At 37.0% G+C, this 69144-nt stretch overlaps 2 protein-coding genes across 5 annotated transcripts; both read left to right on the top strand.

Annotated features, from left to right (window-relative positions):
• Positions 1–10153: 10153 nt before the first annotated feature.
• LOC148843753 (ribosomal RNA processing-like protein) lies at positions 10154–12443 on the top strand. Of its 2 annotated transcripts, XM_088958580.1 has the most exons (2): positions 10154–10715; positions 10869–12443. In XM_088958580.1, the coding sequence occupies exons 1-2, from the start codon at positions 10491–10493 to the stop codon at positions 12225–12227; spliced, it is 1584 nt and encodes a 527-aa protein (XP_088814706.1). In that variant the 5' UTR covers positions 10154–10490; the 3' UTR covers positions 12228–12443. The 2 variants fall into 2 exon arrangements, with proteins under 2 accessions (XP_088814706.1, XP_088814705.1); XM_088958579.1 differs by having other exon boundaries at positions 10160–12443.
• A 13357-nt stretch (positions 12444–25800) lies between these two features.
• On the top strand, positions 25801–46371 carry LOC148843752 (uncharacterized). Of its 3 annotated transcripts, none has more exons than XM_088956741.1 (4): positions 25801–26202; positions 26288–26521; positions 42204–43442; positions 45733–46371. In XM_088956741.1, the coding sequence occupies exons 1-4, from the start codon at positions 25943–25945 to the stop codon at positions 46304–46306; spliced, it is 2307 nt and encodes a 768-aa protein (XP_088812867.1). In that variant the 5' UTR covers positions 25801–25942; the 3' UTR covers positions 46307–46371. The 3 variants fall into 3 exon arrangements, with proteins under 3 accessions (XP_088812867.1, XP_088812866.1, XP_088812868.1); XM_088956740.1 differs by having other exon boundaries at positions 42150–43442; XM_088956742.1 differs by having other exon boundaries at positions 42150–43442; positions 45638–46371.
• The last annotated feature ends 22773 nt before the right edge of the window (positions 46372–69144 follow it).

Genomic DNA, 69144 nt, shown 5'->3' with positions numbered 1-69144 from the left:
TGGAGAAGGCCACGCACATGCACGACTCACTGGCTCGTGCCAGGTGCATCTGTGACTGAAAGGCATCTTCATGATCACTCGGGTCGAACGACTCGTCATACTTGTTAAGAGGGGGGAGCTTGAAATCCTTGGGCATTGGGACCGCCAGGAGTTCGGAAGACAGGGGGGACGGAACTGAGAGGAGGGGAGCTTTGGCTTTGGTCGATCCTACCCCTTCTTTGCCCATTAGCTCGGGCAAATCGCGGATGACAGATTGGCGAGCTTGGTGTCGGTGCCTCTGCTTCCTGACGGGCTCGGCATTCATGCTGCTCACCTCCGTGCTATCTAGAATGGTTTACGCCGGGGGTAGCCCGGTCTGCTGGTGATGGCTACAGACAGAAGAGGCTTGCTTGGAGTTTGTTGCCAGGATCTCGAACTGGTTCTCAAGAATCGGGGTTGCAAACTTTGACTATCGAGGCGACGCTAACCTGTCGAGCCGGGGTCCTCCTAACCTATTCGCCCGCGGCGAGATCGGGGTAGTCGGTCTCTCCCGTCTGCCGTGGGGGGAGGCTTGGTTTTTTGGGAGATTTTAGGGGGCCTCTCCCCGACTAGAGTGTTCACTCCGGTGGCGGGACTTGGCTTGCTGCGAGACCAAGTGCTGAGGCTGGAGCTGAGGCTGTTGAAGCTGAGGCTGGGGCAGCTGGGGAAACTGCTACTGATATTGGTACTGGGAGGACCTGGTGCAGCACGTGCTATTAATAGAGCTGAAGTTGTTGGAACTGTTGCATTTGGGCCTACATGGCTCTCATGCACTGCATCAGGTCCTCCAGCTGGTTCAAGCTAGCCAATGGGGGCACGACCGAAGGTTCGGTGAACGTCGTTCCGGTTGTAGTAGGGAGTGGGGCCATGACAGGTGCCATTGTGAGAGGCACGTTCAAGCTAGGGATTTCGTCCGCTGAGAGGGGGACGGTGAACTATCCGATACAGATAGTAGGAAGCTGGGGTTGTTCCCTAGAGTTATCCATTTCCGTGCTTCATCTGATGTTGCTAGGGGAAGCCATGAATGTTGGATTGTTTCAAGGAAGAAGAGGGAACTGAAAGAGTTTGGAGAGAAAGGCCTTCTGAAGCATTTCCCACAGACGGCGCCAAATGGTGTAGCGTGATCTGGGCACTCCTAGCTGACTGTTGATTGGCTCCTTGCTGGCAACGAACGACACCTGAGGAGATGAAAGGAAAGATTCCCGGGGATTTACCCGGTGGGAATACTCTGATGCTTAAGGTAGTATTGTGAATAGAAAGTAAAGGGAAAAACAAAGGCTATGAGTGGAGGTCGCGCTTTTTTCCTATACTCGAGAGATTGGAGGTCTCAAGAAGAAGTTTCTCCTCTGCCCTGAGGGCTTTTATAGGGGTGCTCTTTGTGAGATCAGGCATAACCGCCACTGGGCCCCTGCCACAGCCGTTACCTGCCAGGGCTGCGTAGGTGGCTGTTGCGACGTACTCCTTACCCGGGCAAGTGACACGTCCCCAAAGTGACAGGCACACCTCCGCCTACTGAGAGATGTGGGCACAGACTGACGAAAGGACAGGGACTGCACCGTCAGTAAGGGATATGGCACAGCCTGATTAGTAAGGCCTATCAGATAGAAGCTTCCTGTGAAATGCTCGTGCGGCTCACTCGCGAGCTACTTTGCAGCGAGCTCGGGATACTTCAGGAGTATCCTTAGTAGAATTAGTCCTCGGGATGACTTGTCTGCTCAGGAGCTCGGGCGAGCTGGTTTTCTTAGCTTGTGAGCTGAAGCTGCCTCGGAATATCCCTTTGGGGGTAGCTTGGGGAACCCGGAGCTTGCGTCGTGACGAGCTCCTCCTTCTGCGCGATATGATGTGGCAAGCTACTTTATGGGCCCGTTACTTAGCTGTACTGGGCCACAATGCTGAGCTGTTGCTTACGTCTAGTTAGTGTCCACGTGTCGCCATTTCATAGATTGGATCAAATCATCCTTCATCAAATCACTTTGTTAATTATTTTATAATTTATCAAATTTTATTCATTTTGTTATTTTTAATATAGTTTATTATTATTTAATGACTTTATTAATTAGTTTTTAGTTTATTCATTTTTTAACCATTTCTTTTTCCTAACCTTTTTTATTAATTGCTAGTAACAATTACTAAACGTTCTCCTCCCTTGGGGTAAAGTTGTCAACTATCATTCTCAGAATCTAGCATTTAGATTTCAAAGCAAAATTTTCTACATTCAAATGTCAAAAAAATTAAAAAATAAATGCAACTTTTCATACTACTTTTTTCAAATGTGATTTGCCTTTTAGAGATCACACGTCAATGCACCTAAACGACACCTAAGAATGGTAAGTCTAGATCCAAGGTCATGAATAGGTTTGTGTAGTCTCTAAAGGTATATACACGTATTCTCTAGATGAATATGTTTTAAATTCTAGGTGCTCTATGCATGTCTTCTCTAGAAAGAAATATTTTAATACATTCCAAGAAATAAAGATCGATGGTGTCTCCTTTGGTGATGGGTCTATTTGTGACATCACTGGTGTTGAGATTGTGAAAATCAAAATGTTTGTAGTGATTCACACTTTTGGTGATACTAGTAAATGTGTACGTGCTTTGCAGATGGGAATTTTTTATGATGATAATGATAGTAAATAATGTGTTTCCAATTTTTTTACAATTTTTATATTTCTATGTCATTAAAAATTATTCTTATTTGTCACATTTATTTTTGTTTAATATGATGAATATATGATATTAGAGAAGTGCCCAAACGTTTTCTACAATTTTGTTTTTATTTTTATATTTTTGTGTGTTTTCATCTTTTTTAATTTTTAATATTATTTAACTATAACATCAAGGAATGATACATTTTGACCAAAAAGGTTAAATTGATGACTTACTACCAAACAGATAAACAACTTCAATTTTGGGTTGGTTTAAATTTGTATTTTATTTCTATCATCAGTAAAAACAACTATTCTTTGTTACACTTATTTTTCTTTAATGTGGTTAATTAATATATGATTCAATGAAAGAAATGGAATTAATACCCTAAATATAAGACATAATGAGAGGGAATTGAATGAGAAGAAATGTAGCAGTTCAAATTACATTTTGTGACCTTATATTTAGATATGGACCAAATTAAAATATAGTGGTATTTGAGTCAAAAATAGGATTCAATAAATGTTAATTTGATTTATTACCTTAAATATAAGCCTTAATGAGTGGGATGTGGATGAAGAGAAATGTGATTTAAAATACATTTTTATCCTTACAATTAGAAAAAAACAAAATTCAAAAATTGGGATATTTTAGTAAAACAAAAAGCTCTACACTCTCATTTACACTTGTAATAGTAGTATAATATATGTCGCAAAGATGTGTATGAATCTAATATCATTTAGCTTGTTGGACTCCAAAGGTTGCAAAGTCTATATTGTAGGTGAAGTCAAGAAAACCAAATGCTATAGTATAATCTTGATAAAGGGAAAAAATTACAAAGGATTTATAGCATTTAGTTGAGAGCACAGAGGTTCTCAAAACCTCCATGAGTTGCTAAAAATGAGATGTACAAGATAGTGTGGCCACATAGAGAGTTTCTTTCATAGTTGGGGCAAAAATATCACATGTTTCTAAGGTACAACTCTACAAGTGATGATAAAAAGAATATTCCTATTGGGAGAGGGGAATGATTGAGGTCCCTCTCTAGATTTAACTAGGGTTGTTAACTTGAGTGCAGATACACAAGTGAATTATCTCTAGTGTTTGAATAAGGAACCGTTAAGACTAAGTGATTTTGGTTGTGTAGTTGGTAGTGTTTCTCAAGCCAATGAATATTTAGGATATTTGCAAACAAGTGAAAGCACAAATTGAGGATCACCAGGGTGGTTGAAAAATAAGCCAATGTAGAGATTGTTGGGATTGTCATTTATTTTTCAATAATTTAATTAAGTTGTAATCTAATAATTAGTGTGGTCATTCCTTTAGGTTAAGGGGAAAAAGTAGGTTAAGAGAATGAATACTCTTGGCATAAGAGTGTACACATTTCTCTATTTATGTTCTTTAGGTTGAGATATGAAAGGTATAATAGTAAATAATGGTTTGGGTTGGTTTGGAAACAATCCACAAGGTACTGTATAATATTTTTTATTTTCTTTCATAGTGAAGAATGGTTTTCATTTTTCCGTAGACATAAGCAATAAGGCCAAAGCACATAAATATTCTATGTTACTAGTGTTATTCATTTTGTTTATCTTTATTTGGATTTTTGTTACTATTGGGTGTTACTATTTTGTTCTAAGCACTTCATGGTTTTATCTTATGGGTGGTAGTTGTGAGTCTAATAGAAAGCATCTTTGTTAATATAACATGTGTATGTATCAATGTTTTTACATATTCAAATTGGATCTAATTAATCTTCACTTTATTACAAATAAAGCTCAAGGGACAAACTTACAATTAACTAGGAGTGATCATTTTCAACTTAGGTTGGGCTTGGGCGTGATACTTCATCCTAACCTAACCCACATATATTTATACAAATTTGTATATGTTATTGTATGTTATATTTTATATATTTATATAAATATTATAATATGACACCTATAATACTTTATATGTAATATATTATCTATACTATATAAAGTGAATGTTGCCTTCACTTTTGTGTTGTCATAAAACATATATCAAAGTATCAATATTATATAATTTTATCTTTTACCTTAACTTTGCACATGTTCATAGCATGTGCCCTTAAACTAGTATTATATAATGTATAAAATAAATTTTATACACATCATAAACATATAATATAAAATATTCTATATTTAATATATCATATATAAGAGTCATAAACCCAAAACTAGGCTTTGAATCCAAGCCAAGTCGGGCCTAGACCTAAGTTATAGTCCTTACCAAGTAATATAAGTAATATGTTGGACTTATAACCATTGGTTTTATAATCATCATTGACCCAACAACCAAAGCACTCAACACAAGAACCAATCACCTAGAAAATTTTTTATTAGTACCCTAAACTTTAGGGGTTGTCTCAAGTCAGTCCTCGAACTTCAAAACGTGTCTATGCAGTACTTGAACTTTTAGAATGTGTCTAATAGGTCCCTACAATTAACAATCCCTCAGTTATTTGTATCATGTGATAACATATGCCACTTAAAACTTTGAAAATGTCAAAACTACCCTTCGATATAAGATTGTTCGTTGTCTTTTACCTTGAAGGAAGACACTATTCATTACAAGAATAGATAAAATGCATAAAAAAAACAACTAATATTCTGTTTGCATAGTTAAACGAATTCATATCATTGAAAAGCAATGATAAATCACTGGAAATATGAATGGAAACAAGGGGATATATGTTCCTGTCAAACCACAAAAAAGAATTCATCATTTCCAATCTTCAAGATCAAATCCTTGAACTTACGCCAGATGCTCCCTCTCGACGGATGGCGACCAGTTCATTCCTGTTGTGAGAACCTGCAATTGAACCGACACTGGCCTCCATTGTTCAGAACAAGCATTGATTGGGAGGACGCTGGTTCATTTCTGTGGTGTCATACCCAACATTGATTGGGAGGATGCCAGTTTAAACATTGTCTAGTATCAATTCAATCCTCATTGATGGGCGCTGAATGAGTCTATCCACCTTGAAATCTTTTCTCATTTTCTCAATCTTCTTAAGCACAAGGACTTTTGTGTGGTCCGATTCTTTGTGATTTAAGGACTGAATGAAGGCCAAGGCGCTAAGCCCACGACGCATTGGCCTTTTTTCATATGCAGGATCAGTTCTGACTCGCTCGAATCAGGAGGAGTTTTGATTCAATTGGTTTACGTGAAAGTTGTAGATAAAGAATAGTATAGGATACATGATGGGTAGTTTTGGCATTTCCAAAATTAGCTGATAGACTTTTAACAACGGGGACCTATTAGACACATTCCAAAAGTTTGGGTACTACATAGACACGTTTCAAGTTCGGGGACTGACTTGAGACAACCCCTAAAGTTCAGGGTACTAATCAAGAATTTTCCCTTTCATTTTTCACATAGCCTAGATTTTTCCTAAAAACCATTGAATCTACCAATGAACTTGATAGCCTAGGTGACCTAACCCAAGAGGGGGCTGAATTGGGTTCTCCTCACTTCTACAGATCTCCTTTTAAAACCTTTAAGTGCTATTTTGATGTTGTGGAGAACAATAATACAAAGAACCATGTAACACATACAACAGTCTGTGAAATAAATTTAAATAACAACAAGAAGAACACAATGCACAAGATTTTTATAAATGCATGGCCAAACCCAGCCTACATACTCTCCTGGCACACCACCTTAGAATGTCCACTAACTAGCTGGACCTCTTGGGCACCAACAAAACCTTTACAGCCAATTGGATTTCACGAGTGCTAACAAGACCTTTATCGGATAGACTTAGGTGTGTTATCACAACCCTACATTGTGCCTTTAGATTCACACCTTGAAGACTTGATGTCCTCGGATAGTCTTATAGGTTATATATCCAAACCTTTTACAATCTCAAAGATATGACAATAAAAAGCTCAAAAAAATACAATGCCTTTTAATAAGTTAATATGACAATACAAGCAAAAACAATGTTTAGAGAACCAAACCGGGCATAAAACCAAAAAAGGGAGAGGTTTGCAAGTAAGATGTTCAATTAGGGTCAAATCAAGACTGGACAATGATGACATGGAATATATGTATATATATTGCGGGTTATATAAACAATATATATTATATATTATACAACTTTTGTCATCTTAAATATGGTTGATAGATGGAAAGTTCCTGATTGGGGTTCGAACCTCTTAGTTCACAATCTTTTACAATAAATTAAGTAAGACAAAAAAAGTAGATTAATGGTAATTAAGCAATACTTGAAAATAAGAGGTCATGGATTTTAAGTCTTATCATACATGTTTTGAAATTTTAATTATCTAATGACCTAAGTGATTTCATGAAATTGGGATTGGTTTGTCGGTTTTCTTGTTAAACTGGTTAGTTAGTTGTTAGTTTTCACCGTTTCTTAACAATTCTGGTTCTTGGTTTTTGGAGTGTGACCGAACCAACTACGGCCCCATGTCATGATTCAACCAATCCAACCATCTGGTCTAGTCTAATTTCTTAAACACTGAGCAAAACTTATCCAATGTGCAAGATAACACCAAGAATGTCTAGGCTCAAGTCTCTCCTTGTATTTTCTCATGTTTCCCTCTTGTTCTTCTTACTAAGCCCTTTGAATTTCACATTTTTGCCTAATTTTTTTCTTATTCTCACAGATTTTTATAGCTAAAGCAATATGACCATTTTTTAGCCATTGGAAACTGATCTCAATCCTCTACTGGGAAGTCTTAAAATGATTTCTAACAAATATCAATCCTCCCTAAGCATTGTTGATGCTGTCACAAGCAGTCGACTATTGCCATAAGGGTAGTCAACTAATGGGTTTATTCCAATGATAATAAAAAAAAAAAAAACATTTATAAAAAACGGGTAGTCAACTATTGGGTGACACCAATATCAAAATATCAAGGGTATTCAATTACTGCTTCTTGATAGTCAACTATTAACAACATCTAACCTTACAAAACTTCATGATAGTTGACTCTTAGAGCTTAGGAACCGACTCCTTATCCTCCCAAACTTAAAATTTTCACAATTTAGTCCAATTTTAAATCCAAGAAGAGCCTAAAAATCTTTTCAAGTTTAACCATTGGTCTTTGAGGTTTGGTATAACCGAAGTAGGTTTGTGTTAATTATGTGTAATATATCTCGCAACTGATTGCATCAAATCCTAAAAATATTAAAACATGTTAAAGGCTCTAGAGCTTAATGTCCTCTTTTTCTTTTTATTCTTTGTAGCTTTCTTCTTTCTCACATAGTATTCAACCCATCATTTGAATCAACTGGTCCTTTGTGCTTCGATTATCATTTGTTTTATAAGTCTTTTGAGTTTAATTGAGGATCCATTTGCTACAAGTGTACACTTACCTTTCAAACTACTAGAACTTTCAATGAGTCTATTATAATCAAAACTCATAGGATCAATAAAACTATTGAATCAAACGATTGAACCAAGGTTCAAAGTATTGTTATGTATTGGCCCGTATTGGCCGATACGTATCATCTGGGGCCCTTCTGATACACCCTTACAGTGGAAGTATCGAGGGTTAGACCGGTTCAGGGGGTGGAGGGGTCCTAGACAGTCTCCCCTGAACCTGTTTTGAAAAAAAAAAAAACTAAAAAAACAAGTATTGATACGCGAGCGTATTGATATTTTGAACCTTGGATTGAACTACTAAACAGTTCAACCTGAACATTGTTTTTTGGGTCATTTTTATTTTTTTTAAATTTGTATAAATGTCATGGGCTAATCCATTTGGACCTGACTTTTGAATTGCTAACCTAAGAGGCCAAAAGTACTTCCATTTCTAGGTTGGTTTTTAAAACCTTGCCTACAAATGACTATCTTAAAAATCATAATTGAAAATGTGAACCAAGCTTTATATAAAAAAAGGGTAAATTTCTTAAACTACCTTTATGCTTTACCTAATTGGCTAAGTGTATCCTTACTGTTTGAAAATTGACTAACACTATCCTTATTGTTTCTGACAATTGACTAATTCTACCCTTACCATTAGGTTCTATTAATATTCCGTCAAAACTCAACACACGAGAAAAAAGGAGAATAGGGGAGATCCACTGCTGCCCTCCACCGCTTGGTCCAGCTAAAACACACAAGAAAAAAGGAAAACAAGGGAGATCCACCACTGCTCTTTTCCGCTTGGTCTAACTAAAGCACACAAGAAAAAAGGAGAACAAGGGAGATCTTCCACTACACTCTACCGGTGGTTGTCACTATTGTGGTTTTGACAGTTCTAGCAAAGAGAATGAGAGGGAGGGAGAGATTCGAGTGAGGAACCCATATATGAGTATCTCTCATATTCTCATATCTACAAGGAACCTAAATCTGAGATCTGAGATTCAATCATCATTCGTCGTTCTAGCAGCTTTGGCAAAGAGAATGAGAGGGGGAGGGAGAGATCTAAGTAAGGAACCCAAATCTGAGATTTGAGAGATACTCAAATATGAGATTCAACCATCATTCTCCATTCCGGTAGTTCCGACGAAGAGAATGAGAGGGAGAGGGAGAGGGAGAGATCTGAGTAAGGAACCCATATTTGAGTATCTCTCAGATCTGCAAGGAACCTAGATCCGGTCATCATTTGCTGTTTCGGCAGTTCTGACGAAGAGAATGAGAGGGAGAGAGAGAGATCCGAGTAATCTATAGTGGAGGGTAAAATAGTCTTTTTCATATCTCCATTGATGCATGCTAATGATTAAGAATGATTAATCAATTGTTAGAAACATTAAGGGTAGCGTTAGTCAATTTTCAAACAATAAGGATACACTTAGTCAATTAGCTAAACCATAAGGGTAATTTAAGAAATTTATCCTAAAAAAATGTGGTCCAAACCTTGTGTAATAAGTTCATTATGGGCTACCAAGTTGGCTTGGCTCATTCTTTTATAGGCCTAGGCTAAGAACTTTTCAAATAGCCCATACATAATATTATTAGTAATATGTAATTAATATATAAAGGTAGGAGTTTAGATTGAATAAGGGCTGAGTTCAAACTTGGGGTGTTAACGGTATTCAAAAATCCGATTTCGAATTCAAGATTTGACATAATCAAATTGAATTCGGATATGACCTGATTCAATTTGATAAATATCCAAACTCAATTGATTATTTAATTCTTATATATATATAATTAGATTATATAAATAATTTATATATTTATATATTTTATATAAATAAAATATTTATTAATTACATAAAATAATTAATTGGTCGAATCAAATTAAATATTTAAATATTTAATCAAATTCGAATTCAAATATTAATTTTCAATATCCACTGATGTCGAATCAAATTCTGTTTACACCACTAATTCAGACTCAGGCTTAAACTTAAACATTTTTTTATTAATAAATAAAGAAGCGAAGCAAAGCCAAGCCCGGCCCGGCCCGGCCAGGCTCGTGAACGGGTCTAAGTGCTGCACGGGACCCGTTAAGCGCCCATACCTAGTTTTGATTTTTGAAGAAACCATATCGCGTTTGTTTTGCGACAAAACCTCCTACCTAAATAATAAATAAAATAAAAGAAGAGAGAGAAGGAACGAAGAGTTTCTCTTTCTCTGTATGCGCTCGGCCTCTCTCTCGTTCTTTTGGAAACCCTAATATTTCTCTCCGGTCTTTCTTTTATTATTTCGTTCCTCATTTGTTTCTTCGTGAGTAGCAAGTAGATCCGAAAGTTCAAAGTCTAGGGTTTCTCCGATTTGGGTCGATCAACACATCTCGAAATCTAAGGTTTTTTTTTTTTTTTTTTTCCATTCTCTCCGCTGGGTTTGTGGAGAGGTTCTCTAGATCCAGGGTTTCCCTCTGTAAATGGACGGTGCCCTAGCTGGCTCGGTCCTTGCTAAAAACCTAGCTTCCTGCAACAAGACTACTAGAGACAGAGCTTTTCGTCTCCTCAAAACATGGTTACCGTCACAGGGACACGTCTCGGATGACGAAATGAAGAAGATCTGGAAAGGCTTGTTCTACTGCGTCTGGCACGCCGATAAACAAAAAATTCAGATCGAGCTCATCAACCGACTCGCTTCGCTTCTTGTAAGTCTCGATCTCCCTCTATCCGTGCATTACTTCGAGGTTTTCTTGACGACGATTCGTCGCGAATGGAGTGGAATAGACCTTCTTAGGTTGGACAAGTTTTATCTTTTGATTCGTAGATTTGTTAACTATTTCTTCCTTCTTTTGAAGAAGAATTCATGGGATCTTGAGTTGTCGAGTCGTTTGATGTGCATCTGGGAAGAAAAAACGCTTTTGGCTTCTGATAAGTATCCGGCTCAGGGTATTAATTATCATGTCTCTGAGGTTTTCTTGGAAGAACTCAAGCCTTTTCTTCCTGTTAGATTGGAAATATTAGGTGTCCTGTTCAAACCTTTCCTTTCTGTGATGGAGAAGTCTTCAGATAAAGTTTTTCTGAATAAGATCAAATCTGGCATATTTGATTGCTTGCTTAGAAATGGGAAGAAGCTCTTGGAGCTCAAGAAAGCTGGGAAAGGTGTTGAAACTGGCGATGAAGTGAATCTATTTGGAACAATAGCTCTGACATTGGATCTTTCGGTGAAGTTCTTTAATTTGGGTTCCTCTCCAGAGTGCATTCAAGGTAACAGGAAAGTATTGTTTGGGTTGCATGAGAAGTTTCTTAACTTGGAAAAGGAAATGTCAAATGCAGGAATAGAAGTTTCAATTCCAGAGATCATTGGGGATAACGTAGATGAGGTGCCTGATTTGATTCCCATTACTGCACAAGAAGTTGGTGCAACTGATGTCTCCTTAGAAGTGGTTGATGTGGAACCTGCAGTTTCCAATGGGTCAGTAAGTAAGCTTTCTAAGAAGGGCAAGAAGGCAAAAAAGGCTTCCAAAGGAACTGGTAAAAAAGTCAAGACCAGTATGAATGGGTTTGCTAGTTCCGTTGATTCAGAGAATGGCATGGATCATAACATACATACCGCAAATGGTGAGAATTTGAATGAGGATGATGAAGGGAAAGAAAAAGATAGGGATGGAAGCGAGTATATTGCAACAAATGACGACCCAGCATCTGATGAGAATTTGATTCCTTTATCTGAATCTCTGATATCAAATTTACAGGTGCAGTTTGAGAAGGTTGCTGCTGAGGTTGGAATGGGGGAAGATGGTATAAGTGCATATGACTCACCCACATCACCGGTTGATAGTGTTTCAAAGAAGAGAAAGAGGTCAAAAAATGTAGATGGGCAGGTTTCTAATAGTGCAGATTTGAGTAATCAGGGGGGTAGTGCAGCAGGAAAAAGTTTGGAAAAGAGTGCCAAGAAGGTCAGGTTTTCCATGAAAAATAACTTGGTTTGGAAGCCACACAATCCTTTACCTCCCCAAAGCTTGAGATTACCACCCTCAGCTACTCCTAGAGGTAGTGCACTTAAGAAAGGGATTCCCCCAGGTCCAATTAGGGAGATCCCATCCACCACAAAAAAGTTGAAGAAGCGGGCAAGCTCTGTGAAAAAAGCACGCAAGGGTCCAAAGAGTGTTTCCCCAGCCATCAAACGTCTGAGGAAGTTGCAGTCCCTTTCCGTATAATGTGACTGACTTGGATGAGGATTATATTTCTTTGTATTCTTCTTTTCAAAGTCTATTTGTGCTCCTTTTACCAACCCTAGCGGCTAATTATTAGAGAGATGGATGTGATCCCAAAGAGTGATTATTTTTTTTTTTATCAAATTAGCAATATAGGCTGCACCTTGTACTCAGTTTTTATGGATATTCGTATTTGAGACTGTTTTTCTTGGTGGGTAATTTCTTCTATTTCATTGATAATTGAGGCAAGCACATTCATGATACCAGCACCATAAATCATTCATTTCAATTTCATGCTATCGTATATGCTCCTCTGTTTATTTTGAGCTCTTTCTCTTGGCTATATAGTTCATTTTCTGTTCAAGTTTCAAATCTTGAGCTAAATTTGAAATAGGAAGTTATTGATCAAATAAACGTCTCAAATAGCAAGTCTTTAATGATAATAATTGTTATTAGTATGATTCAATTTTAGGCTTCATTTGGGCATTGAGGTTAGGTAAGCTTATTGGATTTTTTTATAAAAGTCCAATTTTAGTTGTTTTAAAAAGTCAAATATTGGCATTTAGTAAGTCATTTATCAATCTTCCTAAGGAGAATCGTGCATTTGGTAACATTGCTAAGAAGGTCGTTATTTTTCATTTCAATACCAATATTGCTCTCATGACTCTGTGGCATATTTCATCACAAAAACATGCACCAATGCTACAAAATAATTACTAGCATTAATAGAACATTTCCATTTGTCAATGTTTTTCATTGTAAATGTGGACCTTATAAGAAAATTGACCAAAATAATCTTTTATTAACAAATTGACCAAAATCAACATAGATATAAGGTACAACGGCCTTAAATTAACAAAAATGCCTCTATAGGTAACTAATTGACCAAAATGCCCCTATATTAACAAAAGTAGCCATGTTTTATCCAAAATGGCCTTCAAAGTATATGGCATAAAAATCAATGTTTTTCATAAATTGAATAAAAATGATTTGACCAAAACACCCTTTTATAAATAAATTGATCAAAATGGCCCTATAATTGGCAATTGTCCAAAATGCCCATACAAGGTATAACCAATACTAATAGCCTATGGGAACCAATTGGGCTTAAACAATATTTAATTAATAAAAAATGCCTCTATACATAACTAATAGACTAAAATGCCCCTATATTTAACAAGAGTAACCATTACAAATATTTTACCCAAAATGGCCTTCAAAGTATGCGGCATCAAATATCAATGCTTTCAGCATAAATGTGAACTCTACAAAAAAATGACCAAAATACCCTTTTATTAATAAAACCAAACTACCCCTACAATGGCAAGTTAACCACAATGCCCACACAAGGTACAGTAAGTCAATAATAAACACCGTATGGCCAATAGGTCCTGATGAACACTGAGTTTATCAAAATGCCCAACTTTTTTTTTTGATAAAATCATAATAAAATTACAAAGTGGCACCTTAAAATAGGGTATCTTTGATTATGTCGAATGTAGGGTATGCATTGAGATCAATGGGCCTCATGTTACTAATTTAAAATGCAATAATGCCAACAATGCATTATTGGCATACAATCATATTAATATATTGATAATGAATTTACCTTGTACATACAATCATATTAATTTACTTGTCTAACATATATTTATCATAGATTATATATTAATTTTTTATAAATATAGATTATTTATTACTACAACAACTAAAAATTGCATATACAAACATCTATACTATATTATAAAGCAATTAGGTCCCATGTCAGCAGCTCTCTCCTTCTCCCTTCTTCTCCCTTAAACCTCTCCTTTCTCCCTTACCCCTTTCTAGCCCTTCCATGTAGCCATGTAGCGGCCTTCTCTTCTACACTAGAGTGTTATTCCAAATCTCTCTCTCTCTCTCTCTCTCTCTCTCTCTCTCTCTCTCATGTTCTCGATCACTTAGCCAACCCCCTCCCAAAATTACTCTTAAACTATCTCTCCCACCTAATATTCTTCCTAAAACACCTCTTAATCTATATTATCATGCGGCAACCCTCTCTTCTTCACTAGAGTTCCTCTCTCTCTCTCTCTCATGTTACTAATTGTCTCAACCTCTTCCTAAAATTTCTCTTAAACAATCTCTCCCATCTAATATTCCTCCTAAAACACATCTTAATCTATATTATAAACCATCTAGAAACCAAAAATGAGAGTAAATTAATTATTTAAATTAATTTGGGTAGTTAAATTAATTTATGAAATATATTTTATTTTTTCAATAGCTACTATTATTGAATATTTTTTTTTTGCAAATATTAACACCTAAACTATAATTTTTTGTAATTTTGGTAGATAGAAAAATTTAATTACTAAGAATTACTTGCTGAAAATTATTTGCCCCCAAGCAGGAGGTCCCTCTCGAGGCGTCCGCCTTGCTGGGGGGTCAGAGGATCAGGGTCGATGTGAGCACATTGAGCCCCCAGCCCTCGGCCAGGGCGACAATTAGCTAGCCGAGCATTTGTCTCAAAATTCATCCTCAGAAATCCTTGTGCAGATTTGAAAAAGATTGGTTCTCAGAGAATCATTTGTCTCAAAATTCATCCCTTACTCAATTTTGTGAATCAATTAAAAGTAGGAACAAGGAAGGATATGTTTGGGATTCAAATCCAATGTAGATTTTCATTCCAACACAATAACTAATGATTTTGACTCAGATCCAAACTCAGATGCCTTCATGGAACAAAAAAGACACCTAAGCATGAAGAAACAGAATGAACCTCAGGAGGCTATCAAGCTGCATGCCCCAGCTCGACGCAAGCATGAAGCAACCTCCTACAGCAATCTGAACTTTGGTGATGTTACATAAACATGAGTTGTAGCTAGAGCACTCTAAAATTTGTACATGGTGGTTTTCCTACACCTAGAAATGTTTGTTATAGGTCATAATCTATCTCAATGAAATACATGCTATTCATTTAGCATGCTAGATTATGAGCTAAGAATCGAGTCCCTCCGATATTTTAATACTCTATCTTGTTTAGAATATCCAGGAAATTTCATCTCAATGATGAGATTGTACCAACAAAATTGTCAAATTCATCACCATCCAAGTTTTACCCCAACCATACAGGGTCTATTACATGAATCATATTTTTGCCTAAGGATGGAAATTTTCCCCATCCCCAATCGGGATCTGACTTCCCCGACCTGATGGGGTCGGGGATGGGGATTGAGGTCCCCGCCCCATTCCGATCCTAACTACATATATTATTTATATTATATATATTAAATATGTTATGTATATATCAAAACATATTTAAAAAATTATTTATAATTTAAAATTTTTATTTATTTTAAATAAATTTATTTTTCAAATAAATATTGTTATTTTAAAAAAAAATTGGGAAGTCGGGTCCCTATGGAGAACTCATTCTTGTTGGGGATTAGGGATGGAGGACAAATTTTATCCTCAATGGGGATCAGGGATGGGGATGGGGATTAATTTCATAATTGGGGTTGGAGACGGGGAATTTGATCTGTACCCCGTTGCCATTCCTATTTTTGCCAAGATGTGTTACACAGTAATTCAACCAGGGGAAACAAATCCAATGTAATTGAAATAACAAGGAATCAAGAAAGGAAAGGGTGGAATAATCGCATGGAGCAAATTGGTCTCCTAGTTGTTGCCAACAGCCATATATGGGTGCATATTGAATCATATAAAATTATAGATAAGTGGCACTCTATTTGTGTGAATGTCCAGAGAGAGTTCTAGAACACCAAATATACACATCAAGAATCCATATCCAGACTTTATATACATACTACAAGATAGTGGCATTCTGCATGTCTATAACACGTTACAAAGCTCTTCCGGATAAAGCCAACTCTTGTATGTCCAACTAGCCCTTGTTCGTTTTCTAGAATTTGCAAAGCTACAATGGTATCTCAATTTTCAAAGGAAATGAATCAATGATCATTATACTCTTTCTAGGCCAGAATTTAGACCCTGAAGTCTTGAGGACAGAATGCCATGGGTTGATGTTCCCACCTGCTCTTGCTAGCGGTGGCAATTTTTCACCCAATCCATCAAATATCTAACCCACCCAACCCATCCATTTATTTGGCAAATTGTGTGATCAACCTATCATCCAATCTGTCCATTTAAATGGGTTGGGTTGTGGATAATCATTGAGTTAATCATTATAGACACAAGTATTAATTCCTTAGTCTTTTTTTAATTTTCTTCATTTGAATTAAATAATTTATAATTAATGCATTAATTTTCTATTAATTATTGACTAAATTTAGTTTTGTCTTGAATCAACACACTTCACCTAACATAAATCCAAATCAATTTACCTGAGTTCAGACCAATTCAATGTGGTCTGACCCGATCTAGCATATACCGATCTAGATTAACCCGAATCCAAAATAGACCCGAGTGGGATGGTTCGTTGCTGCTTGCTCTACCCAGTTTGGGTTGTTTAGTCCAACCAATATTCACATAACTGACCTAACCCGATACAAGTTGATTTGGGTCGACCTAAATTCGAAATAGACCCTGGGCGGGATGGCTTGTTACTACTTGCTTTGTCCAATTTGGGTTGTCTGGTCCAACTAGTATTCACACAACTCGACCCGACTTGGTACAAGATGATTCGGGTCGAGCCAAATTCGAAATAGACCCCGGGCGGGATGGTTTGGTACCTCTTGCTTTGCCTGGTTTGGGTCATCCGTTCCAACTAGTATTCACACATCCCGACCCGACCCAGCACAAATTGATCTAGGTTTACCCGAATCTGAAACAGTTTTAGGCGGGATGGTTTGGTGTCCGTGTGCTTTGCCCAGTTTAGAATGTTCGGCCGACCAATATCACACAACCTGACCTGAATCAAAGCCGACCTAATTTACCTATGTTGACCCGGTTCGGTCCCAAACCCGTGCACAAACCTCATATGGTCTAGTCCAATCCCACCGGACTGATTCAGATCTAAACGGTTCAACCACCCTTAATGTGATTAGCTCAAAGATAATCCAATTAGATAGTTCAAGTTGGTCTAACCAGTTTAAACCTAAGTGGTTCGGTCAAACCCAAAATCCGAACATAGTCAAATGGATTCGCCGCTTGTGTAAAAATAACATGCATGAAATGTGATCTAAACCTTCACCACTTGTGTAAATAGTAACTACAATTACCACCAAGTTATAACCAACTTATTTGTTAAGAGAGAGAGTTTGTTTTTTAAGTCCATAAATATAAAATTAATGGGTTTGGGTGGGTTGAATTGGGTTAAAGTTCAACCCAACCCACCCAATTGCCACCGCTAGCTATTGCTCTTTCTATATTCAGTTTAGCATAATTGACCCATTTCAATGACCAATTTGTTTTCGATGTTTTCCATTTTCAAAATCGATTCCAGTTGTGATAGGTTTAAGTTGGAATAGCTGGCCCCAATCTATCCATTTTGAGAGGTCTAGTTGGGATATCATACCCCTATTTGAACTAGGTTCAATTTGGATTTTTCTTATCAAGTTGACAAAGGATAAAGCCCAACCCAACATTTTGCCAACCATATGCATAAATTTATAAGCACCATCTAGGTAACAACTAGATGGCTAATAACCCAAGGACATTATGATCCACAAGACCTCCTTTCCTTTCTTGCGTTGCTGTAGCACTTTGGAAGTATACTTAATTTGAATAACCAAGTAAGCAGGACTTATTTGTTGTTCCAAGTGTTATGGTCCAAATCAAGTCCATCTAATCCTGTTGTAAACATGGTGCAATCTCTGAACATGAATGTCACTTTCAGAACTAAAGCAAAAATTGGAGACAACCATCTCCATATGCACCAAGGTCAGAACACTGTTTAGGACCTCAAGCAAAAAGCCATATAAACATTGATGTTTCGGTTGGATTTTAATCTCATTAAAATCCAATGAGTGTTTGATTGATTAATTATATCATAGAGCACACTTACACACATGCACTCTGGAAAATAGTTTTAAAATTCTCACCAAAACTCTTTGTTTTGACTTGTTTTCTCTCCTTTTAATCCTTGTCCCACATTAGAAAATTACAAAACTTTTTTTGGGCTTTTAAGTGAGAGCTTACACTTAGTAGAAATATGATAAGAGTATAAAGACTTCCTACCATGCAATGTGTGTGCGTGACGCAATGAAACACTTTAGATGTGACTTTGACCGTGTAGTTTCATGTGAAAACACTATATTTTAGTAACATAGAAATGTGCTGAACTAGCATACAACGACAAGCCTCTTCAAACAAGCACACCCGTCTTCATAATGACTCTAGAATTTATAAAAGGGTATAAAATCAAGTTGATTTTACACACAAGTTTTATCTCAAATCACTGCATAAACACTGTTTTCTCTCTCCGAATCTACTACTATCTTATAGAAGGTATTTTTGGAGATTCTTCAACTTTGATGGTTGCAATCTCTCACTTAAGGCTCTATTGTATCCTATGAACAAATTTGCTAGAAATCCAACTGAAAACTCAATTAACTAAGTAGGGGAAAATAATTATCTTCCCAATAGTTTCTAGTATAATTCAATCACCTTTAATGTGGTAAGTTCACTATAACGTTAGTTGTTCCAGACCCCAATAACAAAATGCATGGATAAGTGTAGTAGTACCTAAAATCAAAAGCCTATAGCTCAGAAGATTGTGCAAGCTACTCTACTCTAAGATCTTATTTTTCCATCACGTGTATTGGTTCCATATGGCTGATGATTTAAAGAAGCCTCCAAATTTTTTCCTTAGAGAAAAATTTTATTCTCTCTTTATGGGATCAAACCAAGTTAGCACAAATTGCTTCAAATTTGGGTGACTTGGATTAAAGTCTTACTAATAAATAGCACAACACACCATATATTGTGTATCAATTGCAAATATCGACCAACACACTGTGGGCATTACATGTGGGTGCTAAATTAAATATATTGTGTATCACTTGTTATCATGAGATAGTAAGATGGTCTAATAGTCTAAGAGAATTTTACATATTTGGGCAACTAGGGTTCAAGTCTTACCAAGGAAATAGCATATTAGATTGTATCTTGTGCATCAATTCTAATATCAAACAATATAGTGTGGGCATAGGTGGATCTCACATTGGATATTTTGTGTTGATATTTAAAACCTTCACTACAAAAAACTCATGCAATGTACATACTAGTGTTAAAAGATGCTCATTTATACTATTATAAAATAAATATTTGCCTTGGTTTTTATGGAAGTCGTTAATGTTAAAATTGACTGTATAACCTTAACTTATATCTTCACCCTTTATTTGCACACATGCATAGTACATGCCCTTATATTAGTGTTTTATAGGGGACTGGTTACATTCAATTTCCTATTTAAAAAGGAAATTGAATCATAGGTGGTCGCATATTGGGTGTATTGTGTCGATGTTTAAAACCTTAACTACAAGAGATTCATGCAATGGATGGGCTAGTGTTAAAAGATGCTCATGTATTATAGGGGAGTGATTAGACTCAATTTCCTAATAAAAAGGTAAGTGAACCAATTTTCAGTGAGTTTAACTAACCCATGCTTATTTATTTATTTTTAATTCATAAAAACCACCAAATTCTAAGGGGATGTGAAAAAGAAAAAGTAAGACGATGCATATTAATGGCTTTATGCATTAGCTATTTCATACAATAACCATTAATATGCATCAATAATGTAGCCATTAATAGTGCATCAAAATTCTATTTTGATGGAATTAATATTGTTGAAATGAATCATGTAATGAAATAGCTGAACATTTCTTTATCTTAAGCTCCTATTTAACAAAAAATTAGATTGAATATTGTATGCGCCCAAGTTAATTAACATTCACCAAGTTATGTTATTTTGCTTGTAAAATTATCAATGATCATAATGAAAGTTTTTCTTTGATATTTCTTGGTTTAAGAAAAAAACATTTTTTTTTCTTGATTTTTCTTGGTGCTTAGATGATACATGTTAAAGATGCTTAAACTTTTTTATTCATGGGAGCAAGATTGGAGGTTGGTGGAGAGAGAAATAGGTGTAGAAAAGTGAGAAGAGAGGGTGGTTGAAGATGAATAATGCTTTAGATGGTGTTTGGTTCCATTGTTGTTTATTTGAAATGTTGTTCTGGGCCACGTAGGTGTTTCCTCAATGGAGTTTGAAATGTTGTTTAGTTAAACCATTTATCAAATAAATGTTTTCTCGGACTTTTGATGCTTCTCCCAACACTTGGGTGTTTTTCCACTATTCAGCTTATGTGGTACCTAGACGCCAAAAAATGCTAAAAAACATTTTCAACCACTTTTCTTGTTTTTCAAGGAAGATGTCATATAAAACATTTATTTAATAAACAATAATGGACCTAAACAGCCTCTTAAAGTGTGAAAAATGAGAGAGGGGCAACAACATAACATGGAAGTGAAGACAACAAGATGCATTTTAATTTAGGAGCAATTTGGTCCCAACAAAAGCTTTTTTTTGTCTACATACCATTTTTACAATTAGTTTCTAAATGTAGCTGAGTTTGTTAATCAACCATACTTGATTATTTTTTATACAAAATACCCTTAATATTATATATTTATCATATTAATGAAAATTTGTTATAAATGAAAATTGTTATTATTAGTGATATAGATGATTAAATAACTACATTAGAGACTAGAGTGGAATTAGTCTTATGTTTTGGAATTTTTCTTGACAAAAATATCCCTATGTTTTAATATGGTCACTCCTTAGTGTAAGGAGAAAAATGTAATTTAAATACTATTATTAAATTCATTCAATTACCTTTCATTAACTCCCATATTTAAGTTATTAACCCACATTCTCTCTCATTGAATTATATATTTAACGCTTTTCTATTTCTCATCACTAAATTCTACTAATTAAATCGATACTAACAATTTTAATAATATAAAAGTTATATTTTTAAAATCTACCCGAAAACAAATTGTATTTCCATCTAGGTGGTGGTAAGAAGTTCAACCATTTTGTGGTATTTTTATTTTTATTTATTTTTATTAAATTTATTTAAATGAGCATTTGAGTCAACCACTATCATCTAATGGAAGATTGATTAAATCCATTGCAAATTATAAGTGGTGTTTTAGTAAAATGCTAACTATAGGGTAGATTTTAGTAAATCCATGAAACTATAAGGGGTTTTTTAGTAAACGACCCTTTCTATTATTTAGCTTTCGCTTAATAAATCCCATGCATCGCACGAGTCCCTGCTAGTTATATTATTAAAGAGAGGTGATTAAGAGTGTATTAATGAGAGAGAGAGAGACATTGGGTATTTTAGGCCCCCAAGGGAATGGAATTCTCTTCCAAGAGAGCAATTATATTATGGGAAAATTCCCGATAGGTACCCTGCACTTTAGGTCGAGTGCCAATTTAGTACCCATACTTTAAATCCTGACAGTCTAGTACCTAAACTTTTAATTTGGGACAATTTAGTACCCTAACTTTCAATTTGTGACAATTTGGTACCTGATGTAAGATTTTCGTTAGTTAGAAAATCACGTGTGGGTTAAATTTTTCAAAATACCAAGAATACCCTTGATGAAAAACCCTTCTTATTTCCCTAATCCCCTGTTGTCTTCGTTCTAGGTTGAACGAACGAAACTTGTTGTCTTCATTCTGGGTTGAATGAACAAAAAGCACAGGTCGCTTTTTGGCGTTTCATGCATCATTTCAACACCTCCTGATATCACCCAGCTACTACACAGGTCATTGTTATCATCCGTTGATCAGTGTTTCAAGACTTTAAACTCAATCATTTATGCAAATCCTTTTCTTCAAAATCTCTTCTCTTTAGAATCCTTTTCTCAAAAAAGGAAAACTCTCTCTTGGCTCTTGTATTGCCTGGTTCAAAAATCAAAACACAATCAGGGTTTTAATCGTCATTTCTTGGGCCATTTAGCAAGAAGAGCAGCAGCAATGCTGGTGAAGGCATTTAAAATTAGAAAGGTTAGAATAGGAGAGAGAGATCCAGTGTCCCTTCAAGAGGTTGAATAATCCCTCGGAATATGTTCAAGTAAGGATTACACAAAGTGCTGAATGAAGGAGGAAAAAAAAAGAAATTCCAAATCAAAACATTTGAGGCATAGAAGACAAAAAAAATTCAAAACAATCACTACAAGGATAACAACAAAAATCAGTTGTATAGGCTCCATTAGAATTTTAAGTGTCTAGATAATCAGATAGCATATCTTTGTATTCTAATTGATGATGCACAATCACAGGCAAGAAAATTCAGAACTCCAATAGCTTTGATGCCGATTTGTGTTGTTTTTTACTCTAATTTAGGTTGATTTTAGGAAATTAAGAATGTGGACCAACTTAGAAGGAATATAGCATAAAACCATGTAAAAGGGGCAAAAGTGGAAGCAATTCGGCCCAACTAGAAGAAAGGCCCAGCCGAGAATCCTAAGGAGGGAAATTTGGCCCATAAAGAAGCAAGGCCCATGCTCTATGGGGGAACCCAAGGAGAGAGCCTAGCCGAAGCTCTCCAAGGGAGACCATTCGGCCTAGCAAGGGGGAGGCCCAATTGCAACCCAAGTTACAGCCCAAGGGGAGCTCCTAAAGGCGACAACCTTTTAGAAGAGAGAGAGGGCTGAAGAGAAAACTATAAAAGGAGAAGAGAAAGAGGGAAAAGGGGTTCGAATCCCTTTTTGCAAATTAAGAGAAGAGAGAAGAAAGAAGAGGAGAGAAGAGAAGTTTCAAGAGAAGAGAAGATTGCTGAATCCGAAATTGGAGAAGAAGCCATTCAAGGAGATCGAAGTCAATCAAGACTTTGTTGTCTTCTTCTTTGGTTCTACGCAAGTGGTAACATAATTCAGCTAGGGTTTCATGCAATATTGTTTAATAATTTCTCTTTCTTGTTAGCAATTGAACAATGTTTCATGAGAATTCAGATCTGTAATTAGCTCTCTAGGGTTATTCAATTAAGTTGATTCATTCTTGATGTTTCTTGATTAGTGTTTTAAATGTTAGAATAGCTTGGCTAAATTGATCTTGAATCTTGAACTGTTTGAATTGCTTGAGAACGAGTTTAGATAATCTACTATAGTTGTGGCCGAATTGTTCTTGAATCTTCGAATGTCTAAATTGATTGAGAAAGAGTTTAGATAATCCAATCTACTAATCAAGAACCAAATTTAATACAATTTAGAGATAACTTGTATGGTTCGATTGGTGTTCATTCAAATCTGAAATGATGCCCTTCGAATTGTTGATCTTAATGCATGCATTGGGATTAGATTCTTGATAGAGATGCAAGAATCATCACTTATGGATAGAATGAACATGTGTTCGAGAGAGGCTGTCCATATCATTAGGGTTTCACCAAACCATGGCTGAATCCCAATTCAATTGAGTAACCTAGGGAATTAATTGATGGACCGAATCTGTAGTGTTCTCATACAACTTGTTTTCTCATTGCATGAAAGGTGTTTGATCTGAATTGATAGGGGTAGTTTGCTAGTTAGGAATTCAAATTTTGATTAGGTTAAGAATTTGGTTTATCAGATAACACTTGACTGATTCATTATTAGTAATTGTTGTATAAATCCTCGTGGAAACAATACTCTACTCTTCACTTTATTACTTGATCGGCTAGTGCATTTGTTAGTGTAAGCAATACGCATAAGCTAACAATGGCTAGAGGAGTGTTGGGAAACCAGGTTAAAACAAGTCAGACAATCAACAGAGTGTTATAGATGTTCCAAGAAGTTCAAAATTCCATTTGATACCACAATCCCCACCACTTAATCACCAGGTAAAATGGCAGCAAAGTTGTAGTTGTACAAGGTATTGAGACTCCTGGAATTTCTACAATGAATCTGAAAGAAGATTTCAATGTAGTACTCATGTCTCTTAAGAAATAAGAGAAATTTGTGCAACTTAAGTCCTGATAAGAGTTATATGTGCCAGCCATTTACCCATGCTGACAACCAACCCAAAACCCCAACCTAACAGTTTTCTTGTGTTCCTAGGCTACCATAGCTCAAACCGGTTAATAATCTGACTAGATCAATATGATTAATTTCCATTGACATCTCCATCATCTAAGGCTTGTCCTTACTGACCTTCATCTCCAACATAATTTGGCCCTGCCTGAATCTAACTAATTCCCTAGATTTCCCCTATTAGAGCTGGCACACCTCAATGGAATTTGGATCGTCAAGAATCAACCCATTGCCACATTTAGGTAGGTAAGTTAGCATCTGAAGCAAAATGACCAACTCAAATACCATATGAGAACTACTTGGCTGCAGATTTCAAGACAGACAAAGTCTACATTCAGACTATAAAATCTTCTCTTGCAAGAACAATATGAGTGTTTGATGTTTGAACAGAGAAAATAAATCCCTATCCAAGTCAAGGAATGAAGGAATAGCTTTTCATGTTTGGTTTGAACATATTCTTTAAGAAAAATTTATGATTTATCCCAGTGAAGGTTTTGTATGAACGGAAATTCCTAACAAAACAACTTATACATGGTATTTATAATGAGATACTATTTTGATGATGCAATGACGGAAACAGAAAGCAGTAGTAAGCCATTACGAATGGATTATGAAATAGGATTTAAGAAAGTATTTTCCACCTTTCCTAATCAATTGCACGTACAAATGCCAATTGTGGGCAAACATTGTTTCAATTACTAGTCATCCTTGGATATGGCAGTCTTGAAGTGAAAATCCGTAATTGTCTATATCAAAAGGATTCTAAAGTTTTTCATTAGGGGAAGAGGGGTGTAGAGAATTACCTGGAAGAAGTTGCAAAAATGATTGAGTTTAAAGTCTTGAAACTATGAATTATTGTGGGGGATTGCTCTTTTTGGAACCATAAATTAGTATGCTCGATTCGTTCCAATCCGAGTTTTTTGAACGAACAAAACTTGTTGTCTTCATTCTGGCTTGAACGAACGAAAGAGGAGAAGAGAGCCGACCTTCCTCTTCCTTCTGGGTTGTACGAACGAAACCTGTTGTCTTCATTCTAGGTTGAATGAACGAACCCTAGTTGTCTCTTTGGCACCGGCAACAAGTTGTCTTCTCCAACAACGGCTGAGTGAACAATGGGCGCAAGAATGTTCCAGCGGTGGGCAATAGGAGTTGTCCTTCGAAAATGACACTACTCGGATTCTCGATGGCACAATAATTTTCCAGTGTCGTGTATGTCGAAATCAACTTTCCCGATGGCACATTCGCTTGACACCATTGGCGTGAGGGAGCTGGTTCTCTGTAAATGCAAGTATGAACAACATTCCTACTTGCATTGCTCGATGGATTATTTTAATAATTTTAATCGGCCGAAATAGCATTGAGGGTATATAAGACTTTTTATCCTCTAACCGACAAAAATCTAATATAGAATACCAAATTGTCCCAAATTGAAAATTCGAGTATTAAATTATCACTCAACCTAAATTATAGGTACCTATCCGGAATTTTCCCTTATATTATTATTAGCGAGAGAGAGGCTGGGTATTCTAGGCCCCCTAAGAATGAAATTCCCATTAAAGTGTTTCAAGTTTGAGAACTCGAGCCCAAGCAGTGCAAAAGCATTGATTGAGCTGGGTCAAGCAAGGGTTGGACCCAACCGCCAAGTTGCACCGCTACCTATATTATGAATTAATCGATTCTCAAGCTTTGGAATACAGAGAGCAGCAGCACTGCACAAACAAGAACCTACCAGTATGGGTATGGGCAAGAGAAGGAAGAGGAAGAAAAGATCTCTTTATGATCAATCCAGCATGGATACTATTCTCTTTCCTCTAATGCTTGCAGCTCTTGCTAAGCTCGACAACCCATTCTGTGAATCCCTCCTGAAGAAATGTTTAAAGAAACTCCAGCTCTCCCTCCTCACCCAAACCCCCAACTCAAACATTCCTCCCTCCTTCCCACAAAAACTATCAAATGATTTCCTTTCATTGCTCCCTGCCCTTCTAAGATCCAAGTAATGCCCTCAAAAACCGTTCTACATCCTTTTTTAATCCATATTCCACTATAATCGATTAATTCTTTTCTTTCCTTTATTGCAGGAACCCTGAAATTGCGTCTCGCACTGCTGAAATTGTCGGTGCAGCAACACTTTTATCGTTGGATATGAATGAAAGGGTTGTCTCAGATGCTGAGATTTTAAAGGGTTTAGTGGCAGCTTTATCGAGTGGGAGTAAGCGAATTACCATGGCTGCCTGTAATGCTGTTTTGGATGTTTCAACGACATTGATTGGGCGGACGCGTCTTTGCGATTTTTGTGTTGTAGAGAAACTGATGTGAGTATTTTGATCTTGTTGATGCTTTTCAGTGTATTTTTTTCTTTTTATGTGCAATGTTTACTTCCACGTTCCAGACTTGTATTATCGCTTATTTATGACCAACGTGAGGCTGATTACAGAATTTTGATTTACTTTTTTTTTGGCAAAAACAAAGCTCAAGTTCCATCTTTCATTACTTGTAGAAACAGTTTGTACATCCATGTACTTATCAAATATATGAGTATACACATTCTTCCCCTGCTTACATGGCCTATATGCCAAGTCATGAATTTATCACGTTCTTAGCCCTGTTTACAAAATATATATTACGTACATCTAAAAACATCACAAGATGGTGAGCTGGAATGTTGGAGGTCTAGGAAGTGCACGAATAAGAAGAGTGGCGAAAGACTTTCTAAGGAGGCTAAGGTTGTGTTTTGTATCTTTGCTGTTTCTAATATAAACGTTTGGGGTTTATCAATACATTTTTTTTGAGAAATTGTTTAGAAATTGTCTTGTCACATCACCTCAGATAACCACTTCCACTGAAAAAATGGATGTATTGGATTGGTGTTGGCATTTATAATAGAAACATCAAATTTGACGTTTCATGAAGAAGTGAATGATATCTGCATTTCATACTAAAAATGGATTTTTTTTTTTTTATGTAAACAATGGCATATTTTATAAAAAATTTGTATTGATAAACTTCAAATGTTTCTAGTAGAAGCAGCAATGATACCAAACACAACCTATGGTTCTTTTGCAAGTAACAAAAGTTGAAGTGGTCAATAATGTGTGGATGAGGAGTATATGGGGATTAAAAAATAAATAATGGACCTTTTTGCCTTTTATTGGAGCATCTGGTGGAATTTTGATTGTGTGGGATGATAGCAAAATAGAGTGCACAGAAGAATGGGTGGGGTATTACGTGGTATGTTGCTGGAGATTTTTAGTGAGTAGAATGTGTGAGAGTGCATGGTGTGTTGCTGGAGATTTTAATGTGCTGCGTTTTTGTGCTGAGAAAAATGTGGGATCCTCTGGAGTCACGGAAAGCATGAGAATTTATAATGATTTTATTGATGAATGCATGCTTAGGGATATTCCACTGCAAAATGCTTAATTCACCTGGTCTAATTTACAGGAAATTGTAGTGTGTTGAAAGTTAGATAGATTCATAGTCTCATCAGGACCATTTTGGTTTGGTGATAGCAAACACACTGGCTAGACCAACCTTGGATCATTGGCCTCTGTGTTTACAGTCTGAGGAGATGTCCTTTGGATCTACACCTTTTAGGGTTGAAAACATGTCATTAACTCACCTGAAGTTTAAGCAAAATATAGAGAAGTGGTGGAAGGAGTTTAAGCAAAATGAATGAATGGAATTCTCAAGTTTTTGGCAGGGTGGAGAAAAAGGTGGATTTATTAGATCAAGGGCAGATTGGAGAGAAAAAGAGAGGATGGAAGGAGGTTAAGTGATGTTGAAAGACTAAAAAGGGTGGATTCAAACGGGGAATTGCAAACACCTTTAAGAAGGGAGGAGATTTGTTGGTGATAAAAATCAAGGTGTAAGTGGTTAAAGGAGGGGGATGGCAATGGTAAGTTCTTTCATATGTTGGCAAATAGAAGAAGGAAAAAAAATTGATTTCAAGGGCGATGGTGGAGGGAGAGGAAATAAGATACAAGGGGAAAATCAAGAGAATACTACTTGACCATTTTAAGGCTTTGTTTTTACCAAGATGCATGAGAAACCAGTCTTGGAGGGAATTCAATGGGAGAAGATCCCTGAGGAGGTGTGGAAGAAGCTTGAGGAGCCATTGTTGCTAGAAGAAATAAAGAGGGCTATGATGGGGATGAGTGGTGAAAAGTCTCCTGGACTGGATGGTTTCACCATGGCTTTTTACCATGAACATTGGGGAATTATATGTGAATCTGAAAATAAGTTTTTGATGGATTCTATATTTGGGGGAAGGTTGGTAAATGGATGAATGCAACCTTTACATCTTTGGTACTAAAATACGTAGGGGTGCAATGTCTAAAAATGAGCTTAGGCATACAAGTTTAACCACAAATCTTTATATAGTGGCTAAAGTGTTGTAAGTTAGACTCAAGGAGGTTTTTCATTTGGTGGTCTTTGAAGAGTAGGAAGTTTTTGTCAAAGAAAGGCAGATTTTGAATCAAAATTGATAGCAAATGAAGTTGTGGAGGATTGTAGGAAGTGGGGGAGAAAGGGTTTTATATTTAAATTGTATTTGGAAAGGCCTATAGTCATGTAGATTGGGTTTGGGATTAATTGGATCTTGGAATGCTTGAGAACAACTCATTTCAATCCTAATTAATGGCTCCCCAAAAGATTTCTTTAAGACATCTAGGGATATTTGGCAAGGTGACCCTTTGTCACCAATGATGTTTACTTTTTGGTGGGGAGACAAAATCTAGTAGTTTCTCATTGCAGTTCATGGACAACACAATTTTTGGAGAATTTAGAGGATTAGATGATGTGAGAGCTCTTTGAAAAGTTAATTTAGAGAAGTGTAGCTTGGTTGGTATAGGTATGGAAAGGTGAGAACTGGAGTATACTGCAGTTTTGGGATGTGAGATTCCGGGAGTGGTCAATTAAGTATTTAGGCTGCGTTTGGAAACTAGGTAAATACTGGTTCAGTGCATTATTGCACTCCGGTCCACAATTCCATGCATTTGGAAACGGTGTAAAACACCTTTATTATCGATGTAAATTTGCAAACATCTCAGGGTTTTCATCGATTTGAGAGTGGAAAACTACATTGATTTTTTCGAAGTAAAAAATCAGCCCTTCTTTCATCAAGGGAAATAGGCAAGGAGTTTACCCTCATCCACTGGCACGGCGGTCTGAGTAACGGCTATTTTCCCATTTTCCCATTCTTAGATCTGAGATCTGAGGAGTCCGAAATATCCACCAGCCCAGCAGCCTTCTGCTATCCGAGGAGTCTGAAATGGCTATTTACCTTCATCCACCAACAGCCTTTTGAGATATGAGGAGTCCAAAATGTCCGAGCGTCTGAGTGTTTCTAGGATCTGATTGTCTGTGTTGGAGTCTTGAAATCTACACAACGGAGATTAGAGAGAATGGCGAACCTCTTCTGTGAACTCGTTCTAGTGCTGGTGAGAGAACAGCGAACCTCTTCATTTATCCTCCTGATCTACTGAAGAGATTCTGATATATTTTTATTTTGTTGGTTTTTTAGTTCTTCTCTTGTTCAAAGCTCCTGCACCATCATCATTTTCAGATCCCCTTCAACGTATCCATATCCAGGACCTTCTTGGACTGCCTGAAAGTAAGAAATAGCTTCTTCCCCTATTTCGTGGACTTATGTTTTTTTTTCTTTTGGTTTTTGGATTCTCTTGTGTGTTTTCATTTTCTTACTATGATCTGTAGTTCAAAGCTCCTGCACCATCTATCATACTTCGAGTCATTTATTTGAATTTTTCAAATGGAATTTCAATAAGACTCTTCCTAGAACTCCTGAATTTGGGTTCCTTTGTGGATGCCTTTTAGGAGCATCCTAGAAGTATGGTGAACAAGAGGCTGATGCGAAGTTGCAGGTTTGCACACTTTGTGTTGGATCAGTGTTGAAAATAATCAGTTTGGAAGGATTTTACAGAAAAAGAAATATACAATCAGATAGTTTCTCTAAACAGAATTACAGAAACTTACTAATCTAGAAGGCTCACTTTCTGGTTCAAACATGGTTGGAAATTAAACATCTTGGTTACTATCTTGGCGATTTTCCTGAGACAGAAATATTTATTAAGATGCATATGCTTATATAAGTTTTACTTGGGGAGATTAGCAATGGCTGAACCACAACATGATGGTTGGAATGTGAAAACTAACCATTTGCTCTCAATTTTGTATATCAAAGTTTAAAATATCAATTATAGGAAGTTTGAAGGAGAATCTTTGGTCCCAATAGTATTGTTCTGAGCTTCAAATAGATGGAGGAATGCCAATTGAAACATTCTTCATTGGGTTTTATCCTTTTCAATCATTTTTGTTGCTCATACATAGTTGCTGTGTTGAGTCAATTTGGAGTTCCTTGATTATATCTTCTTCTAATTCTTGCTCACTGGGGTGATGCTAGTTATCTTCCATTTGTTACTTGTTTGGTGAATGTCTCTATTGTCCATGATCAGTGTTGTGAGTAAAAGTACCATGCTGATGTTTACTAATGTTTTTATTTGGATAGATACCGATGCTTAGTAATGTTTTCTCATGAATGAAATCTAAAAGGTTTTCGAATTCTTCTTATAGTAAGAAATCCTTCTATGTACTTAGCATGGTGAAACATTAACTATTGGCTAGAGAATTTTCATCAGTTCTTTCCACAGCAAAGGCATGTGTTGCAGAAATTGATGTCTTAAGGTCTCAATATAACTTCATTAATTGCAAGCAGTCCAAGCACCAGACATTTGTTGGAAATCATATGCAGAAGTGACCATTTTCTGAAGAATTTCTTAATTAACCTCATGCATAAAAATGAACCCTGCTTCTGACATAGTAGGGTACATTTATGCTATTTCTTTCTGGATCCTTGCAGAGACAGGATAAATTTCAGTTTATTACTTCTTGTTTGTTGAGGCTTACCATGGAATTTAAAGATTCTGTCTTGGTGGTTTAAACCATGGCCATGTCCTAGTGTCTTAACTTGTTTTTTAATCCTTATTACAATCTCAGATAATCAACTTTATTCTCTTTGAGCGTTCTCCTGTAACCTGCAGCACTGAATCTTCATGGTTAAGGCAAAGATAATATACACATGAATGCATGATGTGTGGGGAAGATAAGATATCCTCAGCAATCCTTCTTCGATTATCATATAATCAACTCCATACTCAGTATTCTTTTAGTTTTTGTCTACTTTGTGAATTGTGATAAATAGGTCTGTTGTGGCATGCCATGTAGAACCCAAAGCAAATTATGGTCTTGACTCATGCCATGCCAAAAGGGTTGCTACTAAAGCTGATCAATTCATCCATTCTTACTTGGATCTTGCTATTGTTTTATTTGGTTCATTTATATTCTAATACATATGTACTTGAAACAATGTAACTAGAAGAATAACAGAAATTGGGAAAGTAGGTTTAGATGGTTTGGAGATGTGCATAGAAGAATACCCACTGAACCTATAAGGGGTGAAAACTGAAAGGTGAGGATCTTAAAAGATCTAGGGAAAGTCTGAGAAGAGAATGGGCTGAGGTAGCAAGAAAAAGATCTAAGGACTCACAAGTTAACAGAAAATATGGCAAAACGAGCTTGTTGTAGCAGATTCCATTATAGTTGGGATAAGACTTATGCTACTGATATCACCATTATTCTCCTTGTTTTCTTGTATTCTTCATTCGAACTTAGAGCATGCATGTTTTTGGTCTATATATTTTACATTAATATCTTGTACAGGGGCATTGATGTCTTTTTTCCTTTCATTAACTTAATCTAATAAGATATCATTATAGGTCTAAATAGTCCAACACCATTCTCTTTTCATTTTATTTCTTTCTTCATTTTCCTCTTCTCTTTCTCTCTCATACCACACACTCAAGTGCATCAAGAATAACCTCCAATAAATGAACTTGGTAGCAGAATATCAAGTCTGAAATCTGAGGGAGTTTCTTCACTACCAATGACCTGTTGATTTCATTAGGCTGTATGGAAGAGCAATGGTACCAGCCACCCCAACTTGGAATTGGAAGAAAATTTGCTAGTTGATACCCATTAGTTTATGGGTTTTTTTTTTGTATAAATTAGTTTTTTTCTAGGTTTTTTGTGAAAATTGTAGAAATTTATATGATATTGGGCCAAAGCTTTCTCTCAAGACTGAGTGACTGTATGAGGCATGGTGTGTTTGATTTATGATATTTTCTGATCAAAAGAATCTGGTTTGGCTTGATTTGGAGCAGTATTGATTTTTGGGCATTTTTTTTCTCATCCTATTTTACCACCCATCTTGTTTTCCCTTTTTACTGTTTTATCAATCCTAGAGGTAGTTGGCTATCTTCTGCTAGTTGTGATAGAGAAATTTGTCTAAGAGGATGTGTGGGTTTGCCCTCACAAGGTTCTTTTCTTTTCCAATATTCTTCTAGACATGGTAGATAAATACTCTAGCTGATTTGCTATTGGGCTACAATGAAAGTTCTCTCTTGCCTGCTATTGATTCGTTTGAAATTTCTTGCTATTTATTGATAAAATTCAGATGTAGTGTCCGTATGATTTCAGATACTACTACTACTACTAATAATAAAAAGAAGAAGAAGAAGAAGAAGAAGAAGAAGAAGAAGAAGAAGAAGAAGAGGAGAAGGAGAGAAGAAAAACTGATCTAGTCGAACTAGAGAGAAAAGGTCGATCATCTCTTGTCGGCTAAACTTTATTTATACCTTTCTAAACAAACCATAATTACTCTTATACCCTCACTTAAGTGAGAGCCACATCAGCTAACTTAAGATCTACTCATAAGTACAATTAACATATAACTTAATGTGATAAGCCTATACTACCCTTCTACGGCCGACTCTAACACTCCCCCTCAAGCTGGTGAGCATATGTCATATAATCCCAGCTTGTTACATATGTAGTCCACTCTTCCCCGACTCAACCTTTTGATAAACAGATCTGCCCATTAATTTTCTGTGTTCACATATGTTGTACTTATCACTCCATTAAGCACCTTCTCACGTAAAAAGTGGCAATCAACTTCTATATGCTTCGTTCTTTCATGAAACACTAGATTAGAGGAAATATGAACTGCAACTTGATTATCACAATATAGCTTCATAGGAGTGTCAATCGAGTACCCAATTTCCTCTAGGAGATGCTTCAACCACACTAGTTCACATGTTGTGTGTGCCATGGCTCTATATTCAACCTCTGCACTGCTTCTTGCTACCACTGTCTGCTTCTTAATTTTTCATGTCACTAAGTTCCCACCAATTAAAGTGCAATACCCTATAGTGGACCTTCTGTCAGATATGGAAGCAGCCCAATCAGCATCTGTGTATCCCTCTATCTCAAGACTTTCTCCACTCTTATATAACAAACCACGACCTGGATCTCCTTTTAAATACCGCACAATCCTTAGAACCACCTCCCAATGTGGAATTCAAGGATTCTGCATAAAGTGACTCACTACACTGACTGCAAATGAGATATCGGGTCCAGTGATGGTTAGGTAATTCAGCTTACCTACCAACCTTTTGTACCTTCCTGGATCCTCAAGCTCCTCACTTGCATCACTACTTAATTTGCCAAGATCCTTTGTTTGGAAGTGATCATGCAAGCAAGTCTTCAACTGTCAATCCCTGGTCTGTCACTGCTTGTGATAACAATATCATCTACATATACCATCAATAGGATCTTCCCAGCACTGGACTCATAGCTGAATACGGAATGGTCAACTTGACACTGTTTCATGCCAAACTTCTTCACCACTTCACTGAGTCTACCAAACCATGCACGGGGGGATTGTTTAAGCCCATAAATAGCCTTAAGTCTACATTGTATCACTCTCCCCCTGACCAACAAACCCTGGTGGTTGCTCCATGTACACTTCCTCAAGGAGATCACCATGTAAAAAGGCGTTCTTGGTGTCAAGCTGAAACAAGGGCCAATCAAACATAGCAACAAGAGAGATCAGAACACGAACAGAACCAATTTTGGCAACTAGGGAGAAGGTGCCTATGTATTCGATACCATACTGCTGTGAATAACCTTTGGCAACTAACTGATTAAAAAAAAAAAACCTTTGGCAACTAACCGAGCTTTCAACCGTTCAACACTCCCATCAGACAAATATTTAACAGTGTTCACCCATTTATAGCCTACAACATGCTTACTAGGCAGAAGAGTGGTGAGGTCCCACGTATGAGTACGAGTTAGGGCCGAGAGTTTTTCTTCCATTGCTTGGTGCCACCCTGGAGAAGTGAGAACTTCCTAGACATCCTTGGGAACAGAGACAGATGATAACATAGAAACAAACTGGCGATGGGAAGCTGAAAGGTGAGATACAGAAACATAACTGAAAATGGGGTGAAGAGTGCAACTGCATTTACCTTTCTGCAAAGCAATAGGGAGATCAAGGTCAAAAATAGGGGGTGGGGCTGGGGTGGGAACAACAGCTGGATCTATTGATGGCGATGAAGCTGGAAGAGGTGCCGGTACTTGACAATGCGTGTATACACTTAATGGATGGGTGGTTGTTCCGTAGGTAGTTGCATTGGAGGCAAAGACTTGATCACAACTAGAACAAGAGGAACGAGATCCTCAATGTGAACTGGAAGGGGAGGTGATAGTGATGGAAGAGAAGGAACATCCGACCTAGAGAAAAAAAGGAACAAACTCAAAGAATGTAACATCAGGACACACAAAAGAACGCCGGGAACTAGGATTTTAACACTTGTACCCTTTTTGAGTCCTAGAATAGCCAAGGAAGATACACTTAGTGGATCGAGCATCTAACTTGTTCATTTCAGGCCCAAGATTATGAACAAAATACACACATCCAAAAACTCTGGGAATAAGGGGAAAAGGAGACAAAGTGGGAAACAAAACAGAGAATGGAGACTGACCTTCAAGGATAGACATGGGCATGCGGTTAATAAGGAAGTAGTGTTTGGGAATATTCATATGATGTAAGAGGGACCAAGCAGTTTCCAAAAGGTGACGGTTCTTTCTCTTAGCCACCCCATTTTGTTGAGGGGTGTAGCGACACAAGGTTTGATGGATAATGCCATGTTGTTCCAAATATTTTTGAAATGGTGTGTAAAAATATTTACGACCATTATCAGAACGGAGAATTTTAATGTGTACACCAAATTGATTGCGAATCTCAACATAAAATTTTTGGAAAATAGAAAACAATTCACTCATTTCTTTCATAAGGTAAAGCCATGTCATCCTTGAATAATCATCAACAAAAATTACAAAGTACTTGTAACCAGTATAAGACACTATTCTGTTTAGACCCTAGATGTCTGAATGGACTAAAGAAAAATGACTCGATATACGACTATCAACTCTAGGACTAAAGGGAACAAGTAACTGAAGAGCTTTAAGAGACGGATGACCAAGTCTGCAGTGCCACTGATGAAGAGAAAGAGATGTCTGAAGGGCTGTTGTCGAACCACCTCCATCAAGGTAATACAGTCCACCAGCTTCATGCTCTCCACCAATCTTCATCCCTATCTTGAGATCCTGAAACACATAAGCAGAAGGGTAAAAAGTGATAGAGCAATTAAGAGACTTAGTCAATTTACTAACAGACATCAGGTTAAAGGGAAACTTGGGAGCATATAAAACTGAGGATCTCCAGAGTAACAGATTATCACCATTACTAACACCACATATGGAAGATGTAGAGCCATTGGCAAGAGTAACAGATTGTGATGTGGAGGATGGAGAAAGGGATGAAAACACACCTAGAGTCCCATTCATATGATCGGAAGCTCAAGAATCTATAATCCAATGGGAAGGTTTGGATGCTAGACGAGCCGTACCTGAGTGTGCAAGGTTAGCCATGTTCTGTTGAGACGTACCCTAAATGAACTGCTCATACTCATCCCGTGGAACACTCAACATCTCCTTTCTAGAGGCATCTGTAGACATAGAGGGTATCTGATCAGTATGTTGAAATTTTTGTCTCGAACCACCACCAGTTACGACTGCATGATTTGCCCAGGTTGAAGGTGGGCCATGTAGATCATAGTAGAAGTTGATAGTATGTCCCTCCATACCACAATATGTACACCTCCTCCAACACGACCACCACCACGACTGTACATGCCACCACCACCACGACCATACATGGGTCCACCACGACTACCATGGCCAGGTTGACCTTCTCTAGTTCCTCCTCTACCTCCATGGCTTCCCTCTCTCGTTGCTGCATGCAAACCTATCTGATATAGTGGAGTTCTCTGTGGGTCCAATTGAGATCTTTCGGAGATGAGCAAACACTTCCTCAAGAGAGGGAAGAGCAGACCCACCTAGTATTTGTGCCCTTATCGGTTCATATTCAGACTTCAACCCTACTAAAAATCTGGTCACATCCAACTGCTCTCTCTGTTGTTGTTGAATTTTGACATCAGGTATAAGAGGGTGATACACATTCAACTCATTTCGCAGATTTCTCTTATTTGCATAATAGTCCTCAAGACTCTGATTCCCATATTGCAAATTGAAATAGTCTTGGTACAGTTGGTAAACCCTAGTAGTGTTGTCTTGTCCAAACCTAATTCTGAGTTTCTCCCATTCTGAGCTTCTCTTTTATTTATGAGTATATAATCTAATGAAAGGGGCGACCAGACCTAATTCTGAGCTTCTCCCATTCTCCTCTGTCTCTCTTCTCTCTCTTACTCAGCTGAAACCTTTTCTTCCCTTTATTTTTTCCTTTCTTTTATAGTTTTTATATCAAAACAGGTTGTTCAAACTTTTCTACTACACAAATTGCCTTAATAAGGCGTCCGACACTGCTGACTCACCACATGCAGAATAAAAATGAGCCAAATGTTCATGAGCCGACCCATTTATTCCATTAAACTTCTCAAAACTAGGCTTTTGATATCCTGGAGGAAATGGAAGTTTGTCATAATGGGCAAGATATGGTTTCCTATAACGAAGGACTGGCGGTGTGCTTGGAACTCCTTTATTCCCTTTGCAATAAGTGTCTTTAGATCTATTTGAGGAGCAGAGTAGAAGTTGATGTTGTTTGTTGAGATGATTCTCTAGTAGATGTGCTTGCTTGAGCTTCCAACTGAGCAACAAGAGATGCAATTTCTATATCCTTTTCTGGCATCTTTCGTTGCATATCTTGAATTTGCTCTTCTAAACTTGAAGTAACAGTCACCATGATTGTCATAGGAGATAGCTCTTGGTTTTCTCTTGAGGGCATAGCCATTCCTTGCAATTGCGACGCAATTTCATCCACAACTTCATCTTCTTGAATTGAAGATTTCTGATCTTCTTGGATTAGATTGACTATGGAAATGACAGACTCACCGGTCAAACTTGGAACTTGAAATGTCTTTAGAATTTTGCAACAATTGAGCTCTTGCTCTAGTGATAGGGCCTTCATAAGGCTTAAATTCTTCATTAGGCATGGTATATGCCTTTGGTGCGAAGTAAAAATCTGCTTGTTTAGCAAACATGTATCCAGAGATGATTGCCCATTTTCAAGCTTCCATGTCCAATTTTACTTTTTTTGATCTTTTTGTAGCAAAATCAACAAGGACAATGGGAGTACTATTTTGTGGCTTTCTAGCCTTTGGAGGTGTCTTGGACCTATTCTTACGAATCATCATTGAAGATTGTTGTGAAAGTTCTTCAGTAAGAGTAAGGGACTTCTGATTAAAAATGACTTTCTTCCCACGAGGGAAGAACTCTCCTCACTTGAAGTCCAAAGTTCAATTACTTGAGGCTTCAATTGTGTAGATGGGGGACATCTACTTTCTTCTTTTCTTTAGCCTTAATAGATGCTTGTTTAGCAAACATGTGTGGGGCCCTACTGCTGTACCTTTTGAGGGTGGGTATAGATATTTTATTAGTATGATTGATGATCATTCCTGTTCAGCATATGATATATGCCCTCCACCAAAGTTCTTATTCCTAAAACACCACAACAAAATGGTGTTGCGGAGAGGAAGAATCACCATCCTTTAGAGGTTGCACGTGGACTGATGTTGAATATGAATGTCCCCAAACATTTTTTGATGGATGCAATTATTGCAGCAACCTATGTGATTAACCACATGACTTCCAAAATATTACAGTATTGTATGTCCCTAATCTCCTCTATTCTCTATTCCTATGCATGTTTTTGGTTTTCGCTGTTTTATTCATGATTTATCCTCTTCACATGTCAAACTTGACCCTAAAATTATTTATTCCATGTGTCTTTTTGGGCTATTTGTCCACTTAGAAGGGTTATAGATGTTATGATCCTATGTCCCATCAGTATTTTGTTTCCATGAATGTGTCATTTTTTGAGTCCAAGCCTTTCTTTTCGACTTCCTTAGGGGGAGCATAGTGTGGAGGAGAAGCAAGTCCGACAAGTCCAACTTCCTCCTCTTCCTCCAGTGTAAGGACCGGTAGAGTTTGAAGGATGTGGAGCAACCCACAACTGTAGTCAACACCATTTGATTCTTTGGAGGCAGATCTTCAATCAAGTACCATCATTCCAATTGATATTCTTGACCCTATTGCTATTGATCTTGTAACCTTGGCATTCCTATTGACCACAGAAAGGGTGTTAGGTTAGGCATCACAAAACATCCTATTGCCCACTAGTCATATGACCTTGTCTCACCTTCATTGTAGAGGCCTTAACCATCCCTGAATGGACATGTGCAAATGCGAGGGGAGATTAATACTCTACACAAAAACAATCGTGAGAGTTGGTTGATCTTCCTAAGGGAAAGGAGCTAGTAGGGTGTAAGTGGGTGTTTTTAGTAAAATATAAGGCAAATAGAGTGGTGGAAAGGTACAAAGCTAGATTGGTGGCCAAAGGGTATGCTCAAGTGTATGGGATTGACTATGTAGAAGCTTTTGCACTAGTAGCTAAAATGAACACTGTGTGGATCTTGTTTTCATTAGCAAGTAATCTCGACTAGGAGTTGCATCAATTAGACACAAAAAATGCTTTCTTGAATGGGGATTTGGAGAAAGAGGTATATATGGTTCAATCACTTGGATTTCGTGCTAATTGGGCTAAAACAATCTCCTGGAGCCTGGTTTAGTAGATTTCACATGGCTATACAACAAGTTAGATTCAAGCAGTGCCAATCAGATAATACTCTCTTTGTTAAAAGAGATCAAGGCAAAGTAGCAATTTTGGTGGTGTATGTGGATGCCATTATTCTTATAGGAAACCGGGATAGTGAAATATAGAAATTGAAGGACTTTTTCGTACACAATTTGAAGTGAAAGATCTAGGGCCTCTTCATTATTTCCTTGGAATTGATGTTGCTTGTTCAAAGAAGGGTATCTTCATTTCTTAGAGGAAATATACCCTAGACTTCTTACAAGATGCATGTAAATTGGGGGCAAAGCTGGCTGACACGACTCAGCCTAATATTGCATATGCAGTGGGCATTTTTATTTAGTTCATGCACTCCCTTGAGGTTGCTCATCTTGAGCTTGTAGAAAGGGTCTTCAAGTATCCAAAGAATATCTAGGTGATAGGTCCTCTATATAAGAAGCAAGACCATATGAAGGTGGAAGCATATATACACTGCTGCAGATTGGGCTGGATTTGTGGATGATAGAAAATCCACTGGTGGATACTATACCTTTATGGGAGGAAACCTAGTTACTTGGAGGAGCAGAAAACAAAATGTGGTCGCAAGATCCAGTGCAGAAGCTGAATATAGAGCCATGCCTCCTCATGGGATGGCTGAAGTTCTTTGGATCAAAAACATGATGGGAGAGTTGGGCTTTATTGTGGATAGTCCTATGGCACTCTATTGTGACAATAAAGCAGCTATCAACATAGCTGCAAACCCAGTTCTACATGATAGAACTAAACACATTGAGGTGGATAAGCATTTTATAAGAGAGAAACTTGAGAAGGGTGAAGTGTATACATCCTATGTCAGCTCAAAGGAGTAACTTGTCGATGTTTTGACTAAGGGCTTTCATCTTCCATGGCACAATTGATTTGCATAACTGAACTTGAAGGGGAGTGTTATAGAAGTCACGTGTGTCACATGATGACTTAAGTGAGGTCACATGTTAAATCACATGCTCTTTAAATAGGGGCATTCTTGTACGTTATAATAGTTCATTGCTACCCTATTTATATCAATCTAATGAGAGCCACCAAGCTAGATTTTTTGACTCCAAAACTCTCTTCATTCTTCTCCCTCTCTTCTCCTCTCTTCTCCCTTGTGTACTGTTTTTCTTCTTTTTATACTAAGATTACAGTCCACAAGTATTCTATAGTTTTTCCCATATTTTGTGAACTGTAGGATAATGTTAAACAGTTCGAGTTATTTTGGGTGTCATAGAGGAAAACAGCCAAGACATGATAGCTGCATTTTCTCTGCACCATATCTTGTACTCAGGTTCCTTCCCTTGGGTTCTTTAATTTTCCCTTTGATAGACCCTAGCAGTCCACGTCCTGTGATGAATAACTTAGATGAAATAGCCTATTCCCTAAAGTTGCACTCATCCAACCTCACATTAGCAATCTGTAGGCTGGATAGTTTAGGGTTCCCAATATTTGAGAGACCCTCAATTGATCTGAAATCTCTAGATGTAACCTCATTTGTGTTGGAAGGCATCTTGGTCTTTTACAAACTGATAGCCAAAACGAAGAAAAGAGCAACAAGAAACACTTCACAATCTGTAGGCTTGATAGTTTAGGGTTCCCAATATTTGAGAGACCCTCAATTGATCTGAAATCTCAGATGTGACCTCATTTGTGTTGGAAGGCATCTTGGTCTTTTACAAACTGATAGCCAAAATGAAGAAAAGAGCAACAAGAAACACTTAGCAATCTGTAGGCTGGATAGTTAAGGGTTCCCAATATTTGAGAGACCCTCAATTATCTGAAATCTCTAGATGTGACCTGATTTGTGTTAGAAGGCATCTTGGTCTTTTACAAACTGAGAGCCAAAAATGAAGAAAAGAGCAACAAGAAACGCTTTCTGCTTGTAACCTTGCAAAAAGCTCCCACTCAAGAGGTCACAAGGGCCTATGAGACTGCCTCTTTCTGACATCCAACAGCTAAATCTGAAAATCTCATGTGTTTCTGGTAGTCAAAGGACTACTTCACTCTTATCTTGCCCTAGTAGGGCACAAGAAAATCTACAATGGGCCTCCTTGGAGAATCATCCAAGGAAAAACCCTAGGATTTGCTTGAGTGAACCACAATGAGGTCTAGGGTTCCTTCTCAAATCAGCAACGAAGTACAAACACCAAAAACAAATGAGAGAGCAGCAAGAATAAGAGATACAATCAGGTTCTAACCTATTATCAGTTGCTCTGATACCATGAAAACATTCAGATTAGAAAAGAAGAGAAAAATTGGAGAAGAAGAGAATTTGAAAACTGGGTGGCAGCTTGTGTCTGTCCAGCCCTAATGTTATCATTTATATGAAATGCTAATAAGAGATAAAGTACAACTCTGCCCCTGGATGGGTGGCAGCACTAGAAATACATAAATAATACACACGACCCAGGTCCGTTCAGCCAAAGAAAAGAAAATAAATAAAATAGACAGCTCAAAACCCACATACTTAGGTCTCACAATAGGAGCATTCCTAGTCTACAGTCTCAAGATGATTGAACTAGAGCAATTATGTATTTCAATTTGATGCATATTTTTGATCTCATCCTAAACAGATTACTCGTAATGGAATAACTTTTTTTAGCTATATGTTCCAAGGGCATTTCCTGAAATAGTTTATTCAAGAGTTATCTTTTCTCAACATAATTTACTCTCTTGTTGTATATGAACACCTCTGTGGATCCTTTCCACTCACTGGGTATTTGGTATTAACCCTCCAAAATCACATTGTCATTTTAGTTTCTTTAATTGTTAGGGATAAATTTCTATATTGTAAGTGCTTTTGCCTTCAATTCTATTTTATATATTTACTCCGATCTGATATCCAATAGGTCTGAATTTCTTCGTGTTGTAGTTTCTCCTGCCAAATCTGTCTCTTTATGCAGAACGGACACTAGAGATAGTATAAACCCCAGAATTGGACTTACAGCAGGCAAGCTTCCAATTTTAGTTCTTTACACAGCAGTGACCCTCATCAACTCATGCAATTTGAAGAATTTGTCAAAAATCCCACGGGAGCTCCGCAAAACCTTCTTGAATTACTTGAAAGAGTTATGGCGAAATGTTCAGGCTCAAATGCTTCTAATTGACATTGTGGACTGCAGCCAAGGGAGATATTATTTTAGTAATTTGAGAACAAATCATCTGGCAGAAAGCATTTTCAGACTTTCTATTGATCTTGATCAAAATCCTATTGCTTGCATATTTGAGTTGGTTAAGAAAAGCATGTTTGGTCCATCCAATTCTGACTTTGAACAATTTATGCTTTGCTATTGGGAGGATTCACCATGTCTTCTAAGGAATCACTTGCAAACTTCAAATGACCATGAAGATATCTTCAATCCTCTAGTACAGTCACTCAATTGTAAAGGAACAGTTGATTCTCTCCTTTCTTCTATCTTGTGCAATCTGGTTTCTTGTCCACCTATCTGCTCAGATGAATTTGACATCCTTGTTTTCCTGGAAGAGGTGAGAGACAAATTGGGTTGTCCTATGATCTATGGGCAGGACATTTGTGTCATAAAAGCAGTGGAGGAAATTTATGGACTCAAACAGGGGAGCTTGAAAAAAGAGGTGCACTTCTTTAAGCAATGTATGAATTCCTTCATCAGTGGTCCTAAACTTATTGATGCTGTTGCTATTCAGCAATGTAAAGAAGCGCACAGAGAGGGCTATACAATCTCACTGCGTGGGATGGAGTTCCGCTCTGAGTACATCTCTGCCATAGCAGATAGTTTAGCTGTTCTATTTGGTCAACCATCAGTAGGTGCCAATTTATACCTAACTCCACCTCAATCTCAGGGTCTGGCTCGACACTATGATGATCACTGTGTGTTTGTTTGCCAGCTGCTTGGAACTAAGAAATGGACAGTTTTCTCTAGGCCAACAGTCCAATTACCTCGATTGTATGAACCTCTTCATTGCATTCTTAGGTCAGAGGATGATTGTGTTGAATCTAAACACATGCAATTTTTGCTCAGTGAAGGTGATATTTTGTATATTCCTAGAGGTTGTCCACATGAGGCATGTACTGTCACAGATAATAGTGTATCCACTGCTGATGATGGATCAACTGGGTTTTCATTACACTTGACACTTGGAGTTGAGGTTGAGCCTCCTTTTGAGTAAGTGCTTGCCAACATTATTTTCATCCTGATTTGATGAACTAAATGGTTCTACTTCTACTGGTTTATCTGCTTTTGAAGATAAAGGTTTGTTCCGTTGTTAAATGTTAGGGTTGACAACGACAAAGATTAGATGATGATGGCTATTATAATGGTGATGTTGATGACATGTATATACACCCACATACACATGTCTATATTATTTATTTCTTAATATCCTATAATGTATATCTAATACATAAATACTATTGATTACATGTTCATTGTGAACTATTAAACTACAAATTAAAATATTATTAGATTGAATAAGAACTATAATACACAATGTTTAGGAAATTAGCTAGGTTTATTGAATTAAATCCAGTGGTTCAAAGTAATACGTACATAAAAAGAGAGACTAAGATCCCTAATTTTAGGTCTAAATGTGCCCTATAATGATTGGTGCCCAAAATTCCAGCAGCCTAGTTGGTTACTTGGGCAATAGGTTTCCAAAATGGTGAACAGGAGTTATCTAGTAAGATGAGAAGCATGAGATAACAATTAGTGTATAGAAAATTGTAAATTTACCTCCTTTTGAGTAAGTGCTTGCCAACATTATTTTTTCCCAATTTGGTGAACTAAATGGTTCTATAGGGTATGCATCCATATAACTCTTGTTGTTATGCACCTAGGAAGAACCTTAGCCAAACTTAATAAACTAAGTAATTAATGCATGTAGGAGAGTGCGTAGTTTAGGTTTATCTATATCTCCTAAAAATGAGAAGGATTTTAGAGTTTAGTTTGAGTTATATTGAATGCTTATGGCCTCCTTGAGAGTTGAGTGATTCCTCCTTAACAGGTCAAATGAGTCCTATATATGTAGGTTGAATGAGTCTTTACCTTTGGGTTTAGTTTTTTTCCCAAGTTCTCCATTTCTTCCTTCTTTTTTACTTCTTTATTATTGTAGTCTCTGAATAGTCATCAACATTTTTTTTCTTTGCTCCCCATTTGCTTGTCCTTTAATTTATTTTGTCCTTCATTAAGTTGGGTTCAGAGTATAAAGCTTGGGTTTAACCTGCATCAGTTGTGTCAGTGATAGCCCTCCAAAATCTGTATTGGTTGCTTGGTCAATTCTAGATATTTTTTTTTTGGTAATCGTCTAGATGATACTTCAGATGCTGGTTAGAATGTCTAATTTCCCCATTTCTCTGGTTCGTTGGTTCTAACAGATTTAGCTGCTTTAAATCAATGGTTTATGAATTTTTTTTTTGTAGTAGACAAATGTTTTTTAGCACAAGCCACTGTAGTGGCAACAGGTGTTTACTGCAGGGTTATTGCACATGCTCGTGAATCCAGATGATCAATTTGATGAGGAAACTCTACTGGGTGGATCCTACTTGTTGCATCCTTGTCGGGTTAAATGTCTATTTTAAAATTTGTGATTAATAAAATCATGACAGCAGTCAAAAGAAAACCCTTATTTTTTTTGAGCTTATCTGGCTTCTTCTGATTGACATTATCCTTGGGCCCTTGTAATAAACTGAACTTACCAGTGGTTACATTGTTTGAAACTAAATGCAGTTGTACTTTTTATTGCTGGGATTTCTTGAAAAGTAGATGTTTCCTATTCAGAGAGAGAAAGAAGGTGGGAAAACAATGGTGTTGCCTGTACTTGGAAGAAACCTTGATTATACACCTGCAAGGATGGGTGTGCATTGTATTTGTATTTGAAATGCAGTATCAATTATTGGTCTCTTTTTCTCGGTCTTCAGTCAACAAGAAGATTACGGCTTATTTTTGTTGTATTCTTTTTTGGGTGCACACGACATGCTTTAGTATTTATTTGAAATGCAGTATCAATTGGCACGTCTCTTTTTATGCCTCCTTGCCCTGCATTGCACATGGGATTGCACATCTTCGTTTCAACTTGTTTACATGGATATGTGGTGGTGTTGACACTAACATAAGGTTCTGGGCCCAGTCTGTGGCAAAGCTCACTGACATGTCCTGGACACTTCACATGTCAGTGAGCTTTGCCACTAATATATATATATATATAGATGATGTCGCATCATAAAAACAGTGTAATATTACATGTATATATATATATATATATATATAGATGATGTCGCATCATAAAAACAGTGTAATATTACATGAGCTGCCCTACGTTTTTGACCTGGCCATTTTAGTTTTTCTCATTTTTCTGATTTTAGATTACATGGATTTGAGGTGATCAAGCTAGAAGCGATATGAGATTGATATCCTGCATCTTCATCAAAATGTTAAAAAGAGTTCTGGCTTGTCACAGGTGGGAGGGATTTGCTCATGTTGCTCTTCATTGTTGGAACCACAACCACAAAAGGTCCCCAGATCCTAGTTCTTTGATGGGAACACTGAACTTCATCTCGGTATATATGTTGCATGTTGCAATCAGGCTAATTGGAGATCATGATCCTAAATTCCGGAAAACTTGCATGGTTGCTGCCATTCCCCTCCACTCTTTAGATCTGAATAGAAAAATGTTCAGCTATGTAATTAATAAAATCGACAGGGAGTCGAGATATTTGGAAGTTTTTAACAGGGTACAAGCAGCCATTGGAAATAACGAAGATATTTGGAAACAGATGAAATGGATACAACACCTTTTTCTGCTGGGAGAGATGAATGATGAAATAGAGTGGAATTATTCTTTGACTGAATTCAGAGACTACATATCATATAGACACATGGAGGTAGAAGATGCATTTGTGCAGCTCAAGTCTAAATTCTGTAGGGACATCTCATTTGAGGACGCATGTCAGAGCTTCAACAAGGTGCTTGAGAAATACAAGAAAACCAGAAAGCAATACATGTCTGGGATGTTATCTTTGCATTGTACTTGAGTTGATAATGATTATGAAAACACTTGTATTATTATTTTCAATAAAAAATGGTTATCTTGTTTTTACTGATTTCCCACGATGCAGTTGCTTTTGTTTTAAACCCCTAGGTTCAGCAGTCATGCTATACATTGAAAATTGACTGCTGAAGCTAGGGGTGCAACTTGGGCCAGGTTGGTTCAGGTGTCAGCAACATTGCCCAATGATGTGCTACCTGAGATTTAACAACTGCCAAATTTACAACCACATGGATAAATCTAGGTTCAAAATATTGGTACCAAGAATCATATCGGTAATTTTATGATATTCAACTTAAGACAAGGTAATTTTATGATACACATTCATGTTTTGGGTACAATCAAGGTTCAAAGTATTGGAACGTAAGTTGTATTGGAATGATAATTTTAAGAGATGTTTCGGGATACATTTGAATATATATATATAGATACAAAAAATCAAGAGATGCATGGTTACATTTATATGGTCCTTTATTTAAACACTTGTAAAGGAAACAAGTTATTTAAACATACAAATCCATACCTCAATAGTTTATCTAAAATGTGAGATATAGGGACAAATTGTTAATTATTGAAGATAATGGAAGAAGTAAAATGTGTATTAATTTTCAGAAAATCAATATAATTTCTATTAATATTTGTTAGTATATAAATTTTAATATTCAATTTTAACATTAGTTATAATGAGCATCCATTAAGAAGAAACATATTTGCTTAAGAGTAAAAATACATATAATTATAATCAACAATTGAATATGGCATAGTGGTTTGTTTGTGTTTATTACAATTTGTAGGAATGCATCAATGAAGTCCTTATAATTCCCAAACACTAAATTCTAGGTTCAAAATTACCATGAATAGGGCATAAATACATGAGAAACATATAGTTAAAGTGGTTTATAGAATTATATGAATATGTACAATTAACACATACTAAATATTTAAGACAAGAATCATCTAATCTTGATGTACCGGCTAATGGCTATATTGCATTTTAAAATCAATTTTATGGGCCATTAATAGGTTATTGTTTGTAAGTTAAATTGCTCATTAATACTTACATAAATATATAATTAATCTAAAATATATTAAATCCATTAGAATGTAAAGATCTAAAAATCTAATAGACCAAAATAGAAACATGGATCAAAATATCAATATGATGTTGCTGATACGAGCATATCATATCTGTTGGGACTGATGGATTTACCCAAGTTGGGAGTGAATTGGGTAAAGTTTCAAAACCTAATATTGATAAAAGCAAATTGGGTGTAGAACCCTTCACCCTAAACCTGAAGCTAAGCCTTCTGTTAGTTCAAACAAGACAGCGAAATAAGGCTTAGTCAGTGTATTCAACAGTTAGTCAAGATATAGTACTCTCAATGATTAACCTTTTTGCTGAATCAATAGTTGTAGCTACAAGAAACAAATTAACAGTATAATAGCAGGAGCTATAGGGGTTAGCAGTTAAACAAATATGACACAATAGAAGTAAATAACTACTAATGAGAAGATAGTAATTGAAATGAAATATAACAATCAAATGCACAACCTGCTATTGGGTTAGTGGTAATGCAGTTAAGTGAATAAATATAAACATTGAACTGCAAAATATAAAGGGTAGCTAAAAGTAGATTAAATGGAAAAGTAAGTGGTAGTTGCACGGGTGATGTGTGCGTAGATTAGTAGTTGGAGAGAGAGAGGACCAACCACCAATATGTAGCTGAGACCATCTACAGACCAACACAAGTAATATCAATTTGAGATTCAAGCAATTGTTAACCTGCTAATGGAATCTTATGGACAAACCTAACTACTAAAAGTAAATGATATAATTGAATAATAAATGAACAATAAAAGCACAACTATAAATGTAAAGGTAAATGTAAGTTAGTGAGAATAAATGGTTAGAAGTTGGAAGATGTTCATAAGCAATAAAACTCGAACTACTAAACCAAAGGATCAGTGCAATTAGTAATGTTAGTATGGTTAGTAGTATAAGAACTACACCAAGAGATCTTGTGTCTTGTAGATCTAACAAAAATAAACAAAATAAGTGCAATGATTGCAACACCATACGAGTATCAAGTTAGTGCAATTAATAGAGAATGTTAATAAAGTTAGTAAGCAAGGAAACTATAATAACTTAAAGAAAATAAAATGCATACATAAAAGACACAATCTTGTCTATGTGTTATACCTCAGATCACTATTGAGGGTTTCCACTAATCAGCTAGATTAGTGGAAACCCTCAATAGGACTTTAGGGGTGCTTATAATACCTTAACTAGTTGGACTTTATGAGTTATAATAAGACTTAATTAGAAGGACTTACAGGTGCATACAAGACATTGTAGTTGGACTTAATAGAGGTGCCACCTACTTGCTCACAAGCTATCACTAATATAGCATAGTAACGGGTTTACAACAAGAAACCTTTTTTAGGTAGATATAACAATACAAGTTCAAACTAATTTAGTTGCAAGAGTTTCTCTAAAGATGCTCAACTTAATGAAGAAATCTACATTAGATAGGTGAGATTGTACAAGCTCAAAAGCTTCTCAACTTTTCTCATCTCTAAAACTATTGAAGCTCAAGAATCTCTTCAACAAAATTAACATTTGCTTACTTGCTTTCTTTGAAAAACAACTATATACTTTGTACAAAGAAAGCATTGGTTGTTTTTCTCTTGATTCCTCTACTTTCATTTTTAATCAAGCTAAAGTCCTCTATTTATAAAGGATTTGAGAGCAAGTGACCATTTTCTAGTTGTTAAAGGGTTTTTTTATCCTATTCTTTGTAACAATTTAAAATTGTTCCAACTTGATGAAAGGCTTTTCAAAGAGGGTATTAGCCATTAGATAATTTAAACTTTCAATTTTTTTCTTCGAAGTAGTCAACTATCAAAATTGCTAATCATTTATTTGATAAAGGGAACAATCTTTTCTTTTCTCCCCCAATCAACTGGTTCCTCTTATAAATTGTTTGGTATCAGTTTTCAACACAATTTTTTTGGGTTAATTGACTACATTTTTTGTGAAATTGTCCATGCCATGGCATTTTTATGCCTTGGTTGTCACAAGTAGTTGAATTCCTTTTAGGGTACTTAACTATGTTTCCTAGTCCTACCAATCCATGTCTCAATTGTTACAGTTAGTCGACTATACTACAAAGCCTAGGTAATCCAACACTAAGAGACTTTGGAAATTTTCATGAAAGTTTTAAGATGTTTTCCATTGGATTTCAAAACAAATTTTTAAAATTATAAAACTCATTTTAAGTCCAATAAAACCTAGGAGCCAAACCTATTCTAGCCAATGGCCTGTAAGGTTTCCTAACCTAAGTTCAATCTTGTTGAGCAGCAAGAGAGTACATCTAAACAATTGATTACATCAAGTGCCTACAAATTAACACAATTAGAAAACAACTTATTGCAGTCTTCCTCCTCAATGAGTTGTTATAGAAAATGATGAATAAGAGCAATTCTAATTCTTTAAGTTCTTCAGTAGCCTTATCATGCCTGATTGGTTGAAGCTTTAATGGTTGGAGAGTTTGGTGATGAAATCCTAAATCTCAAGAACCTAACTCAATAAAGCCTATGCTTCATCTTTGTTTAGCATTTTAGTTTTAATTCAGTTTAAGTTCAAAAAGGCTTTTCTTAAAATAATTACATAATTAGTCACACCATTAGTACTCTCAATGAGTTTGTTATCATCAAAACACATAAGATTAACAATATCCATAGTTACAAGAGTGGGTATAGGCCACATTTCTACATTTTCATACCTTTTCATAGTGTTGATATGTATCACCTTGTATCACATTGTATATACTAGGGGTGAGCAAATGAGTTAGTTCTATTTGGAATTGAATGGAACTAACCTCGAGCTAGGAGTGCAAGTTGGGCGGGTTGGGCCGGGTTTATGGTTGACCTAGGCCCAACCCTAAAATTTGGGCTCAAGGCTTGAGCCTAGAACAAGCCCGAGGTCAAGCTCAATTATCTCAACCTGAGCCCAACCTGCTTTGTAATTTGATGAACTAGGGTTAGGCTCGGACCGGCTTGGGTTGGTCAAAGAACCCACTCTAAAATTATATATGTGTGTGTGTGTGTGTGCGCGCGTACGTATACATATATTTATGTATATATGTATGTAAATAAGTAAAATATGTATAAAAGTGTATATATATTATATACAAATATGTATGTATATATATAAGTATGTACGTGTAATGAACATATATATACATATGTGTATAGTTGGGCTGGGCTAGGGCCAAGTTCGAGCTACCTAAGGGCTAGGCCCGGGCCTAGCCTGAAAAATAGAAAAGCTTGATTTCTTGGGCTCGAGCCTAGCCTGAGGACAAAAAATCCAAGCCCAGCCGGTGTAAAATGTTGGGCTAGGCCGGTTCAACCTTGGGTTGAGCCTACCCAAGTTGCACCCCTACCTCGAACCAGCCCTACCTAATTTGTTACCAAGTAGGTTCTGGTTCTAAGTACTTGGAATTGATCCCCATCTAGGCCGGTTCTAGGGTTTGGAGTTTACCCTACCCAAACTAACTTGGAGAACCATCCTTGATTGGTTTTGTGGAACTAGCCTTGGTTGATCTTGGTGGAACCAACCTTGCAACCAAAATTGCCTTAAAATAACCCAAAAATACTTTGAAGATATAAAGATTTGAACGCAAGCAATCATGTTTATAAAATCGATGGTCTCATTTGCCACTAAGCCACTTAAGTAGAATCATAATTTTCTTCAATATAATATTTAAATGTGTTAAATAAGTAATGTAAAAGGTAATATTTACAAAGTTCAAATTATAATAATTTTAAATTATACATTAATATATTATGATAATCTACAAATTAAATTACTCAATTTTATTAATAAAGGTAATATAAGTTTTGAACTATATTGTTATATTATTATATTATATTATTATTATTATTTAAAATCAAGTTTAAACATTTTATGATTGTGATTTCTAATCAATAGTATATATTAATGATATAATTTGTGATTATGTAATTATGTAGCATTTATAATTCTTAATGTTAAAAAGCATAACATATAGTACTATATTAAAATCTACATATATAGCCATCAGATCTGGTTCTTAATGTTATGGAATTTTTCTTAAGAACATGTTCCACTTTTTTAGTAAAAAAAGAACAGGTTCCATGGGTGGACTCTAGAACCACAAAGATGTCAGAGTTAGCCTTGAAACTGATTTTGGTAGGGTAGGTTTTGGTTCCAACCCTTACAGGGTAGTTTCTAGGTCCTGCCTTGGAAAAGAACTAACCTGACCCATGTTACCCTTAATACATATGCTATTTTCTAGGAAGGCCTTAAACTTCCCCTCAACTTTAACCTACCCTTGAATAGACTTTTGGGAATAAAGTGACTTATAGACCCCTTCCATTACTTTTAACTGGAGATAGGCATTAAATGTTTGTTATGCTCATACTAATTCTAACTTTACCCTTGAACTGTTAACATGAGTAAATATGTTTTAGTTTTTTATTTTTTTTACTGTACAAACAAACCCATTTTTTGGTAAAGAGAGATTTAAGGGTATATTTTTTGGTTAAAAGTTCTTTGTTAAAGGTTTAAGGGTATTTTAGTTATTAAACTTTTGATAATTTGACATTATAATATATTTAAATCCATGACATTAGTGGTTTTTGTTGTTAGTCATATGCGACAAAACCAATAGTGTGGCACTATAGAAAGGATTTTTGTACTATTCACAATTGTAAATAAAAGAGAATTTTTGTCATTAATGTTTTTTGATATTGCACTTTAAAGCATCTATGTTAAGATGGCGTATTCTTAAGTGTGTTTAGAATTTGAGATATGCTCGTCCGAGGATCATCAAGAGGGCTTTGATGACCCGAATATACTAGCATATATTATGTTTGCCTTAGTGGAGTGATTAATCTCAAATTACTTGGTAGAGACACTAAAGCAAATATGTAGGTGCTTGTTAGAGAACAAGTTCATTGAACTTGATCCATTAATAGATGTCAGCACTCAATTTTTGTTTAATCCTCTCTCAAACCCACTTCTTGCACTCTTAATGCCCAATTAGAACTCACCAATCTTTTCAGAAGACTTTAAAACCCTAAGAAACTAAATGCCAACTTGAAAACCCTCATATCCATCATTAAATAAAAGAAAGTTCCATCTGATGGTCCCGATTATGCCCCATCACCACTACTAATTATAAATGATCACACCTCGTCACTCTTTAAAGTCCCAAGAAACCCAATCATCTTGAATTTCACCCTTAAATTCCAAAGTCTTGTCATCCATCCATCATAGATTTCATTTTGGAGAATTTGACATTGCAATCCTTCCCAAACCTAAAATTAACAATCTCCACATCCTTAACACAATCAAACTATTTCATTCATCCTAACCCAAATCTTTACCATTTTACCAAGTTCTACCTAAAAATTCCCTCATTTGACCTCGAGTAGACCCAAAATTCCAACTTGAGGCGCACAATTAGCTGATCCACATGACTTCAAACACATAAAGCCATTAGATTTCTCATCCTGCCCTTTTGATCCAAAGATCCATCTCATTCCTTGGACCACAAACACCCTTAGATCTGCATTTGCTAAGTTTCATATCTCCCTACCATCATTTCACCCATCATCAGTCCCAGATTCCGTTTTGACATTCCTCGATGATCGAAAGCACCAAATCCAAGACATAGCCTCTATCCCAAATACCACTAGATCCCCATGTACTAGGTTTTATCTCCTTCTCACTATCGTTTTCCCTCCATCATTCTATTTTAACTATCTCCATTGGTATTGATAAGGGCGGATTTGGCCCTCTAATGACATTATGACACTTGGCACCTCAAAACGACTAGGTGACACTTGGGATCACTTTGGCAACAACTTGTCTTTGCTAAGTTGATGGTGTCCCACCAAGTGTGACCTGGCACAGGCACGGGCGCGGCCTGGCACAAGCATGGCTCGACACAGGCGTGGCCTAGCACAGGCGTGACTTGGTGGCCTGACCCTGGCGTGGCCTGGCCTTGGCACGAAATGGTAGCCTGGCCCTGCCGCGACCTAGCCTTGGCACGAGTTGGCAACCTGGCCCTGGCACGAGCTGGCAGTATGGCCCTGGTGCAACCTGGCCCTAGCACGAGCTGGCAGCCTGGCACGACCTAGCCTTGGCACGAGCTGGCAACCTGGCCCTGGCACGAGTTGGCAGTATGGCCCTGGTGCAACCTGGCCCTAGCACGAGCTGGTAGCCTGGCCCTGGCATGAGTTGGCAGCTTGGCCCTGGCACGAGCTGGCAGCCTGGCCCTGGCATGAGCTAGCAGCTTGGCCCTGGCGCGACCTTGCCCTAGCACGAGCTAGCGGCCTGACCTAGGCACCGACCTGGCGGCCTGACACATGCACCAACCTGACGACCCCGAGGAGCTCACCACCGTACCCCACATTTTACAAGATTGTGACTTGTAACGGCTAAATTAGCTCACCCATTCCCCGAGTCAGGCGGAAATGGGCAACCTTACCAGTTGGTGGCTTTATCCCCACCTAACACGAAAGCAGGTCCCTTCATAGTGGGAATCCAGGAACTGCTCCACCTAACCCCCGAGAACTCCAGTATATAAAGACCTCACCCCCAGGGAAGCAAAAAGAAAGGATGGGTAACATCTGTTCTCTGGCTCTCTCGTTCTCTAATGTCATTCTCAGATCTCCACTAAGTGCTAACTTAGGCATCGGAGTGACCTCGCTAGGTTAGCCATCCCAGGTCCTCTAACATTTGGTTCATTGCAGGCCTCTAAAAGAGCAACAAAGCCCATCAAGGCAGCTCGGCACTAGGCAGTTCGCCTGGCCCTGGCACGAGCTGGCAGCTTGGCCTTGACGCAACCTGGCCCAGACACGAGCTGGCAGCCTGGCTCAGGCGCGACCTGGTGGCCTGGCCCAGGCACCGACTTGGTGGCCTGACATAGGCGCCAACTTGACAACCCCGAGGAGCTCACCACCAGGCAATTCGCCACCAGGTAGCTCACCACCAGGTAGTTTGCCACTAGGTAGCTTGCCACCAGGCAGCTCGCCACCAGGCAGCTCACCACCAGGGAGCTCCACTTCAGCCCCTAAGTCACAGGCCACTTGGGAGTAGGCGAGTTGATGAGGTACTTAGTCAAAAAACGATATGTGACCAAAAATCGTTACATCAATTGGTGTCGTTTGTGGGAAACGCTACAAAAAGCTAAGTTCTCATCCTACAAAGCTAAGTCCTCTTTTCCTAGAAAGCTAAGTCCTCACCTTTCTAGAAACTGAAGCTCTCGCTTCATAGCTCTAAGGTGCCCGCCCCCCTGGCGGCTTGGCGTGGCCCACGCGCAACCTGGCAGCTTGGCACTGCCTACGTGCGGCCTGGCAACCTGGCACATGTACCTACCTAGCACGGGCACCGACCTGGCGGCCTGGCCCAGGTGCGAACTGACAGACTGATAAAAGACTTCCTCATCGCTTAAGACCCATTCGCCTCTTTGGCATGGGCAAGGTTCAGGAGTGGACTATGAGTCGCTCCCAGAGCCTAAGGGCCACAATACTGCTTAAGACCTAGCTGCCTCTTCGGCATGGGCAAAGTTCAAGAATAGACTATAAGTTGCTCCCAAAGCCTAAGGGCCACAATACTGCTTAAGACCCAGCTGCCTCTTCGGCATGGGCAAAGTTCAAGAGTGGACCATAAGTCGCTCCCAGAGCCCAAGGGCCACAATACTGCTTAAGACCCAATTGCCTCTTCGGCATGGGAAAAATTCAAGAGTGGACCAGAAGTCGCTCCCACAGGCTAAGGGCCACAATACGGCTTAAGACCCAGTTGCCTCTTTGGCATGGGCAAAGTTCAAGAGTGGACCATAAGTCATTCCTAGAGCCTAAGGGCCACAATACTGCTTAAGACCCAATTGCCTCTTCGGCATGGGCAAAGTTCAAGAGTGGACTATAAGTCACTTCCAAAGTCTAAGGGCCACAATACTGCTTAAGACCCAGTTGCCTATTCAACATGGGCAAAGTTCAAGAGTGGACCACCATAAGTCGCTCACAGAGCCTAAGGGCCACGATATTGCTTAAGACCAAGTTGCCTCTTCAGCATGGGTAAAGTTCAAGAGTGGACCATAAGTCGCTCCCAGAGCCTAAGGGCCACAATACTGCTTAAGACCCAACTGCCTCTTCGGCATGGGAAAAGTTCAAGAGTGGACCATAAGTCGCTCCCAGAGCCTAAGGTCTCTAGTGCCGAATTGGCAGAGACCTCAACCCCTTAGGGGAAGTTCACTTCCAAGCAGCTCCCAGAGCCTAAGAAACTGAATCAATGCTAACGAGCTTGTCGAATTATGGGCCAAAAGGATAAATCTACTCCCTTCGCCGAGTTACTTTCAGCTCGGGAGTGGTGGGCAAATGATGAGGGCGGATTTGGCCCTCCAATGGCATTATGACACTTGACACCTCAGAACAACTAGTTGACACTTGGGACCACTTTGGAAACAACTTGCCTTTGCTAAGTTGATGGTGTCTCACCAGGTTCGGCCTGGCATGAGTGCGACCTGGCACAAGTGCGGCCTACCCTGGCACGGGCACGGCCCGGCACAGGCGTGGCCTGGCATGGGCGCGGCCCGACACAGGTGGGCCTGGCGCAGGCGTGACCTGGTGGCCTGGCCTTGGCATGAGCTGGCAGCCTGGCCCTGGCGTGACCTGGCCTTGGCACGAGCTGGTAGCCTGGCCCTGGCGCGACCTGGCCTTGGCACGAGCTAGCAGCCTGGCCTTGGTACGAGCTGGCAACCTGGCCTTGGTACGAGCTGGCAGCCTGGCCCTGGCACGAGCTAGCAGCCTGGCCCTGGCGCAACCTGGCCCTGGCACGACTTGGCAGCCTAGCCCTGGCGCGACCTAGCCATGGCATGAGCTGGTAGCCTGGCCCTGGCACGAGCTGGTAGCCTGGCCCTGGCACGAACTGGCAGCTTGGCCCTGGCGCGACCTGGCAGCCTGGCCCAGGCGTGACCTGACGGCCTGGCCTAGGCACCGACTTGGCGGCCTGACATAGGCACCAACTTGACAACCCCGAGGAACTCACCACCAGGAAACTCATCAAGGTAGCTCACCACCAGACAGTTCGTCACCAGGTAGCTCACCACCAGGTAGCTCACCACCAGGGAACTCCACTTCAGCCTCTGAGTCACAAGCCACTTGGGAATAGGCGAGCTGACGAAGTACTTAGCAAAATAATGATACGTGACCAGAAACCGACGTGACCAAAAACCGTTACATCAGGTATAAACCTTTGGATCATGAATTTTCCACAACAGCTTGATCATGAACATGTTAAACACCAACCATTACCTTCGAACATCCTAAGATATCTGTTTGCCAAATTTCATACTCAAAGTTTCCGTTTTACCCATCATATAGAAAAGATTCCAACATGACAACTCTCGTTAACCGTAACTCTCAATATCACAGATCCTCTTTGTAACACAATTCCCAAGACATAAACCTTACTATTCCCTTTCCAAGACCTCCGGTCAACCTTCCATCAAACTTTAGACCTAAAATCCTTATTTTTCCCCTCCTGCAGAAAATATTAGAAAAGATTATGATATAATAACTCTCGTTACCCACAACTCCCAAACTCATACATCATCTTTTCGGCACAACTCCTTAAGACCTCCAAACCTCACTATTTCCTTTCTTAGATCTTTCATGAACCTTTTATCAAATTTCAGACCCAAAATCATCTTTTTACCCTCCTAAAAGATTCTGATCTGCCCACTCTCATTAACCGCAATTCTCAAAATCACAAATCCTCTCTGTGGCACAACCCCCAAGACCACAAAATCCTATCATTTCTTTTTTACATCTCCTAATCATCCATTTGCCAAATTTTAAACCTAAAATCCTTCTTTTACCCCTCGTGGAAAAGATTTTGTTTCAACAATTTTCATTAGATTTAACTTTCTAAATCAATGATTCTCTTTGCCGCATAACTCACAAGACCCCAAAACCTTATGTTACATTTTTACACCTCCTGATCACCCATCTGCCAAATTTCATACCTAAAATCACCATTTTATCTCTCCTACAAAAAAGGTTCCTGTCCAACCGCTCCATTAGTCGAAAATTCTATTTGCAGCACAACCCCTATACTATTACCTTTCTACACATCCAAATACCCATATACCAAATTTTAGACATAAAATCCTCGTTTTACCCTTCCTATAGAAAAGATTCTAATCAAACTATTTTCATTAGGAATAAAAAATTCTCCTCATGGCATAACCCCTAAGACCCCGAAACCTTACCATTCCCTTTTTTAAAACTCCTGGTCACCCATTTATCAAATTTTAAACCTTAAAAAGGCCCATTTTACCCTTTCTACAAAATTGATTTGGATCTCATTGCTCTAGTTAGACAAGACTCTCCAAGTCAATGATTCTCTTTGTGGCACGACCCCCAAGACCTTGAAACCTAACCATTCCCTTGTTAAAACTCCCAATCACACATTTGTTAAATTTTAGACCATAAAATCCCTATTTAGCCTTCCTATAAAAAAGATTCTGATTCCGTTGCTCTATTAATCACAACTTTCGAAATCACAGATTTTTTTGTCAAAACTTTAGACCTAAACATCCCTATTTTACCCTGAAACCTCACCATTCCCTTTCTTAGAGACCCTTAGTCATATTTTTTTGTCAAAACTTTAGACCTAAAAATCCCTATTTTACCCTTCACCTAAAGAAGATTTTAATCTGATTGCTCTCATTAGCCACAAACTTCTTAATTAAAGATAATCATCACAATACACTTTTTAAGACTATCAAATCCCACTATCACCGTTTGAGATCCTTGATCATTCACACATGAAATTTTAATGCAAAATTCCCTGTTTTACCCTCTATTAAGAAAGATTTTATTTGGTGCAATCTTCTTGGTTGAGGCACGTGATATTCTGTTTCCTTGAGATCTAGTCATCCCCAACACTTCATACGATTCCAAATGATTGACCCCACCTAAATACCCCTCCATAAAAATTTTATGCAAAAATACTCCTACCCTTGTAAAAACCCAAGATTCCATTTCTAGGAATTTCATTGGTTCCCCCTAGGACTTAAGGCACACCTTAGCAAGCTTGGGTTTGAATCTCCACCGTTAGATTTTCATGGGGGGATGCCATTCAATCTTGGGCATCCATAGCTCCTCAATCTCTTCATATTCTCCTAAACTATTTCTCAGGTTCTTCCCCACTTTTGAAATTCGCAAAAATCCCTACCACATGTAAACACCCTAACCGTTGGATAGCCGATGTAAAACCCTCTTAAAACCTCAACATTGGATGGCATGCCCTCTCTTTGAAAACCTTAGGGCACCCCCAACTCTTTTTAGATATTTTGGCCCTACCACCATTTATTTCTATAAAAGGAAGAGCCCTAATTCCTTTTTACTCTCTAGCATAGAAAAGGCAAGAGTCCTTGACATTCTTGGTTCTCATTATTTGGAGGCAGCCCTCTTTTCATCTCAAAGAGAAATACCAAAACTGAGGTCTCCTCCAACGTTTTAAACGTCTCTTCCTCCAAAAGCCTTACCCTCCATAACAAAACTGTCAACAAAATCTTGTAGTGCTCTTGGAGTGTTTGTGAAACAATTACAACAAAGATATGTAGCTACAATCCATTTTATTGACAATTTAGCATTATTCCTTATTTTTTTCTTCTCTCTAGTGCTATTAAATGACTTACTCGATTTTTCTTAAGCCACGTTTCTCTTGTCTTTTTTTGTTATATGCAAGATAGTATAGAAACATCTTATGTTTCCATGAAGGATTTCGCTTTTGTTATAGCCTATCACATAGCTGAATTCTCTTTGTGTTGATAGTCTTTGTTTTTTGGTTATTGCTCCATCTCTCCTGTGCGTTTTCTTATTTAATTTCATATTTAATTTAAATGTTTCTTTGCTTTTTTATCTTCTTTTATTAAAATATTCATGTAAGGTGAATCTTCTAGTGAGTGTAGGAGTTGAGAACAACCTCTCTAGGAACATCCACTAGTAGAAGACCTAGGAAGGGAATAAAAAAGAGTTGGGAGGAGATCTTCCAATTTCTTTGCTTCCCCCTAGGATTTTCAAAACGGGTATGACTTGTAAGAGGTCTTCTTGGATAAAAAGAGGAGGGGAGAGCCCTACTTCACTTTTATCTAAAAAGAAACTTCGAAAGGACCATAAGAGTGTAATTCTAAATGAGTTATTAGTTATATTTTAGGAGATTCCAAGACATGCATGCTAAAGTGAGAGGGGTTAGAATTTTACATATGTTTTAATTGTAGAATGCTATCATACTTGAATCAAGGTAGAGGGGTGCCTAATATACCTTCCCTCTCCGTCCCATAAGATACATAGAATGGCCATTTGGGTGTAGTAAGTCTTTTCTTTTGACCTATTGGATATGGGAGGCCCATAACTCCCTTGTCTATCATTATGATTGGTGGAGGTTCTATGAATATCAAGCCATGAAGTGAGCCCTAAATCAATTGGGTGCTCACAATAGAGCAGTTACATGGAGCCTTTTGTAAGTAGTCTTTGGGGCATGCATGAGCTAACTAAGAACACCCATGGCATATGCAATGTTGGTTCTAATCATAAACAAATATAGAAGCCCTCCCACAAGTTTTTGGAACTATTTCACATTCTTTATTGTATCACCTTGACAATAACACAACTTATGATTATGGTCAATGGGAGAATCAACTGGCTTTACTCTCAGTTTACCTAGGTCCTATAATAGATTTAGGTTGAATTTCCTTTGGAAATGAAGATCCCCATTTTTTTAGTGGGCAACTTTAATTCTAAAAAAATACCTTAAGGAACCTGGATCTTACACCTCAAATTGAATGGCTCAAAAACTTCTTCAACTTTTGAATTTCACTTATCTAATCTCCAATAACTATTATGCCATCAACATACACTATTAGAGCTACAATTTTACCTTGCCCCCCTTCACAAATAATGCATGGTCAGACTGGCACTACTTAAAATTGACCCACTACACAACTAGATGGAACCTACTAAATTAAGCCATTGGTGATTCTTTTAGGACATACAAGGATTTCTTTAGTTTTCATACTTTTTTCTCATTGCCTTTAGGATAAAAACCATGAGATTGAATCATATATACCTTTCTTCTAGATCACCATTCAAAAATACATTCTTGATATCTGACTAGTGAAGGTCATTGTCAAAATTGACTACCAATGAAAGGAAGAATCTAATTTAGTTCATGTTGGCAATAGGGGAAAAGTCACTACATAATCCACACCATACACTTGTGTGAACCCCTTTTCCACCAACCTGGCTTTATACATTTCCAATGTGCTATCAACTCTATGTTTCACTATAAATACCCACTTATGTCCTACTGAATCTTTTCCATTAGGAAGGTCCACTAACTTTCATGTACCATTTTTATGTATATCACTTATTTCTTACTTTATTGCATCTATTCATTCAAATACCAACAAAGCCTCTACCACATTCTTAGGGATAAGAACACTGTTAATGGAAGAAAAAAAAGACACATAAAGGGGGTGAGATGTTCTCATAGGAAACAAAATGGGAAATGAGATACTTAATTAGTAAAACAAGACTTGAAATCCTTTATTTTAGCAATAGGAATGTCAACATCATCAACAATAGACATTATCTATATTAATGGGTTTAGGAATATCAATAAGGATGGTGGTACTTGGCTTAAAAGGATCCGTGCCTAGAGATTTCAATAATGTCAGTGTTACCGGGAAGTAGCGTCACTGACTTTTCTTTCTCTCTCTTAGGCCGTGTGACAGAACTTCAAGTTGCTTTACTACCTCCAAACTTGGATGGCCTTTTTGCTAACAAAGGAACACATAGAATGGTGGAGGATTAGGAAGAGGAGGAAATTGAATTTGAACCATGTTTCTCATCAACCATGTTCTCTCCTTGTGGAGAAATAAAAAAAGAAAATGGGGTCACTCTTAAAGAAGGACACATTGATACATACATAGTATTTCCTAGATACATGATCAAAACACTAGTAACCCTTTTGAGAAGAAGGATAACCTAAGAAAACACATAGAATATCACAAGGGTCAAGGTTACCACAAGGAGATAGATTATGAATAAAACAAATGCAACCTAATACATGCATAGGGACAAAGAACAAGGAAGCTCTAGGGAAGAAGAGTTGATGTAAGGACTTGTACTCCAACACCCAAGGTGGCAACATATAAAACAACATCCATCTAGAAATATTTGGAAACATTCATACGAATTAACAATTAATGAGAAACCTCAAGGTGGTGGTTTTTTTTCTTTCTGTAATGCCATTCTGTTTGGGTGTTTTAGCACATGAACTACAATGAAGGGATCCATGTGAGGTAAAAAACTTAGTGAGGTCAAATTGGAAATACTATTTGGCATTGTGAGACTAGAAAAATTGAAATGTAGTCTAAAACTAGGTAAATATCATATGTTAGAATTCTTTAACAAATTTTGTAACTTCATCTCTCAACTACATTGGATACACCCCACACATATCTAGGATGATCATCAACAAAGATGATAAAGCTAGTCTCAGAAGGTAAAATAATAGGGCCCAAAAAATTAGAATGAACAATATGAAAGGAAATTTAGCTTTATTACTTTTGAAGGAAAATCATTTCTATAATGTTTTCTCAACTAACAAGTTTGACATTTCAACTATGACATGAACGCTCAAATAATTCAAGAAATAAGTTTCTTATTAACTCAAAAGACAAATGACCAAGACAACTATGCCATAAATAAACTTGACTCATACTAGACTGGCTCATAAACTTTGCAGTTGCAAGTCAAACTTTATTCTCTAACACATAGAGACCATCGACCATGCTACATCTACTAATTGTCTCCCCCAAGGTTGATTCCTATATTACATAAAAAGAAGGGAAAAAAGGTTACTAAGAAGTTCAATGAATTTGTAATTCTATTGACAGGAAACAAGTTTATGGGCAATTTATGTACATGTAATACAATAGAAAGAATAAGGCCAAAGGAGAGAGAGATGGTTCCTTGACCAGATATGGTGAAGAATGAGCCATCAACTAGTCTCAACTTATCTCTCCCAAAATGTATGTTATAGGATTGAAATAAACTGGAACATTGATGGATGCACAAGGATCACATGATGGATGCACAAGGCATTGGAACATTGATGGATGTACAAGGATCACATGATCCACAAAAAAGGATGGCAACACACTTCAAAAACCTTCACTACATGTTGTCACCACATCTCAAACTCTATCTTGGCACACAACCAAAAGAAGAAGAGAGAAAAAATATTTGGTCCCCTCAAACTAATTGATGTGAGTATCCTGTATTTAGGTGGCGTTTGATAAACTTGAAATCTGAAATCTAAAAGTAAAAAAGATATTAAAAGTGTTTGAAATATGAAAAGATGCTTAGATGTTTTTATACTTCTCAGAGGCTCTAAAAAGATAAGGTTGTTTGTGTTGGACCAACCCTTCGGCATTTGAAATTCCCTGATTTTACTATTTTACCCCTAAAATAGACTATTTGGTAATTTTGAGTTCAATTTACAATATTTCATAAAAAATAATTTATTATAATAAGAATAAATTAGAAAGAATAAAATTATTAAAAAATATTTAATAATTAGTAAATTAATATCTTAAAACTATTAAAATATTTAATAAGTAATAAAAACTAAAATAATTAATAATTAATTTTACATCACTTATAGCGGTTTTCTATTTTACATTAGTTGTAGAGGCAAAGAATGTGGCGGAAACAATGAAAATGGTTAGGAGTGGAGAAGAGATGGAGAGAGAGAGAGAGGAAGAGTAGGGGTGAAGGCGACACTAGTGGTCAAACGCCTGAGAGTTGTAGTGGATTCGATCAAACAACTTAGGTGGCTAATGACAGGACTATTGATACTGAAAGTTGTAGCGGCGGTTGCAAGAAGACAAGGAGGAGAGAGAGAGAGAGAGAGGGAGAGGGAAGGAAGGGAAGGAAAGAATGATGAGTCAGTGATGCTCTATTCACAATGATTGGTTCGAGGAAGATAAATTATAGAGAGGGAGCAATGACGGGGGAGAGTGGAAGAATGAAAGGAAGAGAGAAGAACGTGAGATAGTGATGATGGAAATGGAGAGGAGTTGAAGAGAAGAGGATTATGGTCACCACTGCAACTTGCAGAGAGGCCGAGTGGTGGTTGAGGATGTTGCCAAGAGAAACAGAGGAGAGGAAATGGAGAGAAGGAGAGAGAGAGAACAAGAAAGTGAGAGAGCGAGCGAGAGAGAGAGAGAATAGGGAGATTGACAATCGCTGGTTTTGGGTTCTGTTCGACAAGATGAATAGGGCCAAATTTGAATGGCTCAAGTGGCTAAAGACTAGAATGCCGTTGCTGAGAGTTGTAGCAGTTGTTGTAGGAAGACAAGGGAGAGAGAGAGAGAGAGAGAGAGAGAGAGAGAGAGAGAGAGAAATCCAAGACAAGGGTGTTAACTGCCACTACTGAGAGTTTCAAGGACGGTAGCAGGTAGACAGGGAGAGAGAGATCAAATGGGGCTTTTATTGGGTTAAAATAGTAGTATAATATGTCATTATTAAAAATATTGAAGATATTTTAGACTTTCAGCTAGGTTTGAAATGCACCTAACCGCATTCAGTGCTTAGCTTGGGTCTTATGGTTTCAGACCTAAAATTGCATTTTATATCATTTTTTAGGCTCAAACCTAAACATAGGTGGCATCTGAAAAGTAACATTTTCAGACTTCAGATGTCTAAAAAGTGTTATCAAACGCCACCTTCATTTGGAAAGAAACAATATGAAAGACAAAGAACCTTTGATCAAATTACTTCTAGACCCAAGGTTCTTTCTTTGACACCCTGTTTGCTTGGAAGAAATCAAGAGAAAATAGGAAAGAGAGAGGAGACAAGGAAGAAGAGGAGGGAGGAAGAGAGAAACAAAAGTTTGGGTGTAAAAAATGTTAGGCTCGCGATGTCAACTCTACTATTTAGATTAGGGAGACCCAACAAATAAAATAAAAGATGTACATAGACAAAAAAATCCCCTATGGCTCTATGTACACGTATTGTTAACATGGGCATTGTATGATAGAAGGATTCTACTATATGGTAATTGTAGATGGAAAGGTTCAATCGATCGAATTTATGACATATTACTAGCTGCCACTCATGACTTATGGAACCCCTATGAATAAGGGCACATTATTCACATTCAAGGGAGAATTAAAAGGGATTTTAATTCAATTCAACTAGAAGGATTTCTATCTGGGATGTTAAAGTAGTTTGGCATCATTTTCCACTACCTAATAGTGTTGAACCTAAGAGATCATCACATACATTAAGGGGCAAAATGTAGACAAAGTATGCCGGAGGTAGGGGTGGCCACGAGCCGAGCTATTCAAGATCGGCTCATGAAAAGCTCGGCTTGGCTCAACTCCAACCGATCTTTGAACTGAGTTCGAAACCAATTTATAGGTTCGTTTATTAATCGAGTCGAGCTTGAATAACTACATACATACATACATATAATAACAATAATAATAATAATAATAATAATAATAATAATAATAATAATAATAATAATATAAAATTATAGAAAATAATATATATGATAAAAATATTATATATAATATTTTTATTTTTATATATAATAATAACTAATTCTTATAATTCTTAATTTTTTAAATATAAAATAAAAAAATTTTTATATATATATATTTTTTTTTATAAAACATTTTTCTCAAGTCAAGCTTGAGCCAAGTCGAGCTCAATCTTACAAGCTTTTGACTCGAGCCAAGCTCGAGCCTTATACTACTTTGGCGAGCCGAGCTCGAATAGCTAGCTATTCGGCTCGACTCAGCTCGAATCCACTCCTAGAGGGAGGGCATGCTCACTAAGAGGTGTCTAGTGCTGGGACCTCTTTGTAATTAAAGGGAACCTAATTGTAATAAGGAGAAAAAGTGATAAAGAGAATCTAGTTGTAATAAGGAGAAAAGTTATGAGATAAACTCTCCTAACATGAAAAGGAACATAACTCTTTATAAGATAGGAAGGGGCAGCCCTAGGGTTAGAAAATATACTTTTGCTAAACCTAACCCTAATTACAGATTGCTAGCACATTCTTGGAGCCACCCAACCCTCTTCTCTTCCTATTTTCTTCTTGGGTCGAATCTAAGAGTTGTGTTCTACTGTTGCTTCGTTCGGAATGCATTAGAGGCCAAACAATTGTGGGGCTATAGATTTGAATCAAGAAAAGTCTCCAAGCTATCAACTTGTAAATCGACCTATAATCAGGTATGCAATTGCATAGTTTTTAAAACTAGAGATTTTTACACCACCATGGGTGTGATCTTGGTTATTCAAGGTTCTGTTATTTTTAATTTTTGTTGCACAAAGATTTAAAGAAATAACTAGAATGTTCTGACTGTTAGATTTTAATGGTGAAGTAACAAAAGGGGTCTATAAGTCTCTTTCTCCCCAAAATTTTGGAGAGGTTTAAGGGTAGGTCAAAGTTGAGGGTGTTGGCCCTTGTATTTTGATGTACTAATGTACTAATGGTTTGTGCTAAGTGTGCAGTTGTTTCATTTGAGCTAAAAAAAATTAACAAATTTTAGATAAATAAAGTCATTTATGGAAACATTGGGCATTTCTCAACTATGATAAATCTCTCCAAAGATAACATTGGCTACCATGAGGTGAAGAAAGAAAAGGAAGATTATTTAAGTCCAAGTTCATATTGTGTCATGTTATGTCTATGACTTGATGTAAATCATATTCTTGGGATGCACACTATAAGTTCAGTTAAAGACCAATCTCGGTTAACTTGAATCTTAGAGACTAATAGTTAGATCAGGCCTAGTTCTTGGGTGGTCGTGGATTTTAAACTTATTTAATCTTTCTTTGGAAACCTAAGGTAACAACCTCTGGTCTTTTGGAATGAAATCATGTTAGGTTCTAAGGTTCTAAATAGTAAGGAGTCAACTACCCTTGATAGCCAAGGCATGAAGTATGTGCAGTTGTTCATGGTGAACTACAGACTTCTAATGACTTGACTACTTTTGACTATCAAAGCATAAAATACATTGTCACTGTTCATGAGTCAACTACAACACTCTGATGAGTCAACTACTTTTAAAAGCCAAGAATTGGCATAAGTTGTTAGTTGACTCATTTGAGGGGTTGGTCAAGTACTTGCAATCAAAATGATCCATTTGAAGGCTCAATAACTAGTTTCTTCTTTCGGAAAGCCTTTTATTCATTGAGAGATTATTTTCCAACATTTCAAAGATTAGTATGATCTTTTCCAATGTCTCTCAGGCAGTCACTTAGTCTCAACATCTATGAAATGATGTTTGAGAGTTGAGATGAACAAGTACTTGATAAGAGAAATATTTGCTATACTGAGAGCTTCAGTTGTGAGCAAGAGTTTTCAAAAGAGAAGGGTTCTTTAAGTTTAGACCAGTGTATGGGAGAAAATTTATTAGCCATTATGGCTTATATGTTTCTCATAGAGATTTGGGAATATCTTTATGTGTTGAGCTAAATTGTATTGCATTTCTTGCATATGATATTATTTGCTTTGTACTTATTCATATTTGCCTATTGAGAGGCATTTGTATTTTTGCTTTCATTGTTATACCGTTTGTAATTTATAGGTGTTCCAAGAATTGGACATCAGTGTTGGTAGGGATAGCACCTGGAAAATCTATCCAGGTTTAGATAGGCACTCGGAAGTCCTATTGGGTTGTAAAGGTTTGACTGGCACTTGGGAAGTTCAATCGGTTTGTGATGGTGGAAATCATAGAAGGGTCATGAATAAAGGACATAGCTAGGGTTGGTTAAACCTCTATAAAAATTCTTTGTGTGCTTTATATTTTCTACAATCTTTACTTTCCTGTTTATTATTAATTGTTTGATTGCATTTTATTCTGTTGAATTCACATAGCACACACGACCTTCATTTTTCTTATCACTACAATGATACTAATTAGAAGGCTTTAGGCAACTAAAGGGAAAAGGTTTTAAACACCCAATTCAACCCCCTTTTGGGTCGGCTACTTAGGAAAACAGAGGGGAGGATTAAAGGTTTTTTTTTTTTTTTGAAAACTTTGGGAGTTTTATGGGATTTACCTTCAAAATTTGCACCATAAATCTCTTATTAAAAAATGAATCCAAGGGTAGTATGACTTGAACCCAAGTCACCTATATCCAAAATATGTTGTTAAATCACTAAACCAACTTATCATCTCATACTATTAAAAAAAACAACTTTTATTTAATTTAGCATTTACATGTAATCCAAATATAATAATAAATAATTATGTTCAACTAAAATTTAAAAGAATAATCTTCAAAATTAGTCTTTACAAGCATTTATGGAATGAATAATCTATTAAATCCAAATTTATATAAAATTTTGATTTTGAATCTTAAAAAATTTATAGAAATACAATATTAATAACAATAATTATTTTAGTAGTTAAGATTTATGAATTTGCATACGATATGTATCTTAGAAATCTTGATGGACATGATATATTTTTAAGTTAAGATTATATACTTTTATAAATTTTTAATCAATATATTAATTTACATTAAATAACAACACATTTATAATTTACAGAAAACAAAATGTTATTTACAAAATAGTTGAGAATTTGATTTATTTATTTATTAATAAAATGGTGTGATATAAACATATCCTGTTATATTAATTTTAATATATTTCTTCATATGTACCATTATTAAAAGATGCATTTCTTATGTATTTATACCTTATTTGTGGTTATTTTAACCTCCAATTTAGTATTATTAATATATTTGCATGACTTATTGCAATTTTCCTAATGTATCCTAGCATATCTATATCTTTCCACCATATCCATGTTTTTTCAAAGTCTATATATATATATATATATATATATATATATATATATATATATCCAAGATTACTGATACTTTGGTCATTGAACATAAATCAAATGTAACTATTTTAGTATTACTAAGACAATTATTTAATATATTTGAACATAAATCATTTGTAATTCATAAATTTTAATTATTAAAATGACTATTCTGCTTTATATTTTTATTTTTATAATTTACCAAAATATTAGAAAATTATTTCTTAACATAAATTGTAGAGGATCCGTGGGTATATGATAGATCATTAATAAATCCATCTTGTAGCTTTTTGCTCCCCCAATATCATTTAGAGTATTTTTATAATTTTTGAAAACTTCAATTCTTGGGACCTATAGATGTAATGATTCAAGTAAAAACATCATAAATCTAAAAGGAAATCAAACTATTTTTGTTTACTCTACGCAACCTTATTTGTAGATCTATTCAAGTTTAAAGGATTGAATGAATAAAATGAAAAAAAAAAAAAACGAATTAAAAAGACCTTCTTGTTCTTGCACCCAAACTCCTTTGAGAAGAGATTTTTTTAATGACATTCTTTATCCTTTCTGGTGTGAGATTTCAATCTATATTTTAAGGTACGAACTTTTCCACAGGCTTCCTAGATAAAGATGAATGCTTTAGAGGTGAGAAACTGAAAATTATTAATAAAATCCATTCTGCCATCGTGTGGTTAATGCCATTTTATATCTATGTGTAGTGGTTGATAAGGAACGATAAGCATATGATACAACAAAAAAGCAATCGTATCATATCAGTATTCCAAACCTTGTTATAAATGAACATTGTCATATTTGTGCAAGTAGATACATGCAAATGATACATAGA

This window comes from Nelumbo lutea, chromosome 8 (assembly GCF_056320005.1).
Source record: "Nelumbo lutea isolate HS-2025 chromosome 8, American lotus-T2T, whole genome shotgun sequence".
Taxonomy (NCBI): Eukaryota; Viridiplantae; Streptophyta; class Magnoliopsida; order Proteales; family Nelumbonaceae; genus Nelumbo; species Nelumbo lutea.
Note: the sequence above shows the minus strand (reverse complement) of the source record. Positions and strands in the feature narration are given on the sequence as shown.

Coding starts and splice junctions, on each gene's coding strand:
- LOC148843753 (XM_088958579.1), top strand. CDS start 10,491: ATGGACGGTGCCCTAGCTGGCTCGGTCCTTGCTAAAAACCTAGCTTCC.
- LOC148843752 (XM_088956740.1), top strand. CDS start 25,943: ATGGGTATGGGCAAGAGAAGGAAGAGGAAGAAAAGATCTCTTTATGAT. Junction 26,522..42,149: donor TGTGTTGTAGAGAAACTGAT/GTGAGTATTTTG, acceptor GATATCCAATAG/GTCTGAATTTCTTCGTGTTG. Junction 43,443..45,732: donor GAGGTTGAGCCTCCTTTTGA/GTAAGTGCTTGC, acceptor GGCTTGTCACAG/GTGGGAGGGATTTGCTCATG.